Genomic DNA, 62,749 nt, shown 5'->3' on the forward strand with positions numbered 1-62,749 from the left:
AACTGTTTGCACCGAGACTTCTAGACAGACTTCGTTGCCAGCATCATGAACACACAGGGGGACAACAACTCATAGACAGACTTCGTTGTCAGCATCTCCATCAAAAGAGAATCTGTGAACTCCAGCCTATGCCTGGCTTTAAGACTTTTTTTGTATATTTGAAGTGGAATTTCCTTTATAAGTTACAACGAGTACATTCTTTTGATTATTTCCTTTAGCTCAACGTCTTTGGGCCAATGCAACTTTGAAAAAACTGGATCATCTTATCATGCTTTTATTGATACATCCCATTAGTCATAGTTTTCTTCTATATCGAAATGAAAGACATCATGCATAACAACATTTTAGACATACTGAATAGTTTGAATATTACCTTTCTTTATCTCCTCTGTTTGCCTTTCTTTCATAATACCCATGAGTACAATTTCTCTTGAAATCACAAGTGGCATCTTACTTAGCTGAAAATCAGCATGGATACCCCAGTATCTATGCGCTTTTGAATATCCCCGTATATCCTTTCAACCCACATCCTCTTTCAGTGCCCAATATGTCTATAACTATAAGCTTAAAGGTGGGGTAACATTCCTCAACTGCAAACTCATCTTTTGAAGTCCGTCCCCAAAACTCTTTCTATGAATCTCTACTCTTTATTAAAATATCTAGAACCAAGATTATCTTACTAGCTAAAAGATAAAGAAGACACTGGACCCGGGGAAGACTCACTGAATTGTTTTGCATCAAAAGCATCTCTATTCCTTGGTAAGTGATATAATCTTCTGCTCTAAGATTTTTAATAATTTCAGTTCAAAAGGGAGGGAATTGAACAGCATCCACCTTTTTCTTCTATTTAATCTGGCTAGGTGCTTGATAGGAACTTGTATTAAGAAGAGGAATAGGAAATTTGTCCATACAAGCCCCAAAAAAAACTGATCAAAAAGCCTATGAACAACTTCCAATGATCAGGTCTCCCTAAGTTTATCTCTACCACCACACAAAATTTTTCAAACAAAAGATATAGGAGTGTAAAAGATATGAATATTTAACAAGCAGATACTCACAAAACAGCTTAGTTGGTCCTAACTGATTTCAATTAGGTGTGTAATTTGGTTGGGTTGGTGTGAGAAATTCGGATGGTATGAGTATGGAGTGTAAAAAATAACAAATGTATTGTTATTTGACCGCATGTTGAAGAGTTAGAAACACACTTTGTATCTTATTTTTAAGATGATCAATTATAAAAGCACAATTCAATTTTATATTTTCAATTATATACATTTTCAATTGATTTAGTAGTTTTAGTTTTTGAAACTAGATGTCTTTCCTCTGATTAATTCTTGCCTTTCTCCACATGTCCAAATACGAGTCTCCTCCCTTAATAGCCAATAGTTCACTCCTTTTTTTTAATAAACAAGGAAAAAACATGCTTATAGTTTAAATTTTGAATTTTGATTTTCTTTTAATTTAAAGTTTAATTAAAGGTAACAGTAGACCATGTAGGGTCAGGCTAGGCCAACTTTGGGCAACCCACTATGCTAACGGGTCGTGCTGGCCCATAGTAGTAGTAAAGCCCATGACACAACTTACGTTTTAAAAGGTCGTGTTACATTAAGCACTTAACAGACCACCAATTGACACTTGTGTAACATGTTAAGTTATGGATAAGAGCAGCTTCAAAAAATTTTGGATCGTGGTTCTTGCTATGATTGCTAGTATGCCCGTGTGTTGCATATACACAGTTGTATGTGTTAAGTTTTACGCAAAATAAAAAGGCTTGCTTAGGGTGTTTGGTTGATAATTACATATTTCAATTATAGAGAGAACATCACATATAAAGGAATAATTGCAAGTTTGACTAGCAGTAGGGTCACTAGAAAAAGTTGTTGATAACACCAGAATTACCGCCATAGCCATGTGAACGTTTAGTGTACATTGGAATCCGGAATGAAAAGCATGTGTAATAGATCTAAGTTATGGTTGGAAACGATTACTACAAGTGTTTGGCTTTGTGATTATGTCTGAAATAGGTATAAGATGTTGCAAAATGATCTATAATTTGTTGTTTTGATATGACTAAGAATTTTGTATGAGATAGATGTTTTGTGATAATCAGAAATGCATATTATTTTGATTAGAGAGTAAGGTGTTTGGGTAGAAAACCAAAAGGATTTTTGTGTTTCTAGATGCAGATGTACGGGTGTACATTGTGAGACAAATGCTCACACAACTTTGAGTATACCTATGATTATCGAGTACACGCAAGTGATCATTATGAGTACACCTGTTCAATGGTGAGTATGCTCATGGTTTGGTTGAAGTTACATGTACATCTAGGCTACCATGCTAGTCCTACCTGTACGCATAGAAATTTAAAGGTATGAGTGTACCCTGGTTAAAACACACCCATGTGAGATTGAATAAGAAGTACAAGGAAGAGAAATGGTCCATAAAACATGTACAATGTGAGAGAAAATGTAATTGATGTGTTCTAGGTAGAGTTATTAGGGTTTAGGCCAACCATGGTCGGGTTGGTTAGTTGGCTGACCAAGGCCACGTGATATATTTAATATTTTGCAAGTCAATTAGTATTTCTGATTTATCTTTTTCTTTGGCTTCCAATCAATATTGTCGTTGAAATTAATTGCCAACAAATATAGATTACACAATTTTTTTGAGTTTGCAAAGTTGATATGCTACAGTTTCTGGATGAAACATATATATTCATATTGAGAGCCTAAAAGCCATCATTCCTTTGATATCTATAGCATTGTTCAAACCACCGGTCATTTTGGGCTTGTTGGTGAATCGTTGGCATCGGCTATCAACGAAGATGTGTCAACAACATGTTGGTCTGGTTATTTTGTCCATATACGGTCGACGGCTTGGCTTGTTGGATATGAGTTTGGCTTGCCTACTTTTTGAGAGCTTGGCCAAAAGTTTTGGTATGTTTGGCCAAGTTTTTAGGGGTATTTTAGATTTTTTGTATATGTGGTTAAATATGTATAGTAGAAAAAAAAATGACTACATATATATAGCATAAAAGAAAATTAGTTAAAATAATTAATATTCTAGAAAGAAGAGTAAGTGCACTATTCTAACATTTAATTGGTAATTAATTAAAAATAACTTGTCAACTCAACTTATTTCAATTTACATTAAACTTAAGGGGAGTTTGGTTTGGATAATGTTTTATTATCAAAATAGAGAGATTACCTTAAAGATAGATTACTGAGAAAATTATTGTGTATAAATAATGACTATATTTGATAAAATTTAGTAAAAATGGATGGTATAGATAATTAATATGTTTGTTAACAGTAATAAAATAATACTAGTAATTTTTTTTTATTTAAATGCCCTTGAATATAATTATTTTTAAATATTTTTATATTATTTGTTATATTAATTAAAAATAAATTTATTTTTATCTTAAAAAATTAATAAATAATAATATAATTATAATAAAATCAATGTTACCTTAGTAATCTTTTAATACCTAAGATAAATATAATAATTAGATAACCACATATATTACTTGTCACATCAGCATTAGTAATAGAATATTACTGTAATATTTTATCACTAACAAACCAAACAAGGTAATATAAATAATAAAAAATAAATTACAAAACAATCTTTAAAAACCCTCAACCAAATGACCCCTTAAGAATTTTGATCCTTCCCTCATATTATTTTACCCAATGGATAAAGTCTTTTTTCTTTTAAATTCTTTCTTATTTTATCATTAAAAGATATTGTTTTCTTAATCTTTTTATTAATAATTTAATATAACATGGAATAATTTATTAAAATAAGATTTTATAAACTAATTTAATAAAAATAATGAATAATTTTTTTATATTGTTGGAGATATTTAATATTGGTGAACGCCCAAACATCCAAAACATTTAATACACATATATTCAATCATCATTCACAATTTTTACCACCTAGCATGCAAAATATTTTGTCATAATATGCACAATGATACTATAAAAAGGCGTGAAACTCAAGCTTCAATCATAATCCAAATTGCTTATACAAATATTCAAAAATCAATCACAATTTTTATGACCCACGATCTAAAATTTGCTTGCACAATCTGCACAATAATAGTATAAAAATCGTGAAATTCAAACATCAGTCACAATCACAGTTTCTTACACAAACATTCAAAAATTAATACAGTTTTATAACCCACCATCCAAAAGTTTCTTAGACAATATGTATAAAATTAAATTTACAAGTTTATCCCTAAATGAAAATTGCAAAGATAATAAGAGTGAAAAATCCACAACAATCAGACATTGTCCCAAGAGATGAGTGCAACAAAGAGAATAAAAGAAAAGTAAAAGGAAAGATCAAATGACAAAGAGGAAAAAATTAACAGTAAAGAAAAAAATAAAATTGGATTAATGAATTGATTAATAAGTTTTAAAATAGGAAATTTTGCTTAAGGAATATGTAAAATTTTTAGGAAAATTTTAAAAAAGTGTTTCAAAAAATTATAATATTAAGAAGGACAAAATACTATATCCCACCAAAGTTTGCTGAAGTGACAATTGTCATCCATTAAATTTAAAAAACTCAAACACCCATCTAGTTTGTCTCTATTGTTAACTTTTAAATAAATGATTTATTTACCCCTTTATAAATTTAAACTTGGGCTTTTTCCATTGCATCACTCTGGCCATTGATGCTTCATTGAGATATCTGACCCCTGATTTCCACCCCTCTACACTAGTAATAGAGCAGCTTGACGACCTCCAATGCTCTCTCATCGCTTGCTCTGCGATTGGGTGTTAACAACATACAGTTGGTGTCCTAACAACATCAAATCCTCTCTCATCATTTGCATTTTTTAGGTCCACCTCCATCAGCCCTTTCTATTGTAAACGGTGTCAAATCAACCTTTCTGGTTCGTGAAGATATCGTTGGGTACATTACTGTATTTTCAACCGACAAATGTCTCAATCCTAACAAGTGCTTCATTTTATGTATGACAATTGATTCGAGGTAACAGTTGAACTCCCTATGGATTTCATTATATCACTAGAGATCACCTAATTCTCGTCATTGTCCAAATGCAACCATCCTCTAGGCAATAAGAAGGTGTGTTCTAACATTACTAGAACTCCATCAAACGCTCTCCATCATCGTGGCCTCCAGAGAAGAACCAAATCCTGATATCGTTGTTTGTATAATAATCACTCTAAGTGAAAGTCATTGAGATCACTTGTAACCACTTCTCAAAGGCATTCACAAAAACTTGCTTTACATCATCAGCCAATTGGTTCTGTGGTGGAAATTTGTATGTCAGATCTCGCCTGTTTGATAGCCAACAACGTGCCAAGAAAGTAACTGTAATGCCAATTGTGGGGAGATGAGTGTTTTGACTGAGTTCATAGTTGTTAACCTATTGACCATGTCACGATTGCCACAACTGGGTTGTAAGATTTATTGAATGGTTTGACTATCGAGTTGACCTATGGGTTGAAGATTGAAGTTTCTCTTGTAGGTCTTAGTGGCCGATTCCAGTGAATCATCAAAGTCATCAATGATGTTTAAGGGCAACTCTGAAATGTAACTGAAGTAATGATAATACTATTTGATCTTGTTTAGGTCGTTATCTTGTCACTTGGATGATAGCCCATGAAGTTTTGGAACACATCCCACAAACTTTTCCCTTTTTTTGTGGAGTTCGGGAGTAACCATAAAGGGATTGATAATATGTTGGGCAAAAAATGAGTTGAAATTGGAGCAAGTGGAAGTGAAATAACTATAATCACCATCACTAAAAAATTGATGATACCTTATCTTCATTTTTAAAGGAGAAGAGAAAGGGGTTTAAAGACTAAACTGTAATAGAATTTTAACAAAAATGTTCTTTCTTTAGAAAGTGAGACATGGGATTTTTGGAGAAAATGGTTCCAAAGAAGAGTAGTGATGCAGTGGAAAAGTTGAGAGTTTAAGCATATAAAAGGGTAAATGAGTCATTTCTTTTAAAAGTTTATCTTATACAAAAATCTAAACTAAGTAGTCAGTTAGTGAAAAAAAATCGTATTAATAAGAGTCTAATTAGATAATTATCACTATTACTATAACCTAAATTGAGTAAGACTTTGATTTGAGCACATTTGCTGAAGCAAGAATTTGCACCAACAATATTATAATCGAATACAAATTGATGCAAGTGAGGAGGTTTTAAAAATAGTAAGGCATCACTGGAGAAATGGAGAGAAGAGAGACGAGAAAAAGAGGATAGGAGAAAGGAAGAGGAAATAAGAATAAGTTATTATATAATTTAAATAAAAATAATAACACAACTGCATTAAATGTTCAAAATAGTTTCATAATTAAACTAAAAAAAAGGACAAATGAGTAATTTAATGTAATACTAAATGATTTTCATTAATAGGAGTAGATGATGGGTTGAAAAATAAAAAAATTGCAAACTTAAAGGGTGGACTTGTCTTTCGATCAAAGTTTTGGGTGGACAAAGGTGTTCACCCTTTTTATTGAAGTAATATTATGTAGGTCATTAGTCCTTGCCAACAGGTCGTAATTTCCAGGAAAATTCACTACATTTCATTTTCGGGAAACTTCTGTAAATTTCTGTTAGGCTGTGCTGTAGCGCATGAGATGGAGGAGAGTAAAGTGGGGTCACTGCCACTAGTGCAGAACAATAGCGACATTTGCGCGTATCGGACGTGTCAATTTTTGCCTTACACCTGTAGCTGAAGTTTAAGGGAATTATAGTTTAAATTTTGAAAATTGATTTTCGGATTTTGATTTTTTTAATTTAAAGTTTAATTTAAGTTAAAAAAATTATTATAAAATTTAAATGTTGAAAATTAAATTTTATCAAATATATATTTTTAATTAAAAATTAACACAACAAGACCTAAACAAAAAGAATATGTTTTATGAGTGATAAATAGACATGAGTGAAACTCCTAATTTAATTTCAAATTTTCCTTCATTTTTTTATATAAACTTTACCCTTATATCAATAAAAGAGTATTACAATTACATCCTATAAATTTGGAAATTTCACATTTTCACTATCCCCATATTGAGGTTATTTGACAATTATAAATATGTGGAGATATGATATTTATTGTGTGGGAGAAAATTGAAATTTTACTATAGGTAAATTGATATTCTAACTAGTAGGGATAAATTAATATTTATCAAAATTTGTACCGAATTTTTCAAAATTATATTTTATATTTTTAGTTTAATATTTGTTTTACTTGAAAAGATGAATAAAATATTTGAAAATTACACATTGAAAATCTTAAAATAAAAAAAAATCAATTTCCCCCCAATAAAAATATCATAAAACCCTAAAAATTACAAAATATTAAAAACCCCTACTAATAGGATCACCTGTATTGAATAAAACATATATAGTGAAAAATAATTAAATACACTAACCACATGCTCCCTAGCTCCTGCTCTCCTGTGTACTTAAAAGGTACCTTAAACTTCACTCACCTGCTTGATTTGAAAAATAACAAATATACTCATGTTTTTAACCCAAACCGCCACCCGTGATTTGTGTGATGATTACAAATCATGCATAGTGATTAAATCATCTTAAATCTATCTTTTTCAAATATGGTTTTATCCCAAATCAATCCTAAACCTATTCTAACACAAATTCATTAATAAATTTCATCAAAATCCCCAAAGGATTCAAGCTATTTCAGAGGAAAAAAAATCATAAAAACCTCAGCGAAAAACACTCTAAATTTACATCAAAATGCTTAAATCTATATACTATAAGCTATTAATTATAATAATGAATGATTTACTAACGTGTTTTTGCTTATTTTGTTGTCAAATAAAAAAAGAGCAGAATTTCCAAATCTTGAGTTTGATAAAAAGGGTTGCGCAATGACCCAAAGTATGTGGGGGTAAGAATGCAAATTATAAAGTTGGAAATTAATTTAAACTTTGTTTATATGTAAATATTTTCTCAAATTGTAAAGTATTGTTGACAGGGTTCAAACTTCAGGGGCTTAAATTACACTGCTAAAAAAGATAACAAAGGCCGAAGGCCCGGCCCGAACAGTACGGAGCTCTGCCTAGGCATTGCTGTTCTCTTTACCGCAAGATAAACCTTAAACCCTTCTTCTCAGGATCCCCCGTTCTATTTCCAATTTTATGAGTTTAAATGAAGGTATAACGTCATATCTATCTGCCTGTCAACAAAATTGTCTCTGGGCTTTGTTATATTTCTTCTGACATTGATAGTTTCAGCTGCAGAAGGTTTCATTTGTCATTTGAAATGCATCAATTTGTAAGAAATTTCATCTGGGTATGGTATCTCACAGCTTTTTATGGAGCTTTGGTAAGAAGCTCTTCACATTCGGACTCATAGGCCTTACTTTTTCAGATCGTTATGCTAGCATTCTTCTGGTACGCGGCGCATCTATGGCACCCACCTTTAATCCTAGAGCTGATTCTTTTGTGGGATCATTATCTGAAATTTTTTTTTTTTGAAAAGATTTTTGCTGGTAATTTTCACTCTCTGATTGTAGTTTTTTCGTGCAGATGACTATGTTCTAGTTGAGAAATTTTGTCTGGGAAATTACAAGTTTTCACATGGAGATGTGATTGTTTTTCGGATGGTCGTTTTGTTTTGATATGATGCTTAGAAATATTTATACTTTATTAGTGAATTATGCGAATTCAGTGAACTATTGCACATGTTTTAAGCGAAGAAAATGTAAAATGATTTTTTCTTTTTACTTGAAATGGATTTGAATTGAATGACTCTTTTAATATGATATGCTCTATACATTCTTGTTGTTCTGTTGAACATCACTCTTTGTTTTTGGTTCTTGTTATAGAATTTTGTTATGCGATGGTGTTGAAATGTTCAGTGAGATTCATTTCAAAGCTGGTGAAGCATACACTGATGCAAAATTTTGATGCTGGAACCTGACATTAGTAGTTGCAAATTTTTGCAGATCACCTCGCAATCACAAAGAAAAACATGTGAAGAGAATTATTGGTTCGCCAGGTGAATGGATTGGAACTCACAGTTCTTATGATGTTGTGAAGGTTCCAGATGGACATTGTTGGGTCAAGGGAGACAATCCTTCTTCTAGCATGGAGTCAGGAACTTATGGCCCGGTAAGTTCAAAGCACCATACTTATGAATAACCTCATGATTAGGGTTGGATTCGACTCAAATTAGTGTTTAGTTCGATTTGAGTTGGAACTTCAATTCTTTAATTCGGCTTGAGTTGGGCTTGAATCTCCCTCCGGCAACACGATTTATTCTATTGGCAATTATGCATCCAGTTGGAAACACTATTTATCCATCAATGGTATTATTCATTTGACTGGTGACCATCGACAACATTTTCGGCCAATTCTAATTCAAACAGACTATTTAGGATTAGAATTGAATGCGAGGTAGTTCATATTAGGGCTTAGTTTGGTTCAAATCCAACCCTACTTATGATTAGATCTTAAGATTCTTAAGCAGAGTATTTCAATCCAACTTACTTGTTTAGATCCTTCTGATTTATTATTTACTGCTATTTTTAAAAGTTTATAGTCGCAAATTGATTCTCTTCAGCAATTTTTTTTTTTTTCTGCTTAAGCGAGCTGTTCTTGGCTGATTCCTTTGGGCCTAGTTCAAGGAAGGATCACCCATATCGTATGGCCTCCTCAAAGACTAGGAGCAGTGAAGAGAAATATTTATGCAGACAGACTTTCTTCTTTCTAATCAGGTTATGGTAGCTGATACTTTTAGTAGCGAGAATACATATTTTCCTTCGTAATGCTTTACCATTTGATCAAGGCAACAATTTTTTGGAGATCCCTTGCTTAAGAACATAGAGTTTTTGAAAGTTTTAGACTGTTCTTTGATTTTGTTTATTAAGCAAGAATAAGAAAGAAGTAATCTTTTGGGGACAGTATTTGTACATTATTTATATTGTTAATGGTCAAGTTAATCAACTCAATAATGGATTTTGAGTTCAATATAATTGATTTTAATTCCTGGGTGAAGCAGTGTTATTTATTTAGTAGTTTTAATATCTTAAATAGTTGAGATTCTGTATGCATGATCTGGTTTGATCCAATTTAAAGAAGTTTTCAAATGAAATTGAAAAAACAATTTGACAATATCGCCAATCAAATTAAACCAAATTGAAAAATTATAGTTTGACCTAGTTTGATGGTATGATCTTGTAATTTTTTTTTTGACAAAAATAAACTAAATTTAGACAGGAATTAACAAAACACATTGTTCTTACTGAGATGGATTATATTTCTATTTGAAAACTTCCTTGAACGTTTGTGTATATGAAATTGTGATAGAGTTTACAAAAACTAGCGAAATGCTTGTTTGGTTAGCTTCAAATCTTTGCAATTTTTGATGAAACATTTCTATCAGTCTTGAAGCTGAGTAAAACTAGTAGTACAATGGCCGTATAATAACATAGAACTAAACTAGACAAAAAGAAAAGTAAAGAAAAGGTTAATTACCCATCTAGCATTTGTGGATCCATGAGACAAGCATCAAAGTCATGGGGTGGTTTAAAGGCACTTAACTGTTGCTCCATATATATTTAGAGCACCTTCTGCCACCCCCGTTAACCGTATCTTCATCCACCACCAGTATTTGTTTCCCTTTTGGTAACTGGGATTAAGTTATTTCTTTCTATTTACTTTCCACTTCTTGTTGCTTCTAAGAGCTTCTTGCAACCAGTAGAACTAGGCACTCAACCAAACAGGCTTCACCCGCAAATCTAAAACTCCAGCCAATTTAAGCTCATTGAACTCTGCTGGTTCTGCATAGGTAGCCAGGAGAAAAATCCTTTGAGTTGAGGTCTTCTATTTGCCTTTGCTGTTTGAGCTACTGATGAAATGCCAGTCTAGGTTCTTTGTTTCAAACATCTTTGTCAACGACTATAGCCAACATACTGGAGCAAAACAGAAAGGCAAGCATAAGCACAGAGTAACAAATATGATATATCAGAACAGTAATGTTCACTATAATTAAATTTTTTAAAAGGAAAAGAGATTGATGCAAACAAAACACCATATAAATAGCCATCTAAGGCATTTGGAAAAATAAGTCCCAAACACAATGTTAATCATGACAACATTTTCAATGTTCACCTTGGTCACTTGAATTCATAATAAGGTATCAGCAAACTTGGATATAAGAACTTTTATCCGAACAGTACTTTGTCTAAATTTTAAAGATAAAAAGAAAACAAGAAGCTCTATAGTTATAAACTAGATCAATTCATTGTATGTCTTAATTAATTGATACTTTTTCCAACATAAACAATTATCTAACAATGAATTCAACATTTATCATTGATGAGAACCTGGTTGCTTTTCCAGCGAACTCTCAATACACTACTCCAACAGAATTTCCACAACGCAATTTGCGGGAAAAACCATAATATAAATGGCAGCAATGGAGCAGTAAATCAAGGAAATGAAACAGACAGTAGAAGTAATGGAACTCAAGAACGATATTATTCATCAACAATCGTTACTCAAAGCTGGTTGTATTGAGAGGTCAGTATTCTCTAAAGAATAAACATGACACTCAATACAATATCTTTCTAGAAAATTCCTTGATACATGCAATCCTCCCCATTCCCTTTTTATTCGATACTCCAAATGACTCTACCATCCTCTCCATTCTTGAGCAGCCAGGTGTCAACATTTGGAGCTGCCAACATGGATCTCCCAGGACCACTTTTCTCCAATGCTGGATCTGAACTTCCATTGAAAATTTCTCCTTTGTACCTGCATGAATAAACTTCAATAATAAGGGCTCTAACACTACCCCGTCAATCAGTCCCACCTTATCCTCAAGGTTACAGGTCGAAAGTTGTTGCTACACTTCAACTAAATTGATCAATAATCTCTCATAAAACATGTAGGTCAGCAACTGCAAAAACACCACGACACCAAGAGTAATTTGTTTCATGGACAAAGCGGATTTAAACTGTTTGCACCGAGACTTCTATTAATAGCCTAAAACTTCCCTTCCTCTTTCTGTTTTCCATAAATTTGATACGTAATGACGTATGTTTCAAAAGATAATTTAACCCCTTGAGTATTATTTGCAAAAACTGCAACTTCCATATCTCTACCATTGAGACTATCAAAAAGTTTAGTGTCCACAGAATTCTCATCACTACTAGGTCGAGCTTGAAAGTTTTCCACTCATCTTGATATATTTCGGGAGGTAAAACAAAATTGATTTTTCATCCTCATTTTTGTTCAAAAATTCAGCTTTACCATAAAGCATAATTTCAAAGTAATATGGGGTGAACACACAGGGGGACAACAACTCATAGACAGACTTCGTTGTCAGCATCTCCATCAAAAGAGAATCTGTGAACTCCAGCCTATGCCTGGCTTTAAGACTTTTTTTGTATATTTGAAGTGGAATTTCCTTTATAAGTTACAACAAGTACATTCTTTTGACTATTTCCTTTAGCTCAACGCCTTTGGGCTAATGCAACTTTAAAAATATTCGATCATCTTATTATGTTTTTATTGATACATTCCATTCGTCATAGTTTTCTTCTATATCGAAATGAAAGACATCATGCATAACAACATTGTAGACATATTGAATAGTTAGATATCACCTTTCTCTAGCTCCTCTGTTTGCCTTTCTTTCATAATACCGATGCGTACAATTTCTCTTGAAATCACAAGTGGCATCTTACTTAGCTGAAAATCAATATGGATACCCCACCATCTATGCGCTTTTGAATATCCCCGTATATCCTTTCAACCCACATCCCTCTTTCAGTGCCCAATATATCTATAAGCATAAGCTTAAGGTGGGGTAACATTCCTCAACTGCAAGCTCATCTTTTGAAGTCCGTTCCCAAAACCCTTTCTATGAATCTCTACTCTTTACTAGCTAAAAGATAAAGAAGGCACTGGACCCGAGGAAGACTCATTGAATTGTTTTGCATCAAAAGCATCTCTATTCCTTGGTAAGTGATATAATCTTCTGCTCTAAGATTTTTAATAATTTCAGGATTATAGTTTAAATTTTGAATTTTCATTTTGATTTTCTTTTAATTTAAAGTTTAATTAAAAGTGACAATAGACCATGCAAGGTCGGGCCAAGCCGGCTTCAGTCACAATATATTCAATTATCATTCACAATTTTTACCACCTAGCATGCAAAAAATTTTTCCCTAATATGCACAAATATTAAAAATCAATCACAATTTTTACCACCCACAGTCTAAAATTTGCCTATACAATCTGTACAATAATAGTACAAAAAAATGTGAAATTCAAACATCACTCACAATCACAATCACAATTTCTTACACAAGTGTTGAAAAATTAATCACAATTTTATGACCCACCATCCAAACGTTTCTTAGGCAATATGTACAAAGTTAAATTCATCCGGCCCTAACCACTGGTTAATAATAAAAGCAAACAAATTCCAAATTGCCCAATGAAAGTTAGATTCAAAATTTACAAGTTTATCCCTAGATGAAAATTGCAAAGATAATAAGAGTGAAAAGTCCGCAGCAATTAGACTTTGTCCCAAGAGATGAGTATGACAAAGAAAAATAAAATAAAAATAAAAAGAGAGATCAAATGACGAAAAGAAAAAAAATAACAATAAAGAAAAAATAAGATTTAATTGATGAATTAATTAATAAGTTTTAAATTAGGAAATTTCAATTAAGGTTTTCTGAAATGGCAATTTTCACCCATTAAATTTAAAAAATTCAACACCCACCTATCATCCATGTCCGTTAATGTCTGTTGTTAACTTTAATTAAATGACTTATTTACCCTTTTATAAACTTAAACTCGAGCTTTTTCTATTGCATCACTCCGGCCATTGATGATTCTCTGAAATATCTAACCCCTAATTCCACCCCTCTACACCAACAATAGAGTAGCTTGATGACCTTCAATCCTCTCTCATCGCTTGCTTTGCGATTGGGTGTTCACAACATACAGTTGGTGTCTTAACAACATCTCATCCTCTCTCATCACTTGCACTCTTTAGGTCCACCTCCATCAACCCTTTATATTGTAAACGACACCAAATCAACCTTTCTAGTTCATGACGATATCGTTGGGCATATTACTGCATTTTCAACCGACAAATGTCCCAATCCTATCAAGTGCCCTATTTCATGTATTATAATTTATTCGAGGTCATAGTTGAACTCACTGTGGATTTCATTACATCACTAGAGATCACGCAGTTCTTGTCACTGTCCAAATGGAACCGTCCTCTAGGTAGTAGCAAACGTGTGCTAACGTTCCTAGAACTCCATCAAACACTCTCCATTGTCGTGGGCTCCAAAGAAGAACACAATCCTGATATCGTCGCTTATATAATAACCACTTTGAGTGAAAGTCATGGGGATCACTTGTAACCACTTCTCAAAGGCATTCACACAAACTTGCTTCACATCATCACCCAATTGGTTTTGTGGTAGAAATTTGTATGTTAGATCTCACCTGTAATGACCAACAAAATGCTAGGAAAATAGCTGTAATGGCCAATTATGGGGAGATAAGTGTTTTGACTGAGTTCATAGTTGTTAAGCTACTGACCATGCCGGGATTGCCACAACTAGGGTGAAGATTTATTGAATGGTTCGACTATTGAGTTGACCGGTGGGTTCAAGATTGAAGTTTCTCTTGTAGGTCTTAGTAGCCGATTCTAGTGAATTATCAAAGTCGTCAATGATGTTTGAGGGCAACTCTGAAATGTAACCAAAGTCGTGAGAGTACTCCTTGATCTTATTTAGGTCGTTGATTTTGTCCCTTAGATGACAACCTGTGAAGTTTTGGAACACATCCCACAAACCTTTCCTTTTTTGTGGCGTTCGAGAGAGACCATGAGGGGATTGATGATATGTTGGGTAAAAAAGGAGTTGAAATTAGAGTAGGTGGAAGTGAAATAACTATTATCACCGTCACTAAAAAAAATGATGATACCTCATCTTCATTTTTAAAGGAGAAGAGAAAGGGGTTTAAAGACTAAACTGTAATAGAATTTCAACAAACATGTTCTTTCTTGAGAAACTAAGAGATGGGATTTTCGAAGAAAATGGTTCCAAAGAAGAATAATGATCCAGTGGAAAAGTTTAAGCTTTTAAAAGGGTAAATAAGCCATTTCCTTTAAAAGTTAACAACAGACACTAACAGACATGGATGATATGTGGGTGTTTAGATTTTTCAAACTTAGTAGGTTGGAATCTATCATTTCAACAAACCTTGCGTAGGAAATAGTATTTTCGCCTATTAAGAATAAAAATCATTGAACCCATTTTTTCAAATAAATTGATATTTAAGTTGAAATTCTTCCTACTAAAAATTTAATATGAAGGAAACAAAATACCAATTGTAAAATTTAGAGCTAATAATTTTCAATATGATTTGTTAACCTAATATAATACAAAAAATTGGGTTTGGGTTAGATCCAAATCAAGATAACTCGGTCTCAAAATTTGGCTTGACTCTAGGTTCGAATTTGTTTGGTTTGAATTCAACTCAAATTCAAGTTGAAAGATTTAACTTATTTTTTAAACCAAGCCAAATTTGAGTTAGGAGTTATTCAAGTTAACTTGATTCGAATTTATACTTTAAACTAATAGTTTGAATTCGTGGCCCGATTTGGTTTGAATTCGTCATTTGGATTTGTTTATATTCATAGTTTTGAATTTGTGGTTAGGTTTAACTTGAATAGATGATTTGATATATTATTAGAGTAAAACAACATCATTTTGTTCATGAGATACGAACTTGAGTCACAAATTTCAACCATTAATTACAATAATGAATTCAAGTTGAATCAACTCACAAATTTAAACCATTGACTCAAGCTGAACCAAGCTAAATCATTTTTTACTCAAATCGAACTCAAATTACCTTTAATTTTGGCTTGACGAACTTTAGTTGGGCTATTTTTCATTTGAGTCAAACTCAAGACATGGAATGTTTGAGCTCAATCTAATTTGTATCTACCCTTAGTTAGGGTTGAATTTTTTTACACGATTTAATTCGAATTAATTCAAAATGACTCAAAACTAAAACAAGTTGGGTTAGAGTAAAAAAATTTTAACATAATTTTATTTCAAATCAAGTTAGGATTGAAAGTCTATAACTTGAAACCCTAATTGACATAAAATGAAAACGACTTGATAACAAAAACTGTCCAATCTAGTAAAATTAGAAAAATGATCCCCATCAAAATTTCTTATAGTGACAAATATTATAAATATCAAGATACATTGCAAATATTTTTGACTTTCCATAATTTTTAATGTCTTTCAATATAAATGTCGTTACAAATATGTCACTAAATATATTTATAATGTCAATTATTATAAATTTCACAATAAGTTTTTAATTTTTTTGACTTTCCGTTATTTGTAGTGACTTTTTATATAAATGTTATAACAACAATATCACTACATATTCTTATTACATCAATTATAATAAATTCACAATATGTTATGAATTTTTTGATTTCTCATTATTTTGAGTGGCCTTTAATTAAATGTCATAAAAAAATTGTCACTAAATATTTTTATAGTGTCAATTATAATAAAGGCTACAAAATATTATCAATTTTTTGCTTCTCATAATTCTCAATAGCTTTTGATTAAATGACAGGCTGAAAGACTTATTCCCACCCAAAGTTTGATGTGAACCCAAACTCACCTACCAACTTTCAAAAATCCAAAATTCTATCCATAGGTTAATTCTGTTAACGGTTTCAGTTAGTGAAAAGGGCATTGAAGTAAAACCAAAATGTATGATGCTTTTATTTTAAACATTATTAAGATAGTCTAAAAACAAACCCAGATTGTTTTGTACTACTCACTAACTCAACACCTAACTTAACCACATCACACTAAAAGAATTGTCTTCATTTACAACCATATACTAAAGCCAACACTTCGTTTTCTTTTCTCTGTATTCTTTTTTTTGTTAATATCAGAATCCAAATAGTTTTGTTGAAGAACGAATTGACAAAGGGAAGAAAGAGTTGCTGAAGAGTCCCTAAAAAGCCATTATGCAAATTACTAAATGGGTTTCAAATCTTGATTGTCATCGCCTTTTGTTAATAATCTCTCATTTATCTATGCTTATCTTTCTTTCTCTATCTTCTGCACCTTTGGGCTCATTATACAGACAAGATTTGGGAAGACAAATCGTCTTCTTAAACTAAGACAAGATCGTCTTCCCAAATGAAGACTACTGGAGGGAGAGAGATTGTCAATGAGAGAGTTCAGGATTTCTTAATCAAATAAACTGTTTGATGAAATGGGTTGTGTAAGAATGGTAAAATTATGGGTTGTGTAAAAGTGGTAAAAGTCAGGATGTCCTTAAACTATTTGATGAAATGATACAGAGAGTAGAGATTGTGTCATTCCTAGGAAAATGAAAATTAAGGGTAATTTAGTAATTTAAAATTAAATTAACAGAAGTTATTAAAAATTTGCATAATAGATGAGTATTTAGATTTTTGAAAGTTAATGTGTGGAGATGGGGATTACATCAAATCTTGGGTGGGAATAACGTTTTTGGCCTAAATGACCAAAAAAAACCTCTAAATATTTCTACAATATGGGTTATAATAAATGTTACGTTTGTTATAAATTTAATTAAATAACTATGGAAAGATAAAAAGATTAAGGAATTGAAGTAAGGAAGGATTGAGAGAAAGAATTGAAAGAAAGGAAAAGTAATTCAATCCGGATGAAGAAAATGTGTTTCAAATGAAGAGAGGGTGAGCATTCATAGAGAATATGGCCAACCCTTCAGTCAAAGAAAATGGGTACATACAAAGCAAATTTCCACCAAGGCAATGATGTAGCTCACCCTAGATTTAATGCATTCACACCCAAGCTTTTACATTTTTTTCTCATGTGGTGGAAAAGTCCATCTTCCATAATACTCTCCCTTGGATTTCCACTACTTTCAGAAAATTATATTAACTTTGCTAAAGAAAAACCCAGTGGGATAAAAACCAAAGCAAAGAAATATAATTATTTAATGTCTTGTAAAGTGGATTTAGACGTGCTAAAACTGTCTCATTAAAAACTTTACTAGGGAAACCTAATGAGACAAAACTTAGTAAAGAAAAAAAGAGTATAGTGCACCTTTTGTTCAATATATGATAAACTTCAAAAATTTGCCTGATAAATGCTCCCCTTGATGAATATTCCCCTTCTTTGTAGTGAGATTAATTTGATTGCTTGTTGAGTCGTCGCATATTGATGTTATACACTAGCTTTTCAAATATTGATATCGATAAGTCTTGGTGAACAAATTTGCAAGATTCTCATTGGATCTTATTGTCTTGACATCAACCTTTTTGCTCTACTGGAGCTTATGAGTGTAAAAGAACTTTGGTGAAATATGTTTGGTTTTGTCTCCTCTGATGTATCCACCTCTAATTTAGGCAATATATGCTACATTGTCTTCATATAATATAGAAGAAGTATCAGTTGTAGAAGGAAGATTGCATGCATTTCGGATATGATAGATGACAAACTATAACCATATGCATTCTTGACTGGCTTCATAGAGAGCAAAAATCTCTAAATGATTTGAAGATATTGCAACCAAAGTCTGTTTGGTGGAGTGCCAAGATATTACTATGTTATTATAAGTAAAAATATATCTCATTTGTGAACGAACCTTATAGGGGTTAGAAAGATAACCAATATCTGCATATCCAATCAAACTAGGATTTTTAGGGATTTGACAGAATAGAATAATCTCAAATCTTTAGTTCCATATAAGTAACAAAATATATGTTTGATTCTGTTCTAGTGACAACAGGTTGGTGTAGAGCTAAATCGGGTCAATAAATTGACTCCAAAGGATATATCTGGAAAACTCCAGAAGCTGAAAAACATGCAAAACATCACACACACACTCTTCTATTTTTTTTTTAAAAAAGGAGAAGAGGTTGTCTGTTCCTCTTCTAATATTCTTCGAAAAGCAGTAACATTTGAAGCAAAACACTCTGTATCACTTGGGCTCTTCAACGCACCGTATTACTGAAGTATTTTAACGCCATCAATTGCTGTTGGGGAGTTTTGCATTTCCTTTATAAAGAAGCAGAGCAACATCGTTAGTCTCCGACTTTCCAACATAATAAGAAACACAGTCACCAACTCAAGCATATTCCAAACATGATGGAACTGATATAAGTTCAAGGAGTAAAACAAACAATCAGTAGCATAATTCTTCACAGAACCAACTCGTTGTTTACTTTCAGTCTCACTGGACCTGACAAACAGATGAGTCAGATTGGGTATCGTCTGAGTCGACATGGATGCAAGTAAAATAAGTATGAGTCAAACTGGTGGATTACCTTATAATATTAATTTCTTACAATTATTTTTTTTGTTTTTATTATTTTAATGTATTTTATTTCATAATTTTCAGTATTTTTCTCTTCAAGAACATAAATATTTTGTAGAGTAACGAAAATTTACCCAAATTATAAAAATATTTTCTGTAGATTTGAAAATTTTTAGAGTTAAATACAGATTGAATATTTATAAAAAAAGCCTTTAATGCTTATATTCTTTAAATTTGTTGTCAATACAACAAATTTTTTAACTTTTGGATAGATATGAGTTTATTTCATGTCAAGAAAAAGGAAAATATGTAAACTTTGGTTTGGTGCATTGTAAATTTTATGTTCAAGATAAAGAAGATGATCATTAAGAAAGAAATGATAGGTGACTCACGGACATACCTGACTCACCTTCAAAAACTCATTGCCTACGGAGAGGGTTTAAAACAGGTATGGATCTAAAAACATAAAACTCATACTCATTTTCAGGCGGATTATCCACAGGTCCAATAAATAACTAGCCCAACTTGCCCATTTTGCCAGGTCTAGGCTCACATTTTTGTGGAAAAGACAGACTTTTATTATTGAATTATATTTCTCGAATGTAGAATTTAGATTCACTGCCAAACTATATTCTATATTCCATACTAGCTGAACTCTTATCTTAAAAATATGATCATAATGAAAGAAATATTATTAAGGCCAAAAGACTTTTTCCGACCCAAGGTTTGTTGTATTGACAAAGTCCCAATTGCTAAGTTTCAAAAATCCAAAATGTGTTTTTTTTTTGGCAAGTATATATTCACAACCAAGCCCAAGCTAGAAACAAAAAACAACTTAAGCTCATCTTGAAACCGAGACAAGCTAGCAAGAGCTATCGGCACAAAGAAACCTCAAACAAACCAACCTCAACCCATAGGACACGTCCCTAGATGAAGAGGGAAAGATAGCAAAAGGAAACAACCCTCTTGAGGGGCAATCTGAAAGCTTCCAAAGATAGAGCTCAAGAGGGCAAAAAAACCATAACCATAGACAATACAACCGAAGGAAATCAAACCAGGACCAAACACCAGCAAAGCCACAAATCCAGGAACTGCAGCAAGAGACACCAGAGGAGACAACCAACATTTCTAACCAGAAAACAAAGGAGAACCCAGCAAGCAAACAAACCAAGGACTACCTCACAACTCCAGCGAAGAATATCAGGCAAAGCCAACAAGCCCGTGCCAGCCATCTTTACTAAAAAAACCAGGAACTGAAGCAAGAAACTCCAGAGGAGACGCATTTATGCAACTAGAAACCTCATTCTTTTGCTTCCCATTAATTTCCACCGAGAGAGAGTTGCACAAGAAATAAATTCTGTTAACATCAAGAGTGACAGAATGAGCAGAACAACCGTTTAAGGGCTGGTTCTTTGCATCCAAAATTCCAAGGCTCAATCTTCTCCTCTGCCAAGAGTAGAGATTAAGGGCAGGGATCAAGAAACCCCACTTAATCTTCCAAATTTCCAGAGGAGATAAAGCTTCCTAAAACCACAAGTAGAGCTTCCAAGTTAATCCGAAGGATGAAGAGAAAATTCACCCCATGAAAACAAGCAAAAGCTTAAAAGAAACAATCCCTTGTTACAAGGAACCTGCAAAACAGAAACCAAGTTAGCAAAAACACTTTCCCAATCATCCATTACAGCCGGAAAATACAATTTGGCAGGTTCCAACTTTTAGCCACAACATCAGCCTCCTCCGATCAAGCCACATTAACAAATTCAGAAGTCTTATCCCTTACCAGGAGCTTGATCATATCCAACAAGGCATTCTCATGTTTTTTCTCCTCTTTAAAAAATTCTTCTATTTCTTTCCAACCAAATCGCATAAACAGCAGCCCCCAAACAAAGTTTTCCCTAAAGCCCAAAATTCCAAAATGTTACCAGCCCATCCAATTATGTTCGTGTCTTCTATTAGTTTACGGTTTAAATGCCCATTTACCCTTTTCTAGTATAATGACCAAACTACCGTCATTAATTAATTTATTTGAAATTAAAGTATCAATTTAAATTCTTTAATTTAGTAATTGAACAGAAATTGCTAATTTACCCTAAATAATGTAATGACCGAATCACTTTATATATTTAAACTGAAATTAAAACAACATAATTAAGAATAAATTATTGAATTTATAGTTTGATGAGATTGAAATTAATGGTTGGAAAAATGTCTTGGCTGATATGGTTTCTCCCGCTGATTTGGGTGTGTAGCAGGGGCTATGCCAAGTCGTTGACGGATCCAACTGGAACTATGCAATTTACTAGCATGCTTCTAGCCTAAAATCTGGTGGATCTATTTTGACTTGGAGGAATAGGCCCTGTTTACACCCAAAAGATGGTGCAATGGGAGAAAAGAATTCTCCGGGGGACAAAAGTTTGGTAGAAGTTGAGAGGAGAATGTGCCAATTGAAGTTGACACACACTCAAAAAGAAGAAATGGGTAGTCCAGAAATTGGTTCGATCTTGTTAGAAGAAAGTTCTGTTGATTTTAGAGAGGACAGGAAAGAATTCTTCTATATTATTTCCAATATACACGTACCTATTTATACAAGAGTAGAGCTACAATTATGGACCTAAATTTGTAAGTTTACTAACAGAATCCCATAACAATTGGGATATATACAGTAAATAGAAATAAATCACTTCCTAAAATCTCTCAAACTGATTGTTACAACTCATGCCAACACTCCCCCTCAAGTTGGTGCGAAAATGTCTTTGATGCCCAACTTGTCAAGTGAGCTATGGAAGTTCCTACTCGAGACTGCCTTTGTAAGTATATCAGCAAGCTGATTTTCTGATCTGACAAATGGGAATTTAATTATTCCTTCCTCACAGTTTTGTTTGATGAAATGCCGATCTACCTCAATATGCTTAGTGCGGTCATGCTGAACCGGGTTATGAGAAATCTCGATAGTAGCTTTATTATCACAATATAAGTTCATCGCTGAGTTTAGACCAAAACCCAATTCTGCTAATAATCTTTTAAGCCATAGGAGTTCACAAACCCCTTTTGCTATTCCTCGAAACTCAGCCTCGACACTCGATAATGCAACCACCTTTTGCTTTTTGCTTCTCCAGGTAACCAAGTTACCTCCGACAAATGTGAAGTACCCAGAAGTAGATTTCCTATCAGATACACTACCTGCCCAATCCGCGTCTGTATAGCCCTCAACTTGCAAATAACCATTTTTGGAGAACATGAGTCCTCTCCCTGGTGCTGACTTTAAGTAACGGATTATTCGAATTATAGCATTCATATGCTCTTCAGTTGGATTATGCATGAACTGACTAACTTTACTGACGGCATATGAAATATCGGGGCGAGTATGTGATAGATAAATCAATTTTCCTACTAAACGTTGATACCTCTCTTTATTTGTTGGCGCTTGGTCTGAGCATTCTCCTAGTGTTTGATTTTGAACCATTGGTGTGTTGGCTTGTTTGCAATCGAGCATCCCTATCTCAGTTAACATGTCCAGTACGTACTTCTTCTGTGAGAGAAATATGCCTTGTTTCGATCTAGCCACCTCAATTCCTAGGAAGTACTTGAGACCTCCTAAATTTTTCATTTCGAATTCGGCAGCAAGATGTTTTTGCAACTTCCAAATTTCCTCAGTATCATCCCTTATAATTATCGTGTCATCTACATAAATTATCAAGGCAGTCACTTTTCCATGTTGTTGTTTTAGGAAAAGAATATGATCCGAGTTGCTTTGTTGGAACCCATATTTTTTCATAGCCATACTGAAACGGCCAAACCATGCACGTGGTGACTATTTTAGTCCATACAGAGCTCTTTGTAACCTGCACACCATCCTAGTATCGGATGAGGCATAACCTGGTGGGATGTCCATGTACACTTCCTCTTCAAGATCTCCATGGAGAAAGGCGTTCTTTACATCAAACTGATGAAGTGGCCAATCCAAATTTACAGCCAAAGATAGCAATACCCGTACAGTATTCAATTTTGCCACTGGAGAGAATGTCTCTTGATAGTCAACACCATAGGTTTGGGTGTACCCTTTAGCCACTAGTCTCGCCTTATATCGCTCAATAGACCCGTCTGCTTTGTGTTTGATGGAGAAGACCCACTTACACCCAACAGTTTTCTTCCCTTCTGGCAGTAGAACCAGGTCCCATGTGTTGTTTTTCTGCAAAGCTTCCATCTCTTCTTTAATTGCCTGGAGCCATTTTGGATCCCTTAAAGCCTCATGGATTCCAGTTGGAATCGTACAAGAAGATAAATCATCACTAAATTTCTTGAGTGGTTCAGACAACCTTCGAGTGGTTACATGATTAGATATTGGATACTTTGACTGTTTTCCTTCAATGTCAGGTGAGTATCGAACTGGGGGCTTGCCTCTATTATGCCTGAAAGGTAAGTGATAACTGGATTTATCCAAAACATGACTAGAGGATGGAGCAGGAGAAGTTACCTCAAGGAAAATCTCATTAGAGGAATCATCATTGTCTGGTACATTGAGTAGAGGGGTTCCTTTGTTGGTTAAATCATGAGGAATGTGACATGTACCTATAGGCGTTCCTTCTTCGACTGTGGCAATATCTGCTGTAGTACCTGGTTCGTTTTCATGCACCTCCACTCTATTTTCATTCACCTCTGCTACATCACCTAAACCCACAATGTCCATATTTGGAATAGTCTCTGCATTAACCGGTGAAATATTTTCACATTCCTACCACTTTTGCTCTTCTACCCATATCTCCCCCTGAAGAGGAGAAGTTAATGGTGATGGTGAGTAGAAATTCTCTGATTCTAAGAAAGTAACATCCATGGTTATGTAGGTTCGATTAGTGGAAGGATGGTAACAGCAATATCCCTTCTTATCTGTACCATACCCCAAGAAAATACAACGAATAGTATAAGGATCCAGTTTGGTTCGTTGAGTTTTGTGGAGATGCATAAATGCAACACAACCAAATACCCGTGGAGGAATAAGGAGGATAGATGGTAGTGTAACATGTTCTGATAAAACTTGTAAGGGAGTTTTAAACCCCAACACCTTAGAAGGCATGCGATTCATGAGGTGAACCGCAGTTACAACTGTACTATCCCAATGTCGGTTAGGCACTGTTGCTCCAATTAACAAAGCACGGGCTGTTTCCAAGATATGACGATTCTTTCGTTCTACCACGCCATTCTGTTGTGGGGTTTTACTACAAGAATATTCATGTAGGAGACCATGTTGTTGAAAATACCTCATAAAATCTTGATTTGCATATTCCCCTCCATTATCAGATCGTAGAATTCTGAGTTTGGCTGAGAATTGATTCTGAATCATAGCATGGAATGCACAAAACACCTTGAACACCTCGTCTTTGCGCTTCAGCAGGTATAGCCATGTCATTTTGGTACAATCATCTACAAAGGTTACAAACCATCATACACCATGAACAGTTGTAATGAGAGATGGACCCTAAACATCTGAATGAATTAGAGCAAAAGGAGTATTACTTTTATTATGACTAATAGGAAAAGATACACGATGACTTTTCGCTAAAATGCAAGTTTCACATTTGAAAACTAAACAATCTTTATTGAGGAATAGTTTCGGAAATAAATGTTTCATATAACTAAATGATGGATGTCCCAAGCGAAGATGCCATAACCAGATTTGTTTTTCTATTGTATCAGTCACGCAGTTCATATGGTTGGCTTTGCCAGAGCTGAAATCATCTATATAATATAACCCCTCTCTCTTAGTACCATGCCCAATGATCTTCTTCGTGAGAATATCCTGAAATAAGCAAAAATTTGGAAACATTAGTGCCATACAATTCAATTCTTCAGTGATTTGCCCTACTGACAATAATTTATTTGAAAGAGATGGTACTAAAAGAGTGTTGGATAAGGATATTAAGGGTGATAGCTCCACTGTTCTAGCACCCGTGACTGGGTACATGACTCCATTAGCATTAGAGATACTTGTTTTTTGTGGTTCCGTGTTTGTGACAAAATCATTTGGACAGAATGTCATATGGTCCGTTGCATCGGAGTCTACAATCCATTCATCTTGTTTCTGTTCATTCGAAACTAGTAGAGCAAAACTGTTACCTGAATCCTTGAAGTCAGTTGTTTGTTCAAGTTCAGATTGCACAGTTTGAGCTAATGATAATTTCGATCCAGTACAAGCCATTGCTACCCGTGCAGTTCCTTCATTGGATTCCTTCAATTCCTTTTGTTTTAGAGCCTTAAGTTCATGCCACCAGTCTGGATAGCCATGCAGCTTAAAACAGGTTTCTCGAGTATGTTTCGAGTTTCCACAATGAGAACAACCACTCTCTCCATTCTTAATTTGCCCTATAACCTTATCTGGGGTATTTAATTTTCCACCGCTAGATGCAGAGGACCTCTGTTTCATTACTCGAAGTTGAGGAACAGTTTTAGCACCTCTAGAAATCATAGCAGTAGTAGTAATATTATCATTGTGTGAGACCATGACTAATTGTCTGATATCTTCTCGTCGGACATAGGCATAGGCTTGTTCTACTGTGGGAAAGGGTTGGAGTTGTAAGACATCACTCCTGATCTTGTCTAGTCTATCATCTAATCCATCAAGGAAAGCGTAAACCCGGTCTTCTTGAATGATAGTATTATACTTCTGTATGTCACCTGCACATTCCATGGGATTTGGGCGATGGAAGTCGATCTCCCTCCATAGACCTTGAAGGTCATTGTAGTACATTTCAATGGGTTCCCCATTTTGTCTCATCCGTGATACTTTTCTCTTCAAGTTATAAACTTGGGATTTGTCATTCCTATCAAAGTATGTTGTAGCAATAGAGTCCCATACTTGTTTGGCTATTGGGAATCGGATGAAATTACTTATCAATGAGGGGTCCATCGAATTGATCAATCATCCTTTCACCATAGAGTTCTCTGTTCTCCACTTTCTGAACATATGATCATGTGGTTCTGGTTGAGGTAAGTCACCATTGATATATCCTAGCTTGTCTTTGCCCGAGATATACATCTCGACAACCTGGGACCAAAGTGCATAATTCGTTCCGTCAAGTTTGATCCCAATCTGTGTAGTTGCTGGATCGCTTGTCGCTGCTGGAGTTTGGATCTGGTTCTGAGTCAAGACTTGAGTCATTCTTGTAGTCAGATCTTCCAGGAGAGCAGCAGTACTTTGTTGTCCCTGTTCTATCAGATCAGTTGGGTCCGTCATCTTCCACAATCTAATGATTGCTTATTATTGCAGTAATAAGATCTTAATTTGTTAACAAGCCAAGAGATTCCAAGGATCTCTACTCTGATACCATGTTGATTTTAGAGAGGATAGGAAAGAATTCTTCTATATTATTTCCAATATACACGTACCTATTTATACAAGAGTAGAGCTACAATTATGGACCTAAATTTGTAAGTTTACTAACAGAATCCCATAACAATTGGGATATATACAGTAAATAGAAATAAATCACTTCCTAAAATCTCTCAAACTGATTGTTACAGCTCATGCCAACAAGTTCAATAGGGCATCTCATTGAGACATCACTATTTTTCATAGTCTAAGTCCCAGCCAAGAAGTAATCATTGGAGTAGTAGAAGAAGAAATCTCAGAAGAGAAAGCCAACTTTAGTGACCCAAGCTTTGTTTCACTTTGTTCATTTAAGAAGAAAGAACTATCCAAGGAAGATATTGCAGCCATCAAAATTCAAGCAAATTTTAGGGGTCATCTTCTAACATATCTAACTTACTACTTTTCTATTAACAAATTATTTTATTTTAGAAGGTAATGCATACTAATAGACTCTTTATGGGTTTTGATAATCCAAAAATGTGACAGGCAAGGCAGGTGTTTCAAGCACTGAGGAGTTTGGTTAAGCTGCAAGCTTTGGTGCATTGAGTGTATGTTCGAAGGCAAACATGCATGGCCATAAATTGCAAGTTGGTTGTCGACAGTGCAATTTGGCCAAGGGAGAGCAAAACATTCTCCATCATAGTTATTCATTTGAGATTGGAGTAGAAGGATGACTCTCATCTCAAGTACATGAGAGAAAGTCAGGGAAGAGAAGGAGAAAGCCTGGGAATGGGAAAGAAGAACCATTGAATCATGTAGAAGCTGAGTGGCAGAGGCGTGAGAAGCTTAACCAACGGATTTGAATTTGATTTAGAAGGGCGTTGGATTTGGTAAGCAAGGTGGCAATGGATTTGATTTTGATTGGGCTTAAGAAATAATAAAGTAAAATTTTAAATTTTGAAAAACAGAGAGATCTATATTATAAGAATATATATTAAAAATTAAATTTTTTATTATAATATAAATTGTCTATTTTACTATTTCTTTTAATGGAAATCATTAACAGTAATAGTTCATAGATAAGTATTTAAATTTTTAAAATTTTTCTGAGTGGGACTTTGTTATCAAACCTTGCGTGGGATAAGTCTTTTGGCTTGTAATTAAAAGTTTTTAAGCCGACAAAACTTAATAGAGATAAGAATAATAAGCCAAGCCATTTGCATTTATTAGGCCATTATTTTCTAAATAATATTGTTATATGTATTTATTATGAATATTAATTTAGATTTTAATAATGATATTTTATTATATAATTGAATATTACTTTATTTTTAATTCAAAATTATTAATCACACATATTATCATTAATATCTAAATTAATACTTTTATTATGTGTAAAGTATATTTCAAAAAATGAGATTTGATTGAACTATTTGATTAGTTGTTGATAAGTAAATCTAAGGATTACGCGAAAATGTCTTCTTTTTGTGAAATGGCCAAATTGCTCTTATATATAAACCAAGAATGAGAAAAATGGACATTTTTGCTTAATAAGGGGTAAAATGGGTAATTAATTTAATTTCCCTAAAAAAATTCATCCTTATAAATTAATAATAATTTTTTTCATTTTAAATTAGTATCACAACTGCTATCCTTTAAAATGTTACAAGCAAGTTTTTCAAAGACAAAATTAGGGAAGAAAGCAACATACCAACAATTTGGTTTTTTTCAATCTCACTAAATGTATAATAATTGCAATAATACAACGAAATTCACCAAAAAGTATTTCAATTGTTCAATTTAGGAGTAAGGTTTTTTTTTAAGGTCAAAAGATTTATCCCCGCTTAAGGTTTTTAAAATTGCATCAGATAAATGTCAAAACAATTTTCCTTAATAAAAAACTTGACAAAGCAATCTATATGAAACAATTTATAGATCTCATAGTTATAAATCAAAAACACAAAGTGTGCAAGCTTCAAGAACATTACATGCCTAAAATTATCATCTAGGCAGTGGTACTTAAAATTTCATAAGACTTAATGTTTTATAATTTTAATATGATTAATCAAGACTACTATGTTTATATGACAAAGTCTGATGATAAATTTACAATTCTATCTCTGTGTGTGAGATGTGTAGATAGCTAGAAATGATTTGAAGTAAGAGATGATCATCAGAGGATGGTTCTCGATGCCTTTGACCTAAAGGATGTGGGTAAGCAAATTACATATGGGAAATTAAAATTCAAAGAGATTGATTAAAGAAACTTTTGACTCTGTCATAAGAGCATAATATTCAAAAGATTCAAGAACGATTTAATATGGTAAACTGCAAACTTATTGATACAATTGTATCAAATGGCGAATTATTGAGTCAAGTGATATATCCTAAAACTTAAGATGAAAGCAGAGAAATATCAATAGTTACTTATTCAAATGTCATCGGATGCATTATATATACTATGGTGCGTACATGCCTAGACATTTTTTTTGTTGTTAGACTGGTTTGTTGATTTGAGTCAAATACTGAAAAGAGCATTGAAAGGTTGTCAGAAGGATGTTGATATATTTAAAAGGCTCTGTGGATTATTGTTTATGTGATTAAGGATTGAATTTGCATTTGATTGGCTATTGAGATGCCAGTTAGGGAGGTAATTTAGACCAACATAAATCAATTTTTGGCTATGTTTTCTTACTCCAAAAGGGGTCCATATCTTGGAGCGATAAGAAATAGACATGCATAGTCTTATCTACAATGGAGGCTGAATATATAATTTATTCAATGACTGTGAAAGAAACTATTTGATTAAGAAGATTTTTTGTGAACCTGGGTAAACAAGATGATATTGTTGGAGTAATAGTTGTCCATTGATATAATCAAGATAAGATAACTTTCATAAAAGATCCCAAATTTTGTAGAATAACCAGACATATTGACACTGAACATAATGTTTTTAGAGACATCATTTCTAAAGAGAAAATGATCGTACAATATAATTCTACGCATTGTATGGTCACTGATCCTTTAACCGAACTTGCTTCAAGAGATGTATATATTGCACATGTTAAATTTTTTGATTGATTAGACTATGATTGATAAGTTGTTGAACTTATATATTGTACTAGTGACACAACATCGAAACCCATGAATTTAAATTTGTTCTGTTTTGAGCTTGCATCCCAAAATTCTTGGGTTTTCACTAAATACATATTTTTTTTAACTCAACAAGTTTACAATGTCACAAAAGTTAGAGATTGGCTCACTCACACGAGCAATCATCTTTGGCACTAAGAGAGCAAGTAAAGATGAGACATTATTTTTTAGAAAAGTTGCATTGGGAGGACATGCCAATAGGAGACAACTTTTTTAAGAAAATATTTGTCAAAGTTACAATGTTATCTTGATGATCAATCAAGATGAAGTCATGGATAGATACCTTTGAAAATGATCTATTTGGATTCCCCACATCCAAATAACTTTTGAATATTAGATGTGAGTTTTTAATATGTAGAAATACTTGCAAGTGTAAAAATGATTAAGAACTCAGGTTAGGCATCGGGTGCGACGACTGCACCCAAATCTATACAATGTTGGTAATGACATTTGATAAAATACACACTGCATACCATGTATGTATAAGTAAGACAACCAGTTGAAGTAGTGGGAGGATGAATCTCTACTTCCTCACTGTGTAAGACTTTATGAGATTTACCTTATGTTAGTACCCTTTGACTTTGCTATTATTTGATGTATACTCTTAGTGTTGTTATCTTAGTTTGACACTTATGACCACACGCGATTCAGTCTATGGAACATGACTGGAAAAATAATTAAGTTTAAATTGAGAAGTTCGAGTAGAAGAGAGACTTATATATTACGTGTGTCCATTGGTTGGCTGATCATGTCACTCATATGGGAGAATGGACTTGATCATAGATACATAAGAAAATAACACAATGATAAATAAGGGATTAAAGGGAGCTAATGTTATCGAGTAAGTTTAGGATATTGTGAGCCAAATGTTTTATTATATTTTTATTTTGGTTGAAGCGATGATGTTATTCCTAACATATGTATAATAATAAGCTCTCAAGTACAAGTTGCTCGTGTGGTCGCATGACACATTTGCAAATATGAAACATACAATCGTATGAGATTTTTGTGCCTAAGTATCTGATTTGAGTTTTTTGTCGTGTGAATGAAAGATATTGGGTCTAGGAATACTCATGACAAGTCAACAAACTCTGTCTCATTAAAACTGCTGAAGGGCAGTTACAGGTAGTTGGGTGGCAATTAGACTATTATATACATGTCCAAAACTGCACCCATCAAAGGATATAACACATTTTTTAGAGAGAAGAGTTTTTTTCTTCTTCTCCTTCCAGAACAGAAAGCGTAGGAAACAAATGTCTCCCAAGGATTGCAGTACTTGGGCAAATGGGGTTGTAAAAATTGACTCATGTCAGACCCTTGGAGTGTATTCAAATCAATAACGCAAACAAAATTGAAAATTTGGGTACGCATTTATGTTTACAGAATTTTAAATAACATGTTTTTATGGCATGCTTAAATTTTCCAACAGTTTTTTATAAGGTCAAAAGATTTATTGCTACCTAAGGTTTAGTCTATTAATAAAAATCCAAAATTCCATTTATCTACAGTTATTGATGAGGACGCCAACCATGCAGCGCATGAAATGCGCCATTATTGTAATGTGATCAACGTTCATGCGCAATAAATTAGGGTTGATTTATCATTTGCAGCAAAAAGAATGAAAATCTTCTCGTTTTAAACTTTTTTTGTGATTTTGAATTGAAGGAAAAGCTAGACACTGAGATTCAGGTTTAAACCAAAAAGAAAGAAAGGCAAGAATCTCATTCCTTCTGTTTTCTTGCAAATTTCCCAAGTATCTCTGTGCAACGCCAGTGTATGTGAGAAATTCATTGAAGAGGGCACGATGATGACGATAACGATACCAATGAAAACTATACTAAGTGCGAATGATTTATTTGGTAGTGTTCTTACAATTATTTGAGTTTTTTCGGAATGGTTGGACTTCATTATTGCAGTGTGAGTGGCTCTTGCCTAGTAGCAGTTCTTTAATTTCTTTAGGTCACTGGATTTTTATTGGAGGCTGTATGGTTCTGGAATTTTGGGTTGCATTTCCTGGAATTATCATACTCAAATTGAGATTGTATGTATTTTGGAGATTACATTCCCTAATTGAGGGTATTCTGCATGTGGCTTAGATTTTTATGCATTTTGGACCTGTATAATGAGTTTACATTGAGAGACAGGTTGACATAATTTTGCACACTGAAACTGGAAATTTACCATATTCAGTGTCTGCAATAATTGTTCAATCACAGGACAATGTTCAATGCCTATAATGAATTCATTTTGGTTCCCATTTTTAAAGACTTAAATTGGAATTATGATATTGAAATGGGTTTAGTCACTAAAAATATTTGGAATGCATTGTGTTGGATTACAAGAAACTCTAAATTGTAATGGAATAAAATTCGCATATTTAACCTTTTAATATGGTATATTGAATACTCAAATTGATAAATAGACGTTAATTTTGGTGTTTAAATTTTAATTTTAATATAAGAGTAATTTTGTCATTATATTATAAAGAGTAATTCATTAATTTTATTCAATTACACAATTAAATAATATAAATTAATAATTTAAACTACATTAATTAATGAAGGCATTTTCATCATTACATTAACAAGAGCAAATCAGTAATTTAAAATTTAAACTAATAGAAGATATTAACAAAATTAGATGATGGGTGACACTTTGGGTTTTTAAAAACTTAATGGGTAGAACTTTGTTGATAGACTAAATGTTGGGTGTGAGTAAGTCTTTTGGCCTTTTTTTAACTTTATGATTAGTGCTAGATCTGAACCGAGTTGGTTAAGCTCGAAAACAGGCTTGATTTGATTATGTTTGAATTCGTTTAGTTTGAATTTAAACTAAATTTGAGTTAACACATTTGGTTTGTTTTAAAACCAAATTAAATTCTAGTTAGAGAAAATTCAGTTTGGTTTGACTTGTGAGTTAGGTTAAAAGCTTAATTCAGTTCAAATTTGGCATATGACTTTATTCGAATCATATTAAGTAATTATGAAATAATGTCATTTTGTCAATGAATTACAATTTAAACAATGAATATAAATCACATATTTGAGGCGTGGATCTAAGCTATATATTTGAGTCAAATTTAAATCGAACCATTTTTATTTAAATCGAACTCAAACCACTCTTAATGTTGGCTCAAAGAAATCTAATCGAACCCTTAATTTAAATTCAAGCTAAATTTAAGTTAAGGGGTGTTTGAACTTAGTTCGATTCATATTTACTCCTATTCATCAGAGTAGGAAATAATTTCCACAACCCACTTTCTAACTAATATATCTAAGTCTATAACATTAATTATAGCAGAGGATAAAATTAAAGAAGCTATACATGAAAAAAGAAATAAGCAAAAATTTTGAACATAAAGCTTTTTGAATATATGGCTGACAATACCTAACATGCTTGAAATAAGGTTAGGAGTGAAAAATACTATAAATCAAATATTCAATACTGAAATGTGTTTTTGCTTCATTTTTGGTTTTTCCAAAAAAAGAAAGACTTGGTAAATATCAAAAGTTTAATCCACTTAGCTAAAAAGACAAAACATTGAAGCGGTAGTCTTCGTCCAAGGAACCTACTCTGGTGGGAAGAGCAAGTTCGTCTCTTCCCACCACTTTCAACCAGAGCAAGTTTGATGTGAACTTGGCATTTTATTAGCTAATGCAAAGTACAAGTATTCAATGCACATGTATTATTTTATAAATTTGCCTTTTATTTTTATCTTTATTAATAATCAAATTATTATTGGCATACTTTTCTCTTCCGGTAAGGGCATTTGGTTACGTCTAGTCAATCAGGCCATTGTTAGCAATATCTTCGCTTGGTGTTAATGTAATTATAACAATAGATCTATCTAGTAATTATAGGGCAGTCGTTCGAACACCTATGAGACTAGGGCCAATTAGTAAAAATTGGGGTTTGTGCCTTTTAAAGTTCTGAACAATGCAGAGACACATTTCTCCATACATACAGGTATTTTTCAAGAAAAAAGCTAGCCGAAGTACTGATCTCCATCAACAAATTTTAACACTTTGCAAGTGTTGAAAATAAAGGTCAAAAGACTTAGTACCATCCAAAGTTTTCTCTTGACCTCATTCTCATCCATTATTTTTCAAAAATTTAAATATTCACTCTTTTATTAAATTTTGTTATTATTATTAGAGATAAAATCATTATATTAAAATTTTATTTAAACTCATATTTTAGAATTACCTTTAAGTTTTAAAATTTTATTTTTACCCCTAACTTAATAATTTTCATATTTAAAAACTAACTTTTCTCTTCCAAGTCTAGGGTTACAATTTTTCATCTTTTCAGTTTCACTCCCTACCTTCATATGATTTTAAAATAAACTTGAAAAAATAAGATTAGAAGACAAAAATAAAATTTTAAAAATTAAGAGTAATTTTAAAATATAAGTTTAAATAAAATTTTAAAAGAACAATTTTATCTTTGACAATAATAATAAAATTTAATATATGAGTGGTTTTTTGGATTTTTAAAAAATAACAAATGAAAACTTTGAAAAAAAAAACTTTGGGTGGGAATAAGTACTTTGGCCGAAAATAAACTCAAAAAGAAAAAAAAGATTCCGCGTTACAAAGAAATTGAAGTAAAAGTTTCATGAAGTAAGAAGATAAATAGAGAAAAAACGAGTGAGAAAGTTACACGTTAGAAGGAGAGCAAGAAAGGATCCATTCAAACCGTGGGTCTTAAGCCCAATGGCTTATATTCAGTAGGCCCAATAATAGGCCTGTGGCAAACTCTCTTTAGATTATAATAAAACGAATATAATAAATATAGAAATGAGAAAGGAAAAAATTTAGTGTAGGAATTATAAGTATTCCATATAACAAAGTGAGAAAAACAAATAAAATAAATGATAAAAAATATATTTTTTATAAAATTCATATATGAAAAAAATGAAGGTGTAATACAAGTTTAATACAACACATTATTAATAATAAATTTCTAAAAATATAACAATATTAATCATAATTTAACATTTTTTATATATCTCCTAGCTTAAATCAATATAACAATTTAAATGTAAATTATTTAATTTTTTGGGTAAATAATTATTTAATTGACTATTAAACCCAAAAAAAATAATAAATAATTAAAATTCCAGCTATCGTCTCAAGATTCTCAATAAAGACTCCATTGAGATTCAAATACAATATATATATCCAAAATTCTATTATAGTCTCAAACACATATATTATAAATAATATTCGAATTACAAATGCATAAAATAGACATAATTCAAACTACAAACATATAATCAAACAAGTGTTTCAGCCACATAATACTTCTTAGAGTTACATCTAAGACCACGATTCTTTTGCTCCATACTTCTTAGAGTTACCTCTAAATTACATCTTATGTTTCATACGTCTCTCATTATTAAAGAAAAATATCGGTGATCATTTTGCACAATCTTGGATGCAACTAAATAGAAGATACTTCCTCTGCCTATTGAATAGGCAAGTGAAGAAGAAAACATGAAAGGTTACATCCAGGATTGGTAGAGGAGTTGTTATTGACTTTCAATTTAATAAAACCATATGTATTTATTAGGGATCTAGATAATTTGTCATCATATAATTGTATGATTTTAAATTAGAGTAAAATTGTATACATATTTTTTAGTATACAATTGAACATATAGATAATATGTTATCATATGATTGGATATTACTTTATCCTTAATTCAAAATTACTTAATTATATAATAATACATTATCCATGTATCCAATTGTGTATTTAAAAGTGTATACATATAATTTTATTGTTTTAAATTAAAAAAAAAATCACAACTGATTATATGATAAGATATCAATTAAATATCTAATTGGACAATTAAAACTGAATGCAAATAGTAATGCTCATGTACAGTTTGTTTTTTTTTTATGCATTATGGGTTTGTTAAAAGCCATTTTGTGCAATATGTTTGACTAAATTCACATAATCATGTAATTGAATCTACTTAGAGTGCATTTGGTTCAGATAACTTTTCATTACAAAAAGTAAAATATTACTACAAATATAGATTATTAAGAAGATTATTAAGTATAAATAATTATTATATTTGGCTGCATGTAATAAAAGAATACTAATATATTAATTTACTTAAATGTATTTAAATATAATTATTCTAAAATATTTTTCATATTATTTGTTATATTACTTGAAAATAACAATATTTTAATCCTAAAAAATTAATAGGTGAGAATATAATTATAATAAAATTAAGATTATATTTGTAATCTTTTAATGTATAAAGTGAAATTGGTAATTAGATTACCACCTAAATTGGTAATTGGATCATTTCTTGTTTGATTATTATTAGTTCTATTTTTACACATCACCAATCTACATCAACTTTTTTTTCTTTTGCTTTGATTGATTAGGGTTCCCATTTGTTTGTAATAATTTTTATAAATCAAGGATAGATTTCTTTTAGCGATAAAAAGTGTTCAAGGATATTTACTTTGAAAAGTGTATATTTGTATGTTTTTCAGAGATGGATACATATATAATAATTTTTGAAAATATTTAGGGTCAAAGAGTTAATATTGTTTTTCTTTTTGTTTGTATAGGATTTTGTTGGAACCTCACGGTATTCATCATTTAGTGAATCATAATTCATGCATCTCCTATGCTTGGGATTACCCATTAAAGTTTACTAATAAAATGAATAATATTCTTAATTATGCATTTGTTCTAATAACAAAAAAGTAAAATAACCGTATTTTTTAATATAGAATAACATTTATAACTATAATATAGTGTTATAATTTTTTGTACATTGCAAAATGAAATATAATAAGTGACAAATTATTAAACATGTCAACATCAATTATAACGATATAATAACTCAAATTATCAAAATTAAAACTTAAATCCACACTGGATTATAGGTTCAATACAACATATGTCAACACACACACACATATATCTATATGTGCATAAAACCAGTTTGATATAATCTCATTTTAAATTTTTTGTATTTATTTTATAGGTCAAAATTTAATTAAAATTATAAATTTTAGTAAAATTTGGAATTTATTTGGTTATATATTAAAAGTAAATATGATATTTAATAAGTGTTTTTTCGTCTATGACTATAAACTTATTTTATAAGTTTTTTCCATAAGTTATTTGCAAAATTATAGAAAATATTAAAAAAATTAAGGTATTTTTTTACTATTTTATCATTATAACTTTATATTTATCGTATATAGTCAATTAAATAGAAAAAATTATAGAAAACGGTTGTTAATAGCTCAAATTGCTTACTTTGTATAAATACTATGTATAGGTAAGACAGGAGTGAGTAAACTATTTTAACATTTAATTGGTAACTAATTTAACTTCTTAACTCAATTTATTGCAATCTATATCAAACTTAAGGATTTAGATCCTCTCCTCATATTATTTTACCCAATGATTGAAGTTTTCTTTTTTAATTTTTCCTTCTTTTATCAATAAAAGAAAATTATTAAGCAAACAAATTTGAAATTACCCAATGAAAGACAGATTTGAAATTTATAAGTTTATCCACAGATGAAAATTGCAAAGACAATGAAAGTGAAAAGACCACAACAATCAAACTCTATGCCGACAGATGAGACGGCAAAGAAGAAAAAAATAACAGTAAAGAAAAGATAAGATTGGATTGATGAATTGATTAATAAGTTTTAAATTAGGAAATTTTAATTAAGAAATAAACAAACTTTTTAGGAAAATATTAAAAAAGTGTTTCAAAAAATTATAATATTAAGAATAAAAATCATTGAGGCCATTTTTTTAAATAAATTGAGATTTAAGTTGAAATTCTTCCCACTAAAAATTTTATAGGAAGGAAAAATTACCAATCGTAAAACATAGAGTTTGACAATTTTTAATACGATTTGTTAACCTAATATAATACAAAAAATTGGGTTAGGTTTAGGGTTGGATTCAAATCAAGATGACCCAGTCTTGAAATTTGGTTTGACTCGGTTCAATTAAACTCAAGTTTATTTAATTAAAATTCAAACCGAATTCAAGTTAGAATATTCAACTCTTTTTTAAACCGAGTCAAATTTATAACTTAAACCAATACTCTGAATTTGTGGCTCAATTTAGTTTAAATTCATTATTCGAATTAGTTTAAATTCATAGTTCGAATTGGTGTTCGAATTTGCAGTTTGATTCAATTTGAATGGATGATTTTGTATATTATTAAGGTAAAATAACATTGTTTTGTCAATGACACATGAACTAGAGTCATAAATTTGTACCATCAATTAAAATAATGAATTTGAGTTGAATTAATTTACAAATTTAAACTTTTAATTCAAGTTATGAATTTAAGCCGAACTAAGTCAAATTATTTTTTATTTGAATCGAACTCAAGTGACTTTTAATTTTGACTTGACAAACTTGAGTTGGACTATTTTCTATTTGAGCCAAACCTAAGTTAAGGGATATTTGGGTTCAATTCGGTTCGTATTTATCTAAGTTAAGGTTGAACTTTTTTATACAAAATTTAATTTGAGTCAACCTAAAACGACTCAAAACTAAAATTGGGGGAGGGGGTAGAGTTGAAATTTTTTTACACGATTCTATTTCGCGTAAGGTTATGATTGAAGGTTTATAACTCGAAACCTAAACTAAGATAATACGAACACATCCTGATGATAAGAAATGTTTGGTCTTGTAAAATAAAAAAATATCATCATTATTAAAATTTCTTATAGCGGCTATTACAATTTGTCCTCTTAGGAAGTGGACAAGTGTTTGGAGTTTGAAGGTGCCACAGATTGAAATTTGCAGGAGAGGCGTTTCAGATGGAAGGCAAGTGGTTTAGCTGCTGCACGTTCAGTCCGGTAAAACATCAAACACCTACAATGCACCACCAACAACACTTCTGGAAATCTAAACTTCAACCACAATCAAATTCCAATAGCCACAAACAAACCAACCGAACTTCTTCTCAAAACAAAACAATTCAAATCCAAATAAAATCACAGAACCCAATTGCTCTAAATACAACCAGGCTTTACCGTGGCACCACAGGAGCAAAGAAGCTGATGACAACGATGGAGGATGGAAGGATGGTGGTCGACGACAGAGGTGATGGCTAGAGGAGCTGCGACAAATGCGAAAGGTGAAGCTGCCAGAGGCGCAATAGAGCAGATGGGCTAGGAGATGGCAGAGGTCAATTTTATATATATATTTTTTAATGCAAAATTGATAAAATGTATAAATTATTTATGTATTACAATGTATTAATTAATATGTATAAATTATTTAGAAGAATATTAAATTATTTATGTATTAATTAATATGAATTATTTATTTATAAATTATTTATGGGCTTGGTTTAGGGTATTACAAAAAAAAAAAAAAGATTATGTATAAATTATTTAGAAGAATATTATATACAAATTATTATTATATTTGATAAAATGTTACAAAAATAAAGTTTAATAAAATATAATAAAAATATATTTATATAAATAATTATTGTATTTAATTAACAAGAATAAAAGAACTTAAATACTTTTGGTTATAATTATTCTAAAATATTTTTAATACTATTTATTTATATTAATTAAAAATAAGAATATTTTTGTCATAAAAATTAATAAATAAGAAAATAATTATAATAAATCAAAATTATTTTCATAATTTTTTGTAAAGACGTTAATCAGAGTATAATTTATATTACTTATTATTATTATATTATTATTATTATTAAAAAAATTATCAAATTTTTTATTTTTTAATAAATTAAATAAAATAATATCAATGATAACTTATTAAAATAATCATTTAATACTTTAAATATTGACCCAAAAAAGGCAAACAATGCTAGATTAGAGATCTATTCAAACTCGTGAAATTGACAATACGCGAAACTATAGAAGGCAATCTCTATTGTTATTTCGTAATTAAATTTTTCTTAGAATGGACTAAACATATATTTTCAATTAATAGAATCCCATAAATGTCTCATTGTAATATTTTATATTAATAATAATATTAATTATTCATACTTTAATTCTAATTAAGTAATTGATTTTCAAATAATATAATTACAACATCATTCAATGCTTAAAGGTAAAAGCCCTGGTAAGAGGCCCAAAATAAAAGCCTGCGGTTGGAAAATTAAACTCCATTTCTCTTTTTGGCACAATGTCTGTTGCTCGTTAGACTTCTAAGATGTATTCTTTATACAAAGAACAGTACTATATGCAGGATTTTATACATGAATAATGATTTATGGTAATATAATTGATTTGTTTTAAATTAGAGATAAAATAATATTTAATTATATTATATTATATTTTTATTTGTATATAAAATTATGTATATTATTTGTGTATATAGTTTTATTGTTATATAAATTGCATCACATTTTAGTTATTTGAATTCATTTTAATTTAAATCTAGTGAGTCACATATTGTACCATAATATAATATAATATGTGAATTGCATCACAAATTGTACCTTACTTGATATATTATATATTATGTTGAACAATATTATATTTATCTATTTTAAATATACAAATAAATATATATTTCAATATATAATTACATAATTAAATGTTATTTTATCTTTAATTTAAAATCATCTAATCATTTAATGATATACATTAAATATGTATTTATTTGTATATTTAAAATAAATATATATAATTACATTGTGTTATATTTTACTATTATAAATTCTTATTTTCTCATTCGGGCTTTCTTCCATGCTACACCCCTAACTTTTCCCTTACTAATAAATAATATTTTTTCCTTTAAGAAAATTAGATTAATCTTGTGGATGGAAAATACCCTTATACATTTAAAGTCAAATAAATTCATTTATTCTCTTATAAAGAGAAAAAAAAAAATTAAAAGTATCCTCTACTATTTAAATAAATATTCTTAGCTAAATTGTTTTATGTGTGTGTGGGGATACTTCTCCATCGGTTAATATTTTGTATAAAAATTATTTAATTTTTTATGTTTTTTCTTAATTCAAATATTATTTTCTTTGTTATTTATTTTTTGTTTAAAGTGTATTATTATTATTATTATTCAAATATATTGACATTTATTTTTGTCTTTTTCATTATTATTATTTTATCATAGAGATCCTGTCTTGATTTAATTCAGTCAAAGAAAATGTTTTTAGGGGGACAATGATTGCATTATAAGGGGGGAAATTTATTGCTTTCGAGAGGAGCATTGAGAGATTTCCAAGCAAAGTTTGATTGGTTTTATAAGTTTTAGGATTTTGCATGAATTTCAGTTGTTTATACTATTTGATATTACTTCTATTATCTTATTGATCGATAAAATTATGTATACATAAATATATACACATATAGAAGTGTTATACTGTGATTGAGTAATTTTGAATTAATAATAAATTAACATCCAATCACATAATGACACATTTATTTTGTATATATATTTATGTATAAAAAATAAGTACATATAACATTGTTTCTTATCGATTTTGGGTTAATGTTGTAGTGGTTTTGCAGGATCTTTGACATTGGTTTCTTTTGCACATTGAATCAAACGATTGTTTGCATAGATTTGTGTATAAAACGATTGTTTGCACATTGATTGGTACAATCATTCAAACATTATGATAGTTTCACTATATTGTTTTTATCTTTGATCAGGATAATATTGAAGTTATGAATATTTTTAGATTAACCACAATAAGTGCTCATAGGGTCTTCATGATCAAACACTTTGTTGATCCCTTGTCATGATTCTACCGACCTAAAGATATTTATCCAAATATATATATATAAACACATGCCCTTTTAAATAAATATTGTCACTTAAATATTCAAACATTACTTTTTATGGATTTATATGACCAAGTGTAATAATATAATGTATTCCCTCTAAATTGTTAGGCCTATCAATTACAAAATTTTTCATTTCTCTGATCAAATAAATTAAATAAAATTTAAAATAATCTGTAATTATGGGCTAATGGTGCATAACTTGCCTCATAATCCCAACAATTAAAAAAAAAAAACCAAAAGTCATGCTTACATTAACAAGTCCATTATATCAACACAATCAGTTTGGTTCAATCGCAATTTAAACATTAAACTGTTTTAAAACTTTATTCAAATTGAATTGATCATCAAGTCCCGATTGAATCAGTTGGGTCTATTTAAGTTTCTAAACCATGGACCTAGATGATATACTCTTTAGCTCTAATGAGGCTCCTAGATTCATAAGGCTCTTATGAAGTTTGAACCAAGACATTTTATAGATAACATAAATAGTCCTTGTATCATTGAAACTTGGTCAACCCTAAACTAAAATTGAGAAAATTAATAAATAAAGTGAAATTTAGTGCAATTTTTTTGGGCTAAGGAACTTTAGAAATTTGAGAGGAGAGGATTTGCAAATTGGGTTTTGTTTATTGAATTGAATGGTTGCAAAAATTTTGATTTATAGGAATCATTATATCTTTAGGAAATGTATTATATTTTTATTAGGTCAAAGTCAAAATGGTTATTTTCAACCTAAGCTTTGATGAAATAAGAATTTTTCTTCTTTTAAATTTAAAAATTTTATTTGTTCATCTATCATTTACTTTCATTAATGAAAATCAATATTAAAAAGATAAGAAGATCATATACACTAATAAAAAATAGTTGACACATGAAAGTGTTTAACTTGTATGCACCCTTACCTTTGTTATGTTGACAGTAACTATAGAGTTTTTCATTAAACATTCGATATCCTTTAATAGTAGATCGAATTTTTACTCTTCTGTTTAAGTAAAAATCTATTTAAATTCTAACAGTTGTTATCTTAATTTATTTTACACAAAAATCTAAACTAAGTATATCAATTGGTAAAAAGAAATCGTATCAACAAAAGTCTAATCAAATTCTTATCATTATTATTATAACCTAAATTGAGTAAGACTTTGATTTGAACAGACCTACTAGTACAAGAATTTGCACCAACAATATTATAATAGAATACAATTGGCCAAAGGACTATTTCCCATCCAAAGTATGTTTTTTTTTTCAAATTTTCCCCTGTTAACTTTGAAAATCTCATTTATCCACCCATGGGCTGTTAAAATTAACTGAATCTATTAGTTATATAATTTTCCCCTCCAAACCCTAAAAACTAATCAAGTTTTTATCACTATTATTATAACCTAAATTGAGTAAGACTTTGATTTGAACAGGCCTACTAGTACAAGAATTTGCACCAACAATATTATAATAGAATACAATTGACCAAAGGACTATTTCCCATCCAAAGTATGGTTTTTTTTTCAAATTTTCCCTTGTTAACTTTAAAAATCTCATTTATTCACCTATGGACTGTTAAAATTAACTGACTCTATTAGTTATATAATTTTCCCCTCAAAACCCTAAAAACTAACAATTTTCCCCTAACCCAAGTTTTCAAAAATTGCATTTTCTCCCTAGGGTTTCCAAACTTTTAGATTCAATTTTTTCAACGTTGATCGATGATCTCTAAGCATTTACTCTCCCTCTTCGACGACTCCTCCTTCCCACGGTATATCTTCTGATGTTGTGTGGTGTCTTCGTCGACGATGATGCTAGGAGAGGGAGACGCCACACTATCAAAAAGAGGAGACTTTAGGGAGGAAGAGACATCGTTTGGAGATTGTCGATTATTGTAAAAAAATTCAATCCGAAAGTTTGGAAGCCCTAGGGGGAAAATATTGTTTTTGAAAACTTGGGTTGGGAAAATTGTTAGTTTTTAGGGTTCAGAGGGGAAAATAAAATCAAATTTAAGTTTATTTTTAATATTATAGATAAAATAATGATCTTACCATTGAAACTGTTTTTTTTTAACAGCTCATAGGTGGATAAATAGGATTTTCAAAGTTAATGGGGGGAACTGACAAAAATACATATTTTGGGTGGGAAATAGTCCTTTGGCCAATACAATTTGATGTAGATGAGGAGGATATATAAATAGTAAGACACCACTGGAGAAGTGGAGAGAAGAGAGACAAGAAAAAGAGGATAGAAGAAAAGAAGAGAAAATAAGGATAGGTTATGTATATGATTTAAATAAAAATAATAACATATTGAAAATAGACAACTGCATTAAACGTTCAAAATAGTTTCATAATTCCACTGAAAAAGGACAAATGAGTAATTTAATGTGATACTAAATGATTTTCACTAATAGGAGTAGATGACGGGTCAAAAAATAAAAATTTCAAACTTAACGAGTGGAACAGTCTTTTGATCAAAGTTTTGGGCCGCAAGGAGTTCAGTATGAAGATCATTAGTCTTTACCCACTGATCTCCCTAGCGCTTAAGTTGCTAGATATTTTCTGCTCGTCTACTGACAAAAAGAATTTTGAAACTAAATAAATTTTCCAGGAAAATTCACTACATTTTATTTTCGGGAAACCAAACATAGCCGATTCCGGCCACCGTGTGGGTGCAGATTCTTGGCGGTCTCGTAATTTACAAACTGTTCAAAAGAATCTTCTACGGCGACGACGTTTTGACCATCGAAACCCCCGATTCTAATGCCATTTTCTTAGTTGCAAATAGATTAAATTTTTTACTTCTTTTTTTAGTATTCTCTTAAAAATTCTACTTATTTAAGCTTAATTATATTAACATTTTGGCTTGTGCGGTATCTGGTTAGAAAGCTATTTTTTTATTTATTAATTTTACCAAATTTGTATATTAGAGGCGCTTTATGGAGGTAAGGCACACGTGGGGCCCCGAATTCCGGATCCAGATACGGGTTCGTGACAGAATATAGATATTGTTCTTGTTACTGAAGGGTAAAGTCTTCATTTTTATCATTTGTATTGTTGTTCAAATTTTTTTATTTGTTTGGCAGATAAATAGAAGAATTTTGTTTCCTACTGTAGATTCTGGTTGAATGAGCTTAAATTTACTAGTTGTGTTTTAAGTTCTGTGGTCTCGCTCAAATACTGATGGGTTATGCTACAGAGCTAAATTTGTAAGAATAATACTGCATATAGAAACGCCTTATACAAACTCAACCAATATAAATTGAGGTGTTTTAATGTGATTGGATGATTCTATATTAGAGATAATTTAGACAAATTAGATTAATGATATATTAATCATGCAGGTTTCTTGCATCAGTTTGTGGGGAATAGTTTGTATAATTCATTTTTATATGTAGTATTACTCAATTTGTAGTGCAAAAACTTATAGTGAGATAGAAAGTCTCAGGTGGGGACCTAAAATCTTGCACTTTAAAATCCATTCCTTTAGCCCATTAATGCATGAATTAATTTGGTGTCATAAGTTAACAAGGGGCACAGAATTTACTATCAACTGAATTTTCTATAAGAAAAAATTTCGTGAACTCCATAATTCTATGCCACTTTTTTAAACTTATGTACTTATATGAGTTGATTTGGAAATAAAAAAGCAGATGTCAACAAGAATTGAGTGTTTAGCAAAATAGACTTGTAAATGTCTAGTTTGACATTTCATCTGATGAAATTGCACGTATATGTTACCCCTATTAAAGTAGCATAATCCTAGTTTTATTCTCTGTTTATTTATTCTTTATTTCTTTTCTCAACATTCATGGCAATATAATCAATGCTTTCTTACAGGGAGGCCGTGGTGGTTTCTGTGAAGAATTTTTGAGGATTTGTATCAATCAATGGAGATGGCAGCTGGGTTTGTGAAGGCCAGCATGGGCACAGATCACAGCATTATCCTGACCCTGTAAGTCATAGTTATATGTGTCTCTTCTATAGTGACTTAATTAGGCATGCTTCTTGTATTGATAGTGCCACGTGGCTATTCTTAAAAATCAATCACTGTTATCTATGATGAATTTAAGACTATAAATTTTTTTGATCCTTTCTTGTTGCAGTTGCTGTGTCTGTATTAACTGCATAGCATTCTATATCTTATTCATTTCTGAACTTCATATTTTGTGGGCAATCTAATTTGTAACGACATTGTAATTATGTGAATGATCTAAAGTATTACGATGGTGTTTTTCATTATTAAAAACTTGTTGCCATATGTTGTGAGCTTAGTAGTATTTCATTGTGTACAACTCCTTTATGGAACACTTGTTCCCCATTATTTTAGAAGATGTTTTAATTAGATTTTGAAATATTTCTTTTCATTTGGTTTTCTTCACCAGTCCTTAAGTCTCCAATATCTATAGCTTCACAGAGGAAAATACACTACACAGATATTTTTATTAATAATTTATTTTTTCTTTAGTAATTCTATGTCTGAGGTGGAGGAAGGTAAAAAACAAGCTTCAGTTCTTGAATCATATCTTGAACAATGGGGAGTTGCCCTGCCAGAAGGATATTTCTTGTACAAAGTGATACTTCCTAATCCAAAATTTCCATTATGTGTTTAAATCTCCATCATGATGTGCCCAGGATTGCAGTTTAGTATATTCTGCTGTAAGTGGGGAGCTTTGATGTACTTTTCAGTTGCTTTAACTGATGAATGCATATCGCATTATGACAGTATTACTGATTTTATATTGTCCTGTATCTATTACTGTAATTTTGATGAAATTTCTTAAACAATAAATTTATGCCTGTGCTATTGGTGATAAATGTAATGTGTCATCTGTATGTTTGAAGCAGCCGAAGACAGACTAATTTTTGGGTGGAAAAATTTCTTAGTTATGAACTTGACCTAGTTGATTATAGTGCTGAAACTCAACATAAATATTTTGAGTCACAGAGCTTTTTATTGCTTATAACTAGTAGTTGCACTGAGAGAAAGATGAGTGATTTTGATTATGACATTGAAAACATTTCAGAAAAGGAAGTTGCATGATTTGGAATCCATTTTGATAGTTATGCCCTTAACCGTGTTTATATTCTGAGTGTGAAGTATTGATTGTATTACACTTGGTTGTTAAAATATTTTAGGATTATCAGTGATTAACTTATGAAATTTGGGTTTATTTTTCTAGCTCCATTTATTCAAGCAATTTTCCGCCCGAGGTTAATACCTTTGAGCAGTGGACACTGTTGAAACCAGAACAAAAAAATATGCTGTCTGGCTGGCTTAAGGTTGCCTTTAGTGGTGGAGAAAAAGAGATGCAGGAATCTATTAATCAGCAACTCAATTTCATTCTCAGCACAGCTCCAATCTGGGACAGTTTTTGTCTTTTTTTACTTTTGATTTTTCTGTACCTTAATGTTCTGTGCTTATTTATTTACTTATTTATTTATTTTTTGCATATTGTTATATTGAATTTATGTCAATCAACTGCTTGGTGGATAATATACCAATCAAGAAAATCCTAGTTCATAGGTAGTAAAACCTGCAATCTAATTGTCTGCATCATATGTATGTTACTCTTGTACTTAAAGATGATCCTGAATAGTAGAGACTAAAGCACTTACAAAAATAGTGATGAAAACAAGTTTACATGTTACTGATATATATGTTACTCTTGTATGTATAGATGACCCTGAATAGTAGAGATTAAAGCACTTATATAAACAGTGATGAAAACAAGTTTGTTGTGATTACTTGTTAAAGTTATGATGTTTAATTTTTTTCCAAGGATTTCTGGTCCATCTCCCTCCCTGAATTTTCTGATTGCTGTAAAATTAAAACAAAACTAGCAATAATTAACTGTTTTACATAGACCTATCATCCTTGCTTCTGTTCTCATAGTGGAAAAAGATTGTGATCTGATAAAATGGCCACAGTTTATGGTATAAAATAGTGCTTAGCTGGTGCTAGATATTATCTCATAGATATCCAGACTGATGATTTAGTCTAAGTTTTTTGGTCATAGATTTGTGGTCCATCTTTTTCCAAAGAATATGAAAAATCCATGTTTGTACTGAAATTGCATGCTAGCACATAGCTTTCACATGGTAGGCTGCTACCGGCTGATTTTAGGTTTTTAAAATGCATAACTTGTTTATAATTCAATTTATATTAGGATTCAAATTCAATGGATGAAAATAAATTTTGTGTTGTTCTCTGAAAATATATGCTTAGAGTTTCTCACTCTTGCTTGACTTAGGCAACATCCTGTTCGGCATTGATACCTTGAGCAACATCAGAATCTAGAACATTGAGGGTGCCCTTCAACTTTAATTATTTTTGTTCCTCGACTCTAATTTAGGTATATATTTGTTGGTTTGAATAGCCTTAGAATTAGGTTTGACTTGTGTCAGACGTTGCATCCCACCAAGTTTGTGGAACAAATAGTGTAATGTTCTCATATGTTTGGTTTTTCTTTGATTGAATTTTTTTCCATCATAAATTTTGTATGTTTTGTACATTGTAGCCACTTGAGGGAAAAAGATAAAAACCTCTCTATTTATTGGCAGGTTGGAAGTTAAAGGTAATAAATATGTTCTAGGGGAATTTCTCAAATTTAAAGGGAAGCAAGGCTTTGAGATCTATCAAAAGATCTAAAGTGAGTTGTCTAGTCATCCAAAAGATAAGTATATTTGGATTAGGTATTCTCTCAAGCATTTATGACTCTTTTCTCTTTTCTGGTTTTTTTTGTATAAGAAATGTGAACTTATGCACCCTATTTTTGACTGGAGAGAGTTGGGTACATTAAACCTTATGCTTCATCCATCAGCCACTAGTACTTTGACTTGGTATAAAATTATTACTTTTATTAATGTTTTTCCATATAAAATAAATTTCCTATTTGTCATTGAGATCAACATTTGTTCTGTGTCTAGGGACGAAATTAGGTAAGTCACATGATCTTAGAATGCAAATTGCAAGTCATACTGTTGCTGCAGACAAAAGCTTAATATGATTAACATTTTGAATACCAATCAAGTATAAATGGATTGAAGCCAGATTTTTTTTTTCTTGACATGTACGAGCAGAGGAAAAATGGTGATAGTTATCATGTAAGGTTGCCATATTAGTTGCATTGCTCATTGAAGGCTTTTGGGGATGATCTAGTGGCAACAAATATCAATGCCCATGATGCAAAAATTGATTAACTATTGATGATCCAATTATTGTGCCTGAAAATGAGAGTCCATAATTCATCTGTCAGCTCTCTCTTCCTCCCACCCTTGTGTGGCAAAAGAAAACCAAACATACAAAGATACCACAATCATGTTTATGCTATTATGCTTCTGTTTCCCTTCTCATTATGATTTTACTGTTCATTTAAATTGCAGCTCCTTCGCGTCTCCAAGTTTTGTACTGTCCTCGTGATTATTGAAGTGAAGGCATGTCAATTTCCGAGTGGAAGGAAGTAACTGTGAGCTCGAGTGCTGAAGTTTTATTTCAACCACAAGATTCTACCGAAGTCCAGAAATTCAAGCTATATTGTTTTTTTCTTCAATTCTGTCGATGCAACTGAGTGCCTAAAGATGTTATTATTATACAATCTATGATATCTAGTAAATATATATCTTGGCGGTAGAAGGAAAATTTATATAATATCAATTGAAGAAAAGTGAACATAGACCTGATCCTTTGATTTCTTTTAAGGATGCATGGCTTGTCATTTTGAATATCATAAAATAGAAAACTTTAAGAATCCAGGGCTTTTGGAAATTTTAGTGAGATTTGCAAGAATTTTGGCTTATGATTATGAAGAATTTGTTAAATATATTTATCTAAAAGTGTTTATGTATTTATACTAATTGGTATGAAAATATGTTTTAATCCAATTTCTTATTCAAATTCTGCTGGCGCCAATAATACATAGGGTGCATTTGGTTTAAATTATTTTTTATCTAAAAATTAAAAAATAATCACAAAGATAGATTACCTAGAAGATTATTAAGTATAAATCATTATATGTATGGTAATATTTGGTAGTTATAAATAATTATTGTGTTTAGTTGGAAATGATAAAAAAATACTAAGATAGTATATATCTAAATGGTTTTGGGTAAGATTGTTTGAAAATATTATTCATATTATTTGTTATATTAATTAAAAATAATAATATTTTTATTCTAAAAAATTAATAAGGTAAAATTTTAACAAAATCAAGATTATCTTAATAATCTTTTAATATATAAGGTGAAGATAGTAACAAGATTTCTTCATATATTACTTGATATATAATTATTGATAATATAAAATTATTTAAAATTTTTATTACTTAATAAATTAAGTAAAGAAATGTTAATAATAAAATATATATTATTGAAATAATTTATTATATCGATGAATCAAACATCTCCTAATGTTATGTATTTTGAAGTTACATTAGACAAGAACCTCTTGATTACAACTTATGTTCTATGTCTCATGATAAAATAACATTTCTCACTCCCGGTTTGACCTTAAAACTCTATTAAAAAATAGAGTAATGATATATGTATACATTTTTTGTACATAATTTTAGTATACAAATCATGTGTCAATCATCATATGATTGAGTGGTCAATCATCTATATATCTAAATTGTACACCAAAAGTATGTATGCATGATTTTATTGTTAAAAAAAAAAAACAATGGTATAAGAGCAAAATATTAATTTTATCATTGATTAATTTTAAAAAATAACAGTTTTTTATCAAAATCAAAATTAAAATTAATTTTATCATTAATTAATTTAAAATATTATTTATGCTATTTGTTATATTAATTAAAAATAATAATATTTTTGCTCTAAAAAATTAATAAGATAGAATTGTAACAAAATCAAGATTATCTTAATAAACTTTTAATATATAAGGTAAGAGGAGCTTCCTGGAATTCAAGAAGAGATTGACTTTGACATCAATTTTGGCATCGTCAACTGAGGGCAGGTATGATTTGTGTATAGATGTCTCTCACTAGGGTTTGAGAGTTGTGTTGATGTAAAAAGGGAAAGTGATTGTTTAGGTTTTCTGATAGCTCAAGGATTATGAGATTTGATGCCCCACCTATGATCTAGAATTAGTTGTAGTTGTCTTAGCATTAAAAATCTGTAAATATTAGTTGTATGAGATTAAGTGTAACATTTATATGAATCACAAAAGTCTAAGGTGTTTCTTCATCTAGAAAGAGTTAAATATGAGATAAAAGAGGTGGTTAGAACTAGTTAAAGATTATGATTGTGATATTAGACACCACCTAGGAAAAACTAATGTGATAGTTGATGTCATTGAGTAGAAATGTGTTGTTGTCTCAGATTACAAACTTTTGGGGGTACAACTACAAACTTTATATTCTAAAGGGGCTACTAAATTTTTCTTAAGCTAAAAGTTACTGAGGGTTTGGGCTTAAATTTGATAGACTTGATTTTTGTTTTGGTGATTGAGGTATGAATGTGATATGGATTCATTGAGTTTAGATTGTAATTACATAGGATTGAATAAGTTTACCCCAAAGTAGCTTCAAAATTGTAGTTATATCTCAAAAAATTAAATAAAACACAAAATTTTAAAGTTGATTATAATTTTGATATTTTTTAGGAGTTTAGGAAATAAATTTTAAAATTAGTAAGGATATATTAATAATTTAATATTTATATTAAATATTAATGATAGTTTCATGATTAAATTTAAAGGGCAAAATAATTAGTTTTAAAAAAATCAAATATAATTCATAAACAAAAGTATATGATAGATGAGAATTTAGCTTTTTTTTTTTAATTTAAAAGGTGAAAATTGGTCATTTCAACAAACTTTATGTGGGAAATAGTCATATAAGTTTTAACACCGGGAAATTGAAATTTTTAGCACTATTTTATTCCGTCTATACAAAATTGCCACCTATCCTAAAGCTTTCACAAATATACCACAACAGTACTCACCTTCCCCAAAATACCCCTCTTTAATCTTTCATGCATAGATTCTCTCTCTTCTTCTCTGCAACTTTTTTCTCTTTTCTTCCTCTTCTTCCAAAGTGATAAAGGAATCACTCTCACTTCTTCTTTATCTTAACAAGCAAAAGCAGGAAATTACTTTGAAGAATTCTTCAGATTAAGAATTCTTCAAAGTAAGGATTTAAAAAAAAAAAGATCAACCCACAAAAAAACTCAACCACATCCATTTTATATCTTAGAAAAAATGACCATCAAGAAAGATCATTTAGTAAGATTTAACTGAAAAAAAAATTAACATTTAAAGATTAAAACTGAAAAAAAAAATTTACGATTAACCGAAAAAAAAAGCAAACGTAGGCGTGAAATTCTGGAAATTATTCCTCTGCTGTGTATTTAATATATTACTATATTAATTTTATATTATTATAATATATTATAATATTATATAATATAATATTATAATAATATATATTATCTTATATTATTATATATAATAATATATAAAATATATATTATTATAATATTATAATATATTATACCCAGGGTTGGCGATTCCACCAACCCAGGCATATTTTATATATATATATATATATATATATATATATATATATATATATATATATATATATTATATAATTATAATTATATTATATTTTTAATTATAATTATATTATTTAATTATATATTATAATATATAATTATAATTTATATAATATTATAATATAATTATATAATTATAATTTATATTAATATAGAATATATTATAAAATATAATATTATAATTATATAATATAATATTTTTTATATATAAAAGGTTGGCGGAATCGCCAACCCTTGGCGTCGCCAAGGGTTGGCGATTCCGCCAACCTTTATATTAATATATATAATATATTAATTTTTTATATTATTATAATATTATTATTATTTATTATAATATTATTATATTATAATATATATAAAGGGTTGGCGGCCGCCAACCCTTTATATTATATATTATATATATATATATATTATTATATTAATATATTAATTTCAAATATTATTATAATATTATTGTAATATTAATATAATATTATAATATAATAATATATAATAATATAATATATAATTATAATATTATAAATAATATATTATATTATATAAAATAAATTATATATTAATATATAATATAATTATATATAAATAAATAATAATATTATATTATATTTAAATAATATATTATAATATTATATATATTATTATAATAATATATTATATATAATATTATAATAAATATATATATATATATAATATTATTATATATAATTATATATTATAATATATTATATATAATAAAATATATATTAATATATTATTATATATTATAATATATTATTATTAATATTAATATATTATATATAATATTTATATAATATAATATATGTATATATTATTGCTTGGGTTGACGGAAACCCTTATCAGTTTATTTTATATATTAAATTATATAATATTATATTATATTATAATATAATATAATGGGTTGGTGCCTGGTGACGCCAACCATTTGCTTGTAAAAAGGTGTTATGGGTTGGCGGAAACAAAAGCAGGAAATAAAAATGTTGAATTCTTTTGGAAAAAAAATGTTGAATTCTTCAGATTTCAAAAACAAAAGCAGGAAATAAAAAATTCTTCAGATTAAGAATTCTTCAAAATAAGGATTTAAAAAAAAAGAGCAACTCACAAAAAAACTCAACTGAAAAAAAATGACCATCGAAGAATATCACATTCAGTAGGATTTAACTGGAAAAAAAATTAGTATTTAAGAATTAAAACTTAAAAAAAAATTTGCGTTTAACTTAAAAAAAATAAAAAAAGCTTGGCGTGAAATCTGGGAATTGTTAACGCCAACCTAGCCTGTACATAGAAGGGTTGGCAACGCCAACCCTTATATGTATATAATGTATTTATATTAATATATATTATTATATAATATATATTATATTATATAATATTATAATAATATATATTATATTTTAATATTATTATAATATTATATTATATATTATAATAATATAAATAATATATTATTTTATATTTATATTAAAATATATTATATATTATATTATTATAATAATATATTATATTATTAATAATTATATAATAAAAAATATATATAAAATAATATATATATATAAAACCAAGGTTGGCGGAAACGCCAACCCTTGGCGACGCCAAGGGTTGGCGTTTCCGCCAACCTTGGCCTGTACATATATATATATATATATATTATATATATATATATATATATTATTATATTATAAATATATATTATTTAATTATAATAATATTATATATTATATTTAATATATTATAATATATAATTATATTATATTATATTTTATATAATATATTTTATAATATATTAAATATAATATCATTAAAGATAATATATTATATATAATATAATTATAATTATATAATTAATATATTACATAATATTATTATGTAATATACATATAATATTATTATTTACATTATTAATATAATATATACATTATATTAATATAAAATATTATATATAATATATTATATATATTTTATTCTCTGCAATATATAATAATATATATTAATACATATTATATATTATAATATATAATATTATTAGATTATAATATTATAATATATTTATATATATATATTATAATATATAATATTATATTATAATAATATTTAAATTCAGGGGTTGGCGTAAAATCCAACAACTTTCATCTTTTTAATTTGTTAAATTAATTTGAAATTTGATACAAATATAAATTAATATTATATTATATATTAAATATTATAATATTAATATTACTATAATATTAATATTAAAATTAATATTAAAATTAATATATATATATATATATATATATATATATATATATATATATATATATATATATATATATATATATAATTTTGTTACCAAGGGTTGGCGGCATCGCCAACCCTTGGCGACGCCAAGGGTTGGCGATGCCGCCAACCTTTGGTTTATATATTATATATATAAAATGATAGCCTTGGTTTATATATTATGTATATATTATATTATAATATAATACTGTAACCTTTTTATTGATATGGGTCCTATCTCTTTGTAAAAGATAAAATGCAAGCATTGACATACGCACCTTTTTATGAAATAAAATAAAATATATTATATATTATATAAAATGGCAAATAATATATACATATATTATATTATATAATATTATATATTATAATATATAATAATATAATATAATTATAATATTCTAATTAAAAATATAATATAATATATAAAATATATTATATATAATATTTATATTATATTTTATAATATTATTATTATATTATATATTATTATAATATAATATAATATTATATATATTATTAATAATATATAATATATTATATATTATATAATATTATATTATATTAAATATTATAATATAAAATATTATATATATTATTATAAAAGTATATATATAATATAATATATTATATATTATACTGTTGTGGTATAATATATATAATAATATTATTATATTATAAAATTATTATAATATAATATAATATTATTATATTGCACGCCAGCTCTTCTCCTGCTTTAATATTGCTTTAATATTTATGGGTTGGCGTGCGCAAACCCTTCCCTTGCTTTTTAATATTTTATCAGTTGGCGTACGCCAACCCTTTACCTATTTTTTAAATATGGGTTGGCGTAACGCCAACTCTTGGCGTTACGCCAAGGGTTGGCGTTACGCCAACCTTCAAAAATAAAAAAAAGAATTAATTTTTTTTTTCAGTTAAATGTTTAATTTTTTGTTTTTCACTTAAATCTTTAAACGTCAATTTTTTATCTTTCTTCAGTTAAATACTACTACATCATCTTCTCCGATCATCATTTTCTATAAGGTATGTACAGTGGATATATTTGAGTTTTTATAGGTTATTCTTTTTTTTTTAAATCTTTACTTTGAAAAATTCTTAATACGAAGAATTCAGTTTTTTTCTTCTTGTTTTTGTTTTTGAAGATGAGGAAAAAGTGGGAGTAATTCTTTTATCACTTTGGAAGAAGAGGAAGAAGAAAAAAAAAATTACAGAGCAGAAGAGAGAGAATTTATGCATGAAAGATTGAAGAGGGGTATTTTAGGGAAGGTGAGCACTGTTGTGGTATATTTGTGAAAGCTTTAGGATAGGTGACAATTTTGTATACACGGAATAAAATAGTGCTAAAAATTTCAATATCCCTTTAACACCCCTATGCCCCCCCCCCCCCCCCCCCCCCCCCCCCCCCCCCCCCCCCCCCCCCCCCCCCCCCCCCCCCTAAAAATTTTTGTTAGGAAGTGCTACTTTTTTAAATTCACAGGTGGTGGTTCCGCTCCATTAGTTGATGTGTTTACTCAAAGCAAGTGCAGATATGGTAGATTTGCATATTCCTGTCGTTTTCCAAGCTCTTCACTCAGAAAAGTAAAGAACTATCTTCGGATTCAGGTAGCTACAGCATACATCGAATTTATCATTCAAGTTGTTAATTTCTCCAACTTTCACTTTATTCTCTAACTAAAGATTAACTGTTCAAAATTTTTGAATGAAACAAACCCAGGACGATCAATTAAGTGGGGTGGTATCTTCTATTGATATTGTAAGATATTGAATCCAAGAAGATCCTGAGGAAAATTGTGAGCCACTTGAAGATATTGTAAGATATTGAATAATTAAAAAGCTACAAGTTGCATTTGGCTAGCGATTAAAATATTATTATATATTATTATTATTATTATTATTATTATAACAAGATCAACATTTATATGTTGCTGATTTGTTTCCATTGACTTTCCAATATAATTTACACTATACAATTTAGAGGTGGTAGCGGTTTATGTCAATTGGGTTGAACGAAATTAAATACAATTCATCATATTTGTGGACCATGTCAGATCAAGATCTACATAGTAGTAAGTGATAACCCCATTAATTGTTATTATTTTGATTTATAATTCCCTTATGTTGTGTGGAAATTTAATTCAATCTAATGGAATTACTTATTTTTTTACATTTAGAAAGCTTTGAGCATTTTTGAAATAAGTTGGGCCAAAAAGATGAAAAAAAACTGGAGCAGATCTATTAATCTGGAAATTCCGTGATGTTGACTAGGCGTGGGCACGTGAAAGACTAAAACAGAATGCGGAAATAAAATCTGGACGTCCAGATTAGCTGCAAGGGTCCACTAAGTATCAAGAGTTGCTTCTTAGAAAATGGATAATTACTGGCTAGAAAAGATGATTAATTGAGATGGATAAGGAAGGATATTTTTGGAGTAAGGATATATATATCTTTTCCTTTCTTTTTGGGAAGATATGTATCACTTTGCTTAGTTGGATTAAGAGATTATGATTGATTTCAATTTCCAGATTTTTAGTAAGAAGATAATATATATACTTTTATTTTTATTAGAGATTATCAACCATTGTAATTAGAGAATTAGAGAGAAAAATATGGTCTACAGTGGCTGAATAATTTCTCTTAGTTGAAGGGATCTGAAACCATGGAACTACAATAGTTGTGAGATTTAATTTTGTTCTTTAATGCATCTTTTTATTTATTCGAGTAATGATTATCTTTCTGAATTATTTTTTTATGATTATGTTGGTTGATTTCTAAGGCGCGCGATTAGTTTATCAATTAATATAATCTACGGCTAGTTTAGCTGCTGAATTCGTAATTGTTCAATCCATCTAATCAAAGTGGCAACTAGGTTTATCGTTTGCTACGTCAGTAACTATAAATCCTAAGAAAATAATCAACTAGATTAAATGCAACGTCGTACGTTTGTGTTGTCTTGCTTCATTGGTCTTTCTAATTTGTAATGCTATTGTTTAATTAAATTCGAGATTGTATCCAAATTATTAATCAATAAGGGTTAATTGGAATACATGTTTTGGTTAACTAATCGTAAGGAAGGACAGGTTAATTTAATACCACAACGAATATTTGAATAATTAATTTGATTTTTTTGATTTCGATGATCAATCGTAGTTCCAATGGTGGATGTGACCGAAGACCAAGGTTTGTTAAATTGATTTATTACTTTTAGATTATTTTACTGAATTTATTATTTTTCATTATAATTTGTATTCACCTCAAAACCCCCATTTATTTATTTGTTTCGATTTATTTGTGATGACGTACTAATCAAAGCTTTTCGAGGGAATGATCTCTATTTTCCTTTACTACATTTTTGTTACAGGAATTTAGGATTTAATTTGGGTGTCAACAACAACACGTACCAAATTTTGGCATCGTTACCGGGGAGTTTTTAATTTGTATGTTCATTATGAGATCTTCGAAACAAGCTAGTTTACAATTTGATCCAAAAATTGAAAAGACTGCAAAAGGACTGAGAAAAGAAGCAAAAAGGAGACTGTACACACACAGATCTGCTTGCAAAACAAAGAAAAACATGGCTGAAAATCAGACTTTAAGATAGCTTGCTGTTCCAAATTTAAATCAACAAGCACATTGCATTACTTTTCTGAATTTAGATGTTAATACTACCTTTGAATTAAAATCTGGACTAATTCATCTTTTACCTATTTTTCGTGGCTCCGCAGGTGAAGATCCTCATAAACATTTAAAGGAATTTCTTGTGGTGTGCACAGGAATGAAACCAAATGGATTAACCGAAGAAATAAATCAAGATAAGGGTTTTTCCATTTTCTATGAAAGATGATGCGCAAGATTGGTTGTATTATCTACCCGCTGGAAGTATCACCACTTGGCATGAGATGAAAAGACTATTTCTACAGAAATTTTTTCCAGCATCAAGAGCAGCCAGCATAAGGAAAGAAATCTGTGGCATTAAGTAGCAGAGTGGAGAGTCTTTATACGAATATTGGGAGAGCTTTAAAAAACTCTGTGCGAGCTGTCCACATTACCAAATTAGTGACCAACTGCTTATTCAATATTTCTATGAAGGACTTCTATCAAATGACAGAAATATGATTGATATAGCGAGCGGTGGAGCATTGTCTGACAAAACACCTAAAGCAGCCAGGAATTTAATTGCAAACATGGCGTCAAATTCACAACAATTTGGGAATAGATTAGACTATTCGTCTCGACGTGTCAATGACGTAAATGTATCTTCTCTTGAAAGACGACTTGATGATCTAACTACTCTTGTACGTAAATGGCTGTAGGAAAAACAGAGGCAACAAAAGTTTGTGGAATCTGTTCAGTAGGAGGACATCCAACTGCTATGTGCCCAACACTTCAGAGGACTACTCTGAACATGCTAATGCAGTGGGCCGATTTTTAGGACAACAACAACGAAATCATAATTATAACCCTTATTCGAATGCCTACAACTCAGGTTGGAGAGATCATCCTAATTTTCGTTACGGGAATGCACATGCGAATCAGCCTTCAAATAACTTTCAGCTATACCAGTAGCCTTATATTCCTAAATAACAGCAACCAACCCAAAATTCTGATTCAGGTACATCTCTTGAAGATATTGTTAAAACTATGGCTACTAACACTGTGAAATTTCAGTAGAAAACCAGAACCAGCATTCAAAATCTGGAGAATCAAATGAGTCAGATGGCTACTGCAATCAGTAGGTTGGAAGCTTAAAATTCAAGTAAACTGCCATCACAAACTGTGGTGAACCCAAAGGAGAATGCTAGTGCCATAGTGTTGAGAAGTGGAAAAGAGCTAGAGATGCCAATTAAAGAACCACCTGAACCAACACAGCAAGCAGAAAACAGAGAAGAATTGGCCACAGAAAATAATTCTTCGAAAAAGGTAATGGCAGGTAAATATCTTTCTTTCAGCGAATACAAACCTGTTTCTCCTTTTCCTGAAGCTTTAAAACTGAAGTACGAAAGCAATACGGATTTATATGACACCTTTCGGAAGTGTGAAGTCAATATTCCACTATTTGATGCAATCAAACAAGTGTCTCGCTACGCTAAATTTTTGAAAGAGTTGTGTACATTGAAAAGGAAGCAAAAACTCAAAACGTATGAAAAGATAAGGATAGGAGAAAATGTTTCAGCAATAATTCGAAAAAATCTTCCTGAAAAATGCAAAGATCCAGGTATGTTTTGCATCCCTTGCACAGTAGGAGGCACAAAAATTGAAAAAGCCATGTTAGATTTAGGAGCATCTATTAATGTAATGTCATATTCCATTTATTTTGCTCTTAATCTTGGACCTTTAGAATAAACTAGTGTAGTTATTCAGTTGGCCGATAGATCGAATGCATATTCGAAAGGATTAATTAAAGATGTTCTTGTTCAGGTTAATGATAAATTAATTTTTCCAGCTGATTTTTATGTTCTTGACATGAAAAATAATGACCAATCTGCACCTATTTCGCTGGAAAGACCCTTTCTGAAAACAGCTAAAACGAAAATTGATGTTCATAAAGGCACACTGACCATGGAGTTTGATGGTGAAGCTGTCCAATTTAATATTTATGATGCTATAAAATATCCTGATGTGGATTTTCCTGTGTATTCAGTTGATTTAATTGATTTTCTAGCGTAGGAAATTTTTTATGATGAAGATGAGTTGGAAGCAGCTAATCATGAAAATATTTTGAAAGAAAGAGATGAATCTAAATTAATTTAAGATGTGTAGAATGCAGTGGCAGAGATGAATAAGTGCAGAGAGCTGAAAAATACAGGTAATTTATCTTATATTGAGCTACCAATGCCTAATGAAAAATTGGTACTTTCTGTTTTGCAAGCACCAGAGCTGGAGCTGAAACCTCTTCCAAATCACCTTAAATATGTGTACCTTAGAGATGGGGAGACCTTACCAGTGATTATTTCCAACAAGTTAAATGAGCAGCAAGAAGAAAAACTGGTGCAGATTCTGAAGAAGCATAAAACAACCATAGGATGGACCACAGCTGATATAAAAGGAATCAATCCCTCTACTTGCATGCATCGAATTCGTATTGAAGAGGGAGCTAAACCAATATGACAACCATAAAGGAGGCTGAATCCGCCAATGATGGAAATGGTAAAGAAGGAAATTTTGAAGTTGCTTCAAGCCAAAGTAATTTATCCAATTTCAGACAGCGAATGAGTCAGCCCTATTCAAATTGTACCGAAAAAGACCTGCATTACAGTGGTAAAAAATCAGAATAATGAATTGGTACCTACTCGAGTTCAGAATGGGTGGCGGGTTTGTATAGATTATAGGAAATTAAATTCAATAACCCGTAAAGATCACTTTTCATTGCCATTTATTGATCAAATGTTGGAAAGGCTAGCTGGCTGAGCTTACTATTGTTTTCTAGATGGTTTTTCAGGATATTTTCATATTGCAATTGCTCCCAAAGATCAAATGTTGGAAAGACTTTCACATGCCTATTTGGAACTTTTGCATATCGACGAATGCCATTCGGAGCTTGTAATGCTCCAGCTACTATCCAAAGGTGTATGGTGAGTATATTTTCAAATTATGTTGAACACATTATAGAAATTTTTATGGACAACTTTACTGTTCATGGGGACTCATTTGATAATTGTTTGCAAAATCTCACACTTGTTTTAAAAGATGCATTGAAACTAACCTTGTTTTAAATTTTGAAAAATGTCATTTTATGGTTGAGCAAGGTATAGTTTTGGGGCATGTTGTTTTAGCTAGGGGTATTGAGGTAGATAAGGCTAAAATTGATATTATTCAATCTTTACCTTACCCCGCTAGTGTGTGGGAAGTTCGTTCTTTCCTTGGCCATGCAGGTTTTTACCGATGCTTCATTAAAGATTTTTCGCGTATTGCATTGCCATTGTGCAAGTTGCTGTAGAAAGAAGCGACTTTTAAGTTTGAGGAAAGCTGTAAAAATGCATTTGACAAGTTGAAGCAGCTGTTGACTTTTGCACCAATAATCCAGCCACCAAATTGGAGTCTCCCATTTGAAATAATGTGTTATGCAAATGATTACACCGTAGGAGCTGTTTTGGGGCAGCGAGTTGGAAGGGTGCCACATGCCATATATTATGCCTCGATGACCTTAAATGATACACAGAAAAATTATTCGACTACTGAAAAAGAACTCTTGGCTGTTGTTTTTGCATTAGAAAAATTTTGTTCTTATTTATTGGGTACTAAAGTGGTTATTTACTCTGATCATGCAACCCTTAGGTACTTGATAACAAAGAATGAGGCAAAACCAAGGCTTATAAGATGGATTTTGCTGCTGAGTGAATTTGACCTGGAGATCAAGGATAAAACTGGACAAGAAAATCGTGTTGCTGACCATTTAAGCCGCATGGTTCATGTAAAAACAGAGCAGAATCTATAGGAGAAATTTCCTAATTCCTGATGAGTAGTTATTTTCAGCAAGCTGCAGGCTGCCCTGGTACGCAAATATGGTGAATTATTTAGTTACTAACATACTGCCAGCTGATTTATCTAAGGCTTAAAGAGAAAAACTAAGAAATGATGCAAAATATTACGTATGGGATGATTCGTATCTGTGGAAACATTGTGCTGATCAAATTATAAAGAGGTGCATACCTGAAACTGAAATTTCTTCTATTATTACCTTCTGCCATTCGTATGCTTGTGGAGGCCATTTTAGAGCAAAAAAGACAGCAAGAAAAATTCTGGATTGTGGATTTTTCTGTCCAACTTTATTTCGAGACACACACTCTTGTGGTAAATCTTGTGAACGCTGTCAGAAAACAGGTAATATTTCGCAGAAAAATGAAATGCCTCAAACTCCTATTTTAGTTTGTGAAATTTTTTATGTTTGGGGTATTGATTTCATGGGGCCTTTCCCATCTTCGTTTGGTTACATTTATATTTTATTGGTAGTTGATTATGTCTTGAAATGGGTAGAAGCGAAAGCTACCCGAATTGATGACTCTAAAGTTGTTTCAGGTTTCCTTAAATCTAACATATTCAGGCTCTAATTAGCTTTCTGAATTATTTTGTTATGATTGTGTTGGTTGATTTCTAAGGCGCGCGATTAGTTTATCAATTAATATAATCTACGGCTAGTTTATGTGCTGAATCCGTAATTGTTCAATCCATCTAATCGAAGTGGCAACTAGGTTTATCGTTTGCTGCGTCAGAAACTATAAATCCTAGGAAAATAATCAACTAGATTAAATGAAACG

General features: G+C 30.5%; 2 protein-coding genes across 6 annotated transcripts in view; both read left to right on the forward strand.

Moving 5' to 3' along the window:
• The window catches only part of LOC123205020 (mitochondrial inner membrane protease subunit 2-like), a 13,940-nt gene extending 3,911 nt beyond the window's left edge, over nucleotides 1-10,029 (forward strand). For 2 of the 3 annotated variants that reach the window (XM_044621810.1, XM_044621809.1), the window contains one exon: nucleotides 8,272-10,029. The gene's annotated coding sequence lies outside the window, so the exon portion shown is untranslated. The remainder of the gene's footprint in view (nucleotides 1-8,271) is intronic. The other variant, XR_006499684.1, reaches the window with a different exon arrangement.
• A 34,092-nt stretch (nucleotides 10,030-44,121) lies between these two features.
• On the forward strand, nucleotides 44,122-49,375 carry LOC123205022. Of its 3 annotated transcripts, none has more exons than XR_006499687.1 (5): nucleotides 44,122-44,651; nucleotides 45,465-45,579; nucleotides 46,109-46,283; nucleotides 46,808-48,320; nucleotides 49,011-49,375. XR_006499687.1 is itself a non-coding variant. In XM_044621811.1 (4 exons), the coding sequence occupies exons 2-4, from the start codon at nucleotides 45,515-45,517 to the stop codon at nucleotides 48,274-48,276; spliced, it is 342 nt and encodes a 113-aa protein (XP_044477746.1). In that variant the 5' UTR covers nucleotides 44,133-44,651; nucleotides 45,465-45,514; the 3' UTR covers nucleotides 48,277-49,375. The 3 variants fall into 3 exon arrangements, 1 of the variants encoding a protein (XP_044477746.1); XR_006499688.1 differs by having other exon boundaries at nucleotides 46,808-48,277; XM_044621811.1 differs by lacking the exon at nucleotides 46,109-46,283 and having other exon boundaries at nucleotides 44,133-44,651; nucleotides 46,808-46,996; nucleotides 48,189-49,375.
• Nucleotides 49,376-62,749: the final 13,374 nt, after the last annotated feature.

The sequence above is a fragment of the Mangifera indica genome, unplaced genomic scaffold (assembly GCF_011075055.1).
Source record: "Mangifera indica cultivar Alphonso unplaced genomic scaffold, CATAS_Mindica_2.1 Un_0001, whole genome shotgun sequence".
In the NCBI taxonomy this organism is placed as follows: Eukaryota; Viridiplantae; Streptophyta; class Magnoliopsida; order Sapindales; family Anacardiaceae; genus Mangifera; species Mangifera indica.

Excerpts from the sequence above, each read along its gene's own strand:
- LOC123205022 (XM_044621811.1), top strand. The coding sequence starts at position 45,515 with ATGGAGATGGCAGCTGGGTTTGTGAAGGCCAGCATGGGCACAGATCAC. Across the intron at positions 45,580-46,807 it reads CACAGCATTATCCTGACCCT|CTCCATTTATTCAAGCAATT; the intron begins GTAAGTCATAGT and ends TTATTTTTCTAG. Across the intron at positions 46,997-48,188 it reads ACAGCTCCAATCTGGGACAG|GTTGGAAGTTAAAGGTAATA; the intron begins TTTTTGTCTTTT and ends ATTTATTGGCAG.